The following is a 72,089-nucleotide window of genomic DNA, read 5'->3' as shown; positions in this document are numbered from 1 at the left end:
AATAAGGTTTTCTAAAAGATTTCTTATGAGACTTGTTTTTTATTTTGTTTCTCCTAGAAGGTGCTATTGTAGACAGACCGTATTGTTGACAAAAGTTTCCTAATTCATATTTAGTTTTCTTTTTATCATTATTTAATTGATTAGCTATTTTCATATCAGTGCACATTTTTAATCCTTCTTTTTTTATTATTGAAACTATATCTCCATAAGTTAATGAATCGTAGTCTATATGACCACTATCATTACTTAAGACATTTCTGATTTTTTAAGCAAATAAATGGGGTAGACCATTAATACACCACATGTCCATGGTTGCTAATAGTTATTTAACTAATCAAAACCTTCCCCAACCTGAAATTGTCGAATTACTAATCACATGTTTTACCGGTACTGTAACACCCCGTCCCGAACCATGTCGGAAATTTTTGCACGTTGACCGAGGTTGACCGTTGACCAAGGGGTCAAAAGTTGACTTTTTGATCCGGTTGGAATTCTAGGTTGACTGAGGTACCGTTACGAAGTACACGTTGGCACGAGTTCGTAGACTGGTAGCACGTTGAAAACGGAGCTACGGTTTGAAAGTTTTGAGCAAAACAAGTTGAGGTCCAAACTGTCCAAGGGGTACCGGGGTTGACGTTTTATTCATGCAAGGCTGAGCATTGACTCATGCATGGTTGTGAAGTGCTCGTCGATACGAGTCCGTAGACTAGCGGCACGTCCGATTTGGACATGTGGTTTGAAAGTTATGGACCTGTAAAGTTTTTCAAATACCGTATTATTTTAATATTATTTTTACACGCATAACGAGGTGCCACGTGTGACTTAATGAAGGTGACCATGTGTCACCATGGTGAAATGCCACATGTCAACCATGTGTAAAATAAAATTATTTTTATTATTATTTTAAATAATAATATTAGTATTTAATTATTTTTATATATATTTTATTTCTTTTTCTTTTCCTTTTCTTTTCTTTTTCTTTTTCTTTTTATTTTCTTTTCCCCACGTGGGAAAACACCATTTCTTTCTTTTTCTTTTTCTTTTTCTTTTTCTTTTTTTTTCTTTTTTCCCTTCTTCTTCCCCGAGCATGAAAACACACACACACAGCTTGTTTTCTCCCACCGACCGTCCCTCTCTCTCTCCTGTGTTTTCAAATTCCGGCCACCTACACAGTACACGCGCTGGCCAGTGACGTGCGGAAGGAGTAGGCGAGCTTGGCCGCCAATCGGGCTGGAGAAGCCGCCGGCCGCCGGATTTTCTCTCTCCTCTTTTCTTGTGTTTTCCGGCCAACCCACTCCCAATTGAGCCTCCTCTCCCCCTATTTTGGGTCCCCTGAATCCAAAAATGGCCTCCAATCCCAAAAATTCGAAACTGTTTGAAAGATTCCTCAAGATCAAAACCGGCCGAACCTTTCCGGCCAAATTCCGGCCACCTTCGGCGGAATTGGGGTCGATGGAAACCGGATTTGTGATCCTCGTCCCACGAGCTTCGATTCGGTATATTATTCGACCATTTTGGTTAAAATTTGTGTTTGACTCCCCGGGTACCGGGTATTATTTACCCGATTAAAATATTAATTTATTTGTCTGTGAATTTTGTTCTAGGAGCACCGGTGAGTCGTAGAATTGATTCCGTGGTGGATCATGGGTTAATTGCGTGCTCCAGGTGAGTGACCCACCTTTAAAAATATCTTTGGGGTAATTAATTGTATTTATGTGGTATTAATTTTATATCTGTAATTTATGCTCAAATGGCGTATTTTAAATATAATCGGGAAAAAAATATTATTTTATATATATATTTACCATTGGTAATAAATGGAAATTTTGGGATCATTAAGAAATTCCCGATTATTATTTTATGGTGATTTAATTATGAATTATATTGTTGTTTAATTTATTATGCATGAGCAAAGTGAATTTTGGTGGTATTCGTACGTAGTTTTAAATTTGATTTTCCGGGCATAATTGGGTTAAATATTTTACGAAAATATTTGGTTATATTTTATAAATTATGCCCGCGGTATTTTTATGGTTGCATTTCGTATTTCGAGAAAATTGTGGTTTGTTGTTATCGCTGTTTCGTACCGGGTTGTTTAAATAAAAATATGTGGGATGGTGTTTTGTGAACATATGGTATACTTCCCACGGTGGTTTTTGGAAAAACGGTATGGTTGGTTACTTATGTTTATTTTTAGACGCACTCATACAGTATTGGTGTTCTGGTGTATGGTGTATGGACACGTGGTTTAGCACGCGGTTATTATGTGGTTTAGCGTGCGGTTATTACTTCACCCGTGAGTTGCCATTGGACCGTGGGCAGGCAAGGTTATTGTTGTGCACAACCGCCCCCCTCCTTGGCCGGGTGATGGTTTTTTTAGCAGTCGGTACTGTCGGGACGCCGAAGTGACCGCTGCAGGTTTCTCTCTTTAACCCCCCGCCAGTCGGTGCTCGGGACGCTGGGTATCGGAGGGCATCACCGGTATATGGTGTGAGCGTCAGGTGTAATTGTCGATGTAAATTGCAAATAATGTTTTAAACCCCAAAGATGTTCTAAAATTATTTATTATAATTTATTGCAGTTTATTTATATTTGGGGTATTTATTTGTTTATTTGTTGTTTATTAATTTGTTTGGTTCCTTGGTTTTTGGGAAGTACGTACAAGGGTTTTGTGAAAATGTTTTAAAAAGGGGAACTTTTCCAACCGAGAGAATTGTAAGGGTTTTGAGAGAAATTATTATTTTCCAATTAATTATTATCTATCTACTGTATTACTGTGGTATTATATTGTATAGTAGATAGGGTCACTCACTGAGATGATTAGCATCTCACACTCTTAAATTCCGTTCCCCTAGGTCCAGGTTGGAGACGTTGATTGTCCGGGGCGAGCCCAACGTCTCAGTTCGTTGCCAAAGGTTCAAGCAGTTTTTCTTCCCTTTTTCCTCTTGAACTTGTATTGTTTCTTTATCCGTCATTTTATAAATTCCACATGTAACTGTATAATGCTCTGTATACTGTATTGGACGTGTTGTTGTTTTTAATGCACTGGGTTGCTGCTGTTGTTTTATTTTGAAGTGCTGCAATTTGTGGAACAATTTGTAGTTTGTGGGAGGAATAAGGGGATGTTTTTAGAAGTGTGTTTTCAGTGCAGGTAATTTGTGGTAAGTAAATCCCTTAGGGGAGGTGCTGCCGGATTTTCCGTTGGAAGGTTCGGTGGTATTTTCCTGGGATCAGGGCTGTCTAGGGTTCCGGGGAAGGAATTCTGGACGGGTCCTGACAGGTACTTTTCACTACTGGTGGGAAAAACATTTAACAGATCAATCTAAATTAGAAATCATTCATGCAGTTAAACTAGATGAAGAAGGATTCCCCATATTTGATGAATCAATAGGTCAAGGTGTCCCAGATGGTGTCAATACCTTATTAGCCACAATCATTAGATATTTTATAGGTACCCCTACAGCTGTCACCGAAAGAATTCACAGTCAATTAACCAATTTACATTGTCCCACTCTTAGTGATTTCGAATGGTATGTACAAACATTTACCACTGGAATCATGATGAGAGATGATAGTAATCAGCCTTTTTGGAAAGAAAAATTTATTAATGGTCTACCCCAATTATTTGCTAGAAAAATAAGAAATGTCTTAAGTAATGATAGTGGTCATATAGACTACGATTCATTAACTTATGGAGATATAGTTTCAATAATCAAAAAAGAAGGATTAAAAATGTGCACTGATATGAAAATAGCTAATCAACTAAATAATGATAAAAAGAAAGCTAAATACGAATTAGGAAACTTTTGTCACCAATATGGTCTATCTACACTAGCACCCTCTAGGAGAAACAAAATCAAAGAACAATCCCATAAGAAACCTTTTAGAAAACCTTATTACAAAACTCATAAGTTTAATAATCCTGATAAATTTTATAAATCAAATAAACATAAAAAAGAATCAAAAGATAAAACAAAAATCAAATGTTTTAAATGTAATAAATTTGGTCATTTACTAATCAATGTAAAGTTAAACAAACAATCAAACAATTAGAAATACCAGAAGATCAAAAACAAAACTTAATTAATGTCTTAGGAATACACAACACTGATAGTGAACGTAGTGAAAACAATATTTACACTGAATCAACTTCTGACGAATCAAGTATTCACACTGAATCCACTAGTGACACAGATAACCCTAAAATCACTTTAGGATGTTTAGATGCTTGTTGTCTAGATACCTGTTGTAATCAATCACTGAGTGTCTTAACTAATTCCACAGAAGATGAAGATATAATCTTAGAATTGCTTAGTAAATTAGAAAATCCTGATGAAAGAATCGAATACATGAAAAAATATAAAAAGATAATAACTGATAATCACAAAGAAACAAATCAACATAATAAAAGTACTCAAAAAATATGTTTAACAGAAGCATTACAAACATTTAATAAATACAAAAATAAAAACATAACTATTCAAGATTTACAAACAGAAATTAAAACAATCAAGTCTGAAATTAAAGAATTAAAAATGGAAAACCATTTAATCAAACATCGATTACAATTTATTCAAGATAACCCCCATAATCTTAGTCCTAATCGACCTGATGAACAGGAAGAAGGATCTTCCCGTGATAATTGTCTCGCTTCAATTCAAAAAATCAAACTTAGAAAATGGCATATCAAAATCACCATAATCATTAAAGATTTTCAATTAACAACCATAGCCCTTTTAGACTCAGGTGCAGATTTAAATTGTATTCATGAAAGCCTTATCCTTAATCAATATTATACCAAAACAAAAGAAAAATTAAATTCAGCCAATGGTAGTAAAATGGATTTACAATATGAAATTAATCAAGTCCAAATTTGTCATAATAAAATTTGTTATACAACCTCTTTTGTCCTTATTAAAAATATGACAGATCAAGTCATCCTAGGAATCCCTTTCCTTTCTCTATTGTACCCATTCATCACAAACAATGATGGAATCATCAGTCACCCTTCAGGTGAAAAAATCAAATTTGATTTCTTGCTTCAATCAAATAATGTCCAGATTCTTCAAGATCAATCCATCTCAAAACAGCTTAATCAAATCCAAATCTATCATCCTCCTTTCCTTTATTCTTCTTATCTTACCTTGTCTCAGTCCTTCATTCGTATATTTCCAATAATTAAAAATTTATTTTTTGCATATTTCTCCAATATCTCCATTTTTTCCAAATATCTTTTCTCTAATCATTTTCATTACAGCATGTCTCGCCCAAGCAGCTACATGATCATCAACAGCACTTCTGTTCCAATTTGGAATGGAGAAAATTTTGAAAAGAATTTCCCAACCCAATTTGAACTAGATACCCCCCAAAGAGCATTAATCAATTCTATTTGGAATAAAGCCCATTTTGAATCACCAGAAGAAAAAACAGATTTTATTCAAGCCCTAGATAACCTTTGTTTTTATTTACAATCAATCAAACAAAAGCCCGATAGTAAATACTATTCCTATTATATCTTATTCACAGGCCCAAACCCTGGCCTTTATAAAACCTGGTCCCAAATAGCCCATAAAATAGTAGGCCAAATCAATACCCAATACCGAGGCTATTACAGTCTCCATGAAGCCCTTGAAATCACCCATAGAGAATTAGGTCCTAAAGCCTTTATTCACCCTTGGGTCAGAATGGATCCAGAGTTTTCCAAAAAATCATTTCTACTCCAACCTCTAGTTCCCAATTAGCCCAAAAAATGCAACATAACCATCCTCGACCAATCACTGTTGTTGTCAACCCACAACATCCCAATAATCCAATTATTCAAAACCAGGACCCCCTGGATCTTCTCAATAATCCTTACCTAGATCATCCCTTAGAATTCCGAGTTCGTGAACTCAACCATAAAAATCAATGCCTTGAACACCAAATCCAAACCTTACTTCATAATAATGCCATCCATCAACTCCACATTAATCACCTCCAAAACTACCTAGATTATTGGACCAAAAAACAGAACCAACCTTTTAATCAACACCAAGCCTCTACCAGCCATTCCAATCAAACTTCCAACATTCTCATCAATAATCCTTATCCTTTAATCAAAAATTCCACCTTACCATGGAACCCTGTCCGTATCTTTTTCTATCCTAATCAATGGCTACACCAAGCTGGTTTACCCAGTGATATTATTTCCCGTATTTGGAAAATCAAAAGAAAACAATTTTATGATGAATTCAATTTCCTCCAAAGAATGTTACGATCATTTATCCAATCACCCAATACTTGTCCCCGTGGTATGTATGTATATACGGAAGCTGCTTTGCATTATGTTGTTTAGCTTTAAAATTCATATTAGTTCCTGAGACTTTATAATGAATTCTGTAAATTAAGGCTAAGGGTTGACGACCTTCGTTTAAGTTATAACCCGAAGTTTTTAAATTAAGAGTTAAGACTTTTAATATGCATGGATCTGTTAAACTGACTGGAAAATTTGGATAACAGTCAAAATGAACAGGACCATTACATAAACTGGTTTCTATAACTCCAAAGACACTTTCATTAAAGTTTTTAAAACTTGCATCTCTAAGACACAGTAGTATAGATGAATTGGTTCCTAACTTAGTGAGGGGTTTGATTCCTATTTGGACTAATCCTATATGCATGAACTTATGACCATCTTTTAAATGTTGATTTATGTTTGATTTGGTGATTAACTGGCAGGTTTCATGATCTTTATTGATTGTGTAAACTTGTTCAACAGTTTTAATATGTGATTCACTTTTAAATGAGGATAAAGACCAAGTTTTATGGTGGTAAATTTCACTAGGGGAAACTGGAGGAATATTCCAGTCAGGGTTGATTGAGTCATTAGAGGTAAAACTATAATGTTCTTCATTAATTATGTCTGGTATTGGATTTCCATTAAGTGATGACCTAGAGCTAGTACTTAATCTAGAACTAATAGAAGAATTAGATCTAAATAATCTATCCATTTTCAAATTTTAATTTTTAAAACTCTATTAATTCAAATTTACTATTGCCATATGATTGCTCTCTTCCCTTGACCTCTCAGACCGCTCCTCTCATGCCTCACCTGGGACTTATTGTTCAGACACGGACCATTTACTATTCAGCTAGGGACGAACACGAATGACAACAATAAAGTTGGCTAAATAAAGCTTTAGAAATTAAGATAAGGAAATGAATAAATTAAGCAGATATAATACTCTACGGGTGCTAAAAGAAGTAGCAAGATACAGATCGAAACACTTATGGCTCTGATACCAAAAGGGGAAAAGGAAGGGAACACACATGTAGAGTATAGATAAGAATAAGAACAGAGTAGAATAAGATTAAGCGGAAATGAAAGTAAATAAGAATAAAAGGAAGTAAATAAAGAAGAATAATGAAAATGAAAATGACAAAAGATATAGGCGGCAAAGCTAGCCAAGAACAATAATAAAATATAAATATAAATATATATGTAATTATACTATAAAAATTTAGAGTTTTTCTTGATACACCATGCATGTATCGGTATTCTGTATATATGGATATAATTAGCACGCATGTGGATATGGTTAGCACTCAAGTGGATGTGATTAGCGTACATGTTTATTTATGGGGGGTTGTTTTGGCGTTGCCATCGGACCTAGGACAGGCAAATTTGATATTGGCCATAGCCGTCCCCCTCCGTGGCCAAGATGCCTGTTAGTAGTGGCACTGTGGGACGCTACGTGATCATATGTCGGTTTCTCTCTATAACCTCTTTATCTGACAGTGTTTAGGACGCTAAGTATCGTCGGCGCCACTGGTATATAGTATGTGCATCAAATATGTAACACCCCGTCCCGAACCATGTCGGAATTTTTGCACGTTGACCGAGGTTGACTGTTGACCGTTGACCAAGGGGTCAAAAGTTGACTTTTTGATCCGGTTGGAATTCTAGGTTGACTGAGGTACTGTTACGAAGTACACATTGGCACGAGTTCGTAGACTGGTAGCACGTTGAAAACGGAGCTACGGTTTGAAAGTTATGAGCAAAACAAGTTGAGGTCCAAACTGTCCAAGGGGTGCCGGAGTTGACTTTTTGTTCATGCAAAGTTGAGCGTTGACTCATGCATGGTTGTGAAGTGCTCGTCGATACGAGTCCGTAGACTAGCGGCACGTCCGATTTGGACATGTGGTTTGAAAGTTATGGACCTGTAGAGTTTTTCAAATACCGTATTATTTTAATATTATTTTTGAACGTATAACGATGTGCCACGTGTGACTTACTGAAGGTGACCATGTGTCACCATGGTGAAATGCCACATGTCAACCATGTTTAAAATCAAATTATTTTTATTATTATTTTAAATAATAATATTATTATTAATATTATTTAATTATTTTAAAATTTATTCTTTTTTATTTTATTTTCTTTTTCTTTTTTTTTCTTTTTTTTTTCTTTCCCCCACGTGGGAAAAAAGGCCACAAGGCCCGATCTCTTTCTTCTTCTTCTTCTTCTTCTTCTTCCTTTCTTTCTTTCTTTCTCTCCCGACCGTCTCTCTCTCTCTCCTTGCTGCACTTTTTCCGACCACCGGAACCACCCACGCGCCGGCCAACGTGAAAGCCTGCAGCTGGGCGACACCGGCGGCCAAATATCCGGCCAAATGGCCAGCCGACGAGCTGGGATCAACCTCCATAGCCGGCTGCCGGTGTGCCGCTGGTTTGGCCATTTTCCGGCAGCCACCGGTCGTGCAACCGGTCCTTTCCCACTAATTTGGACCCTCTGAGTCCGATTCTGAGCTCCAATTAACTAAACTCCCATCGATTTGCAAGATACGAAGGGATTAAAACCGGCCGAATCTTTCCGACCAAATTCCGGCCACCGCCGGTCGAATTGAACTCAATGGAGGTCGGTAATGTGATCCTCATCTCACAAGCTTTCCATAGACATATAATTTGTCAATTTTGGATAACGTTTGTGTTTGACCCCCCGGGTACCGGGTATTATTTATCCGATTAAAATATTAATTTATTTGTCTGTGTGTGAATTGTGTTTTAGGAGCACGGGTGAGTCATGGAATTGATCCCATGGTGGATCATGGTTTAATTGCGTGCTCCAGGTGAGTGACCCACCTTCAAATAAATTTTGGGAATTTAAATTTGTGATTATTATGTGTGGTCTGAATAATTGGAATTTAAATTCTATATGCCAAATAATTATTTGATTTATTGTGGAATTATTAGTGAATTTATTGGTTTAAAGAAAATATGCATTCTACAAATTTATGCCATGTGGAATTATTTTATGGTTTTGAGAATTTTGAAATTCTTGTGGTTTTAACATTAAATCGGGCATGATTTGATTTTCAAATATTTCAAGGAAAATATTTGTTTATGTTGGTGATTTCAATTTTTATAAAATATGCCCATGGAATATTATGAGATTTAATTATTATATTTCGAGAATTATTTATGCTATTGGGAAAATGTGAATATTTGAATTGGTGGATTTGGGAGTTGGTGGATTTGAAAACCATGGAATTTATGGCATTGATTATAAAGAAATTGTGGAGAATTTCTGAGATCAAGCGGATGGAATATACCCGCTATGTTTATGCAAAATGTGAGTTTTGGTTTATAAATTAATTACGTGGATTTTATGATTTTTTAGATGCACCGTGCACGTACTGGTGTTCTGTTTATATGTGATATGGTTAGTGTGCACATGGTTGTGATTAGCGCGCAGGTGGGTGTGAGTAGCGCGCAGGTGATATTATGAGGTTGTCCTGTGGTTGCCATCGGATGAGGGTAGGCCACCCCCCATGGCCGGTTCACCAGGTTAGCAGCGGCGCAGTGGGACGCCACACGACCGTATGCCGGTTTCTTTCTATAACCTCCTGTCTGGCGGTACCTTGGAACGCTAGGTACTGTTGGCGCTACTGGTATATAGTGGGTGCATCAAATGATTTTCAGAACTGTGTTTTAAAAATAAAATGTTTTGAAACTGTATTGGAATTAAAAATATAATTATTACTGTTTCTGGTATTTATTTGATGTCTTGGTTTTCGGGGAATTCGAACAAAAGGTTTTGTGAAAAGGTTTTAAAAGGAGAACTTTTCCAACTGAGAGAATTGTAAGGGTTTTGAGAGAAATTATTATTTCCAATTAATTATTATTTATCTACTTATTACCGTGGTATTATATTGTACAGTAGATATGGTCACTCACTGAGATGATTAGCATCTCATACTCTTAAATTCCGTTCCCCTAGGTCCAGGTTGGGAGACGTTGATTGTCCGGGGCGAGCCCAATGTCTCAGTTCGTTGCCGAAGGTTCAAGAAGTATTTCTTCCCTTTTTCCTCTCCATCCTGTATTGCTTTTTATCTGTCATTGTATAAATTCCACATTTGTTGTATAATGCTCTGTATACTGTATTGGACGTGTAGTTGTTTTTATGCACTGGGTTGCCGCTGTTTTCTTTTGAAGTGCTGAAATTTGTGGAATCAATTTGTAGTATTGTGGGAGGAATAAGAGGACGTTTATAGAAGTGTGTTTTCAGTGCAGGTAATTTTTGGTTAGTCCTACCCTTAGGGGAGGTGCTGCCGGATTTTCCATTGGAAAGTTCGGTGGTATTTCCCTGGGATTAGGGCTTGTCTAGGGTTCCGGGGAAGAAATTCTGGACGGGTCCTGACAAAATATCTTTATATATATATATATATATGCATGTTATGTTTGTATGTATTACACCGTACGGGGCAACGATCTGATGTGGTCTATGAAGAACTAGCCTCATAACTATGTTGCCTATGAATCTAGGGAATCGGATGATCAATTTAAACAACCATCCTGGACTGTATTGGTAGCAAGATACCTACAACAGCTGGATTCATAGATTGCAAAGCATATTAGAGTATCGTTCGTACCTCCAATACGGGTGTATATTTTATAATGTGATTTTAGTTTTAAAATATTATTTTACCTTATATTATCTTATTTATTCATAATCTGATTTTATGATATTAAATAATATTGTTACTATAATTGTTATTATTATTTATTATGATTATTTTTAGCATTAATTTATTATTTATTATTATTATTATTGCCATTAATTATCATGGTTGCTACTATTTTATTATTGGTATTTTGTGATTGTTATTGTTATTGTTATTAATATTGTTATTATGATTATTAATTATTTATTCCTTGTTATTATTATCATCTTTTATTGTTATTATTATTATTATTATTATTATTATTGGTATTATACGGAAGCCTTCTGACAAGTGTGTAAGCTTTTGGGCAAGTGGATAAGCTTCTGAGCAAGTGTGGAAATCTATGGACGAGTTATGGTGTTATTGTTATTAATATTACAATTATTAATATTGTTCTATTTTCCCCTGTTTACGTTATGTATTGGGATGTTATAAAATGATAGTAACATGTTACTGGTACTAAGTGGGTGGTGTGGGCGGAAGTGAATGTTTAAAGATATATTTTTGTTCTTTACTTATTAGTTCATTTCTATCGTGTATGTCTTTATATAGTTCGATATCGAAGTGCTGCAATTTGTGGAAATTATTGTAATAAAGTTGGAGGAATAAGAAGATGTATATAGAAGTACGTTTTCGTACAGGTAAATTTTGTGGTAAGCTCTATCCTTAGGGGAGTGGTTGTCGGATTTTTCATTGAAAAATTCAGTGGTATTTTCCTAAAATCAGAACTTATATATAGTTCCAATTAGGAATTTAGACGGTCCTGAGAAATAATAAGATCTAACCCCATATAAAAGAAAGGTAAAAATATTTATATTTAAAGGCACATTTATTTTGGGGCCAAATACATCTTTTTAAGAAAAATATTGCATATAAATATATAAAAAAAAAAAAAGTTACAAAGTTTCTTTGGGCGCCATCGATCCACCTCAATGTGTAATTAATTTTTTTTTTTTTTGGCAATGTGTAAAATATGTGACTTGTAACCATTAGTTCACCAAATATATATATTAATAAGTGTTGCATCAAATAAGAAAAAAGAAAAAAAAGAAAAAAAAGTGATTTGTAACCATTAGTTGCTCAAAGTATATATATATTACTAAGAGTTGCATCAAATATGAAAATAGAGAAAAAGGAAAAAAAAAAAAAAAAAAAAAGAAAAAACAATGTAGGCCAAGGATTCAAGAACCAACCTACCATAAATAAGGAGGTTCTATTATCTGAATGAATGTTTTTGTATTCATATTTAAATCAAATATATTTCATTAATATATATATATATATATATATTACATATCTCTAAATCAAATATATGTTTTTCTCTTTCAAAGTATAAAATCATTATTACTGCTAGAGCCATCAAATTTATACACTAAATTTTATTTTCCAAATAATATAACTGTACGTATATTAATAGTTCACAAAGCATTACATTCTAAATTTATAGAAAACTTAACTCAATAGCACATTATTATTTTGATTACAAAAGTCGACAATCCTAGTAATTTTACTTCTTTCTTATGTTTATATGATTATTCAAACGATCAAAAATAAAATGTTTCCATACCATTGTGAGTAATCTTAACTTGTAAATTACTTGTCCCAGAGGCATAATTAGTCTTTTCCTTTTTCTGTTCAAAGGTCCATTTTGGTCATGAGTTTAACATATTGTAATTTTTCTTAACAAAACTAGATGTTGTATTTTTTTGTTCACCTATGTATCTAGAAACTAGTAACTAATTATTTTAAGGGGAGTCTTATTTTTATTTTTATTTTTGGGTGAATTTTTAAGCGGAGTCTTAAGGTCATATTAAGGATGATCATCATCATCTGGCTGTTATTACATAGCAGAGGACCATTATTATGAACAGAAAATTTAAAAATAATGTCAGAAAAAATTCTATACAAAAATACATATCCATATCAATTTTATTAAGCTATTTAACTCTGTTTAAAAAAAATTAATAAGTCAAAATTTTACCTTTCTTTAAAAAACAATTATTACTAGGAATTAAGTGTATATGGATTAGAAATATAACAGCGGTAATTGGTTAATGAGGATCAGAACATTCCCAATTATTTCCCTCATTAGTTTTATAGTTCTCGATGTAGCCAAATTACCAAAGTATATGAATATTTGTTCTTCATCAACTTAATGGAAATTTCAGCTCAATGCCCCCCCCCCCCCCCCCCCCCCCCCCCACAAAAAAAAAAAAAAAGAAAAAAAAAAGCATCGTATAAGTATGACACACAAGATTTTTCATTAAGTTGTATTGCAAATTAATTGTAGTATTAAATTGACCACATTTATTATGTCGTATTTGTAAAACATTACTTTACACAGGTAAAAATGCATGGTTAGGAATTGTTCAAATTTTTGCTTTTTTCCTTTTTCTATTCTTTGGTAAATAATTTTGAAATTAATTTTCTGACATCATATTTGTGCCATATTTCAGAAAGAACTACATCACGAAGAGTAATGCGCAGCTGGCTCTTTATCTTCCCTTCATCGTTTAATTTGCAAATAGAAAGAAGCATATATACTTTTTTTTTTCCCCATGTCAACCACATAATCAATATATTTATATATATGAGCCTTAACAAATTTGACTTTGAGCTGCTTAACACATTGCATGTATATATTGGACTGCTAAGTGGGCAGGATCAAAGTCAGTTGTAACAAACCCAAGATTTTAAGGTCAGCCGGCTATATACAATCTAAGAACCAAATAAAAGCCCAACCTCTATGTACAATGGTCCAACTAGCGCCAAGATTTCGAGTTTTAGATTTCAGGTCGGTTCTTCTCCCTGATGAGACCAGTTTCTCCGTCATCTTCCTATTATTTATTTATTTTTTTATTTTTTTAAATAACAACTATTTGATTGATTAATTTTGTTTCCAACGAAGATCCAATTTTTATCCTTTGTGTAGATGTAGTTTCTAGTCAAACCTTTAAAGTCATGATTGATATGAAAACGGGCCGGGCTGGAAATGTCCAACATAGTCTACATTAATCAACTTATATATAGGTCCAACATGGTCTTGTTACCAAAAATAAAATAAATTAAATTAAAAAACAAAAAAAACAAAAAAACAAAAAAGTTCCAACATAGATATATAAATTTACTTATACAGACAAATTTATCAAACATCAAATTTTAATAGATATGACAACGGAAATTTAAGTTCAAATGTTGATAAAAAAAACTTTTAAATACTGGTAGATAATTATAGTGCCTATAAATAGCCATTTTCATCAGTATAATTTATCATAATTATTTAAAATAAAAATATAATGTAGAAATATAAAAAGAGAACTGTGATATATTATTTATTGCAAATGAGTTCAGGTAATTATATTACTGTAAATATATGTAAATATTATTGTTCGTATGCTATAGTTCAGTTCCTTTTGGTTTTCTGTTTTGTATGTGTTTTTAGGCAAGAGATCATCGTGGGCAGAGCTATTCGGAAAGCAAGGGCAAGTTGCAAAAGTAACAATCAAGAAGGAAAATCCTTATTTGGATGCTATTATTGTGGAAGAAGGCTTTGTAGTTCCTTTGGACTACCATGAGGATAGAGTTTGGATTTGGGTCAATAAAAGAGGAATTGTTATACAGGTCCCTTTAACTGGTTAGGTCTATCTTACCTAAGCTATCCCCAGTTAATGATTTAGCTTTTAGGGTTTGCTTTTTCTAGCAAGTAAATTAGTTATAAAATCCCGTAATATTGTATACCATGGAAAAATTAGTCCCTACTAGAGGAAATAATATACAAATTAGGCATATTTTTCAATTTGTGTTATTGAAAACTAAATTAATAAATCATTCTTTAGATCTATTATAAGTTAATAAGTTAAATTGTTTTTTGTCGTATCCTTTTTCCTATTTCTAATCTCCAACAATCAAGAAGAAAAAACAAAATTAATATTCTTTGGACTAATAACAGGTAATCGTGCGGTTTGAACACTTTGTTGTGAATTTGAGATGGATTTTGTTATAACATTTTGAAAACTTTAGGCTTTGTTCAAACACTTCGGAAAAGATAAGATTGATCGACTATGGAAATTGAATTTTATTCCCTAAAAAATGGACGAATAAGGTCTGCGTCCAATTGTTCATCCAAAAATCAGCAACTACCCTTTTGTTAATCCCTCCCACCGAGTGTCACAATATAATCCTCCAAACATGTTATTGACCTATGTAAACCTTGTTTTGTGTGTGTGTGTGTGTGTGTGTGTGTGTGTGTGTGCGCGCGCGTGCGTGCGTGCGTGCGTGCAATACCATGGCATGGAGTTCGGCTTAATTGAGGGAAAATGAAGTTTGTCTTGAAAAACATAAGCGTTGAAAGCCTCGCCATTTAATCAGCCCGCTACATAAAATCCGAGGCCCAAATAAAGCTCAATTCATTGACATAATCCAAGCTCCAAATAAAGCCCAAATTTCACCTCCATCTCTACAATTTTAATCATCTTAAATTTTTAATTTAATGAAGATCAAATTTCTATTCCTACGATTATAAGCTTGATTAATGTGAACATGGACGGGGATTGAAAGGACCAACAAAATCTATTATATACATAGACGAATTTATTAAACTCCAAACTTTTTATTGAAATGAACGAAAAAGTAAAAGTCGACCAAAAAAAATAAAATTCAAGATATTTACCAATCATTATTAAAATGAAAGTCTATATATCTTCATCTTCAACAACATATATATAATAGAGTACAATACAAAAACTCGTAAAAGTAGCGCTGCGGTGATATATTCCTTCTAGCAAGGCTGAGTTCAGTTAATTAAGTCATTTTATTTTCATGCTATAACAGGAAATTAAGTTTTATACTATAATTCAATCCCTTCTTACACTTTCTTTTTTGTTTTTGGTCTGTTTTAGGCAAGTGGTCAAGGCCAGAGCTTGTAGGAAAGCAAGGACAACTTGCAGAAGCGACAATTGAGAAAGCAAATCCTTATTTGAATGCTGTTGTCTTGGAAGAAGACAAAGTAATAGTCATTATAGATCAACGTGAGTAGGGTTTCGGTTTGGGTTAATAACTGTGGGATTGTTGTAAGGGTCCACATAATTGGATAGACGTACCATATCTAAACTATTGGTCATAAGGTACATTTGAAATACAAAATGAATTTGAATTGATTTAGATTGGATTGAAATACTTTAAATTTGATTCTATAAAATTAAATTATTTTACTTAAAATAGTTTAATCTCGTTCAATATAGCTACATATTACAAATGGATGACATTGGTTTTGCGTGAGGGTTACTTGCTCTGTCCGGGAATTATATTACACGTTTCTTAATGTTTGTGCCATGGGGATATAACACCATACTAGCTAAAAGGAAATAATCAAGAGTCTAACATCAAAAATATAAATAAATAAAATAAGGCAATTCAAGTAGCAGATCACCATAGTTTGAGTAGGGTTTGAGTCAGGGGGAGGGATGCCTGGGGGCCTAGCCACACTAGCAAAAAAAAAAACAAATAAATAAAATAAAATAAAATAAGAAGAAGAAGAAGAGAGAGTCTATTCTCTACATATTATATTCAAAATTAAATTAATAAGAAATTTTCCTTTAATAATTAGATATATGATTCTTTCTCTCCTCTATGTAACTTAAACAGCCGGTTTTGATTTAAATTTTATAGAAGAGCAATTAAATTATCTCTCTCTCTCTCTCTCTCTTATTTTTTTTCCCTTAATCTCTATGTATATATGCAATAATTAATTAGTTAGAAAATTCTAACTTTAAATAAGGGATGATAATGTAGAGTAAATAAGATGCACAATAAATATTAATGAAAAATTATCTTTAAAAAATTACAAATACGAGATGCATAAATACCAGTCCGGGATGACTTGAGTTATAATCTCATTTGTAACTGGCACGCCATGTAATATGAAAAGAGCAAAGGTAACAAAGAGATAATTTGGCAATGGTTTCATGCATATATATATAATCAGCCTCCTATAATGAATTACTTTATTTTATCTCTCCATTTTCTCATTCTATTTCTTTTTTTATTTTCCCTTTCATGCTCTTTCTCTCTACTTTCTCTCTTCACTTCTTCTTTCTACATAATTAATTTCATTAAATGTGTAATATGATATTAAGAGTATTTTTGTCAAAATGATTTCGTTCTGTTATAGATTCACGTGGTGATTCCAAAAAGCAAGCTGACAAAAAAATGAATTCCACGCACGTTCCACCTCATTTTTATCCTTCATTCCATTCCACTCTCCTTTTCCTTCCATTCTCACAACCCAACATCTAATAACTTTAATTGCACTTATATATTGATCTAGTCAATATTTAATAATTTCATAGCCGCACCAAGAATTCAAGAAAAAAACCATTAAAACCTTCAAGCTGGCGTGCATGCATTAAGCTTTCAAACTTTTATGGATAACAACAACAAAAAAGTCAAGAGTGATCAACAATTTCAAGAAACTAATCTCTATAAATAGCGATCTTCTCGCAACACAAGATCACAAACAAGGCAAATTTCAGTACAAACCTAAGAAGAAACAGAAAAAAGTGTGATACATTACTTTGTTGCAAGGATGAGTATCGAATGCAAAGGTAACACGTTGTGCCAGTCTATTATTGTCCTGTTGTATGCATAATATCATACATAAATATAAACTTTAATTTAATTGATATGTAATTTATCTAATTTTGTGTATGCATGCACACATGTGTTATATATAGGAAAGAGTTCATGGCCAGAGCTTGTGGGAAAAGGAGGGAAAGTAGCTGAACAGATAATTGAGAGGGAGAACCCTCTTGTGGATGCCATTATTGTGGAAGAAGGCACACCAATCCCTTTGAACGTGGTCAAGCAGTGTGATAGGGTTTGGGTTTGGGTTAACATTTATGGCATTGTTACACGTGTTCCAGTCATCGGTTAAGGGCTATATATATGTGTTTCAAAATGCTTGAGGGAAGGCCTACTTCATCCTCTAGTAAATACATATATGTTTGTTGTAGTGTTTGTATTATGTAAAATAATTCCTGAAAAAGGATAATAATTAAGGAGATGATCCTATGTTTTATTCTCCATTTGTTATGTTAATGGAAATTAAATAAAATATCCTTCCTCTCTCTCGCTCTCTCTCTCTCTCTATATATATATATATATATAGTTGTTTTTACCCAGCCTCTTATATGTAATTGTAGCCCAAATTATTGATATAATCCAAGCTCCAACTAAAACCCAAATTTCATGTCCATCTCTACAGTTTTAATCACCTTAATTTTTAATAAAAAGAACTATAAATAATTTTTAATTTAATGAATTCAGATTTCTATTCCAACCTTTATAGGCTTGATAAATGTGAACATGGACCGGGCTTCAAAGGACCACAAAGTCTATTATTTGTACAGACGAATTTATTAAACTCCAAAGTTTTTATAGAAAAGAACGATAAAGTCAAAGCTTACAAAAAGAAAATATGCTAATCATTGTTAAAATGAAAGTCTATAAATCTTAATCTTGGACAACATAAGATCGCAGATTGAAATATAGGTACAATACAACTGTGTTGATATATTACTTCTAGCAAGGATGAGTTTAGGTAATTAATTAAGTTATTTTACTTTTTTTTTTCTAGACCAGGTAATTAAGTTTTAGTTCAATCCCTTCTTACATTTTCTTTGTCTGTTTTGGGCAAGAGGTCATGGCCAGAGCTTGTAGGAAAGCACGGGCAAGTTGCAGAAGCGACAATTGAGGGAGAAAATCCTAATTTGAATGCTATTGTTGTGGAATAAGGCAACATAGTATGGTATGGACCTAAAAATTAATCCTTTCATGAGTTGGTTGGGTGTACGAGGTAATTATCTTATTTATTAATTAGATAATATTACTTTTTATTAATCAATTAGTTATATTATATAATGTCAGGTAAATATTATTTTATAAATGAATTATTTCTTTTAAATATATGTAAATTGTATTATAGTCATATGAACGAAATAAGTTTATTCCATTCTTAACTTTATCCCTTACTCTTTTATCTCCTCCTCTTCTCCTTTATGGCTTTTTCTTTTTCCTTCTGATAATAGGGAACATAGTAGTCACTATGGACTACATGAGGATAGGGTTTGGATTTGTATGTTATAACATACATGGGATTGTTGTAAGGGTCCACGAAATTGGATAGATCTACCATATTTAAGCTATTTCATAGGTCCATTTGAAATGTCGAATGAAGCTATATATCTGTATATTTTTTATCTTGTCAAAGATACATTTTCATGTATAAATTGATATTGTCTGTATCTTCAATTACATCACTAATATTACCTTTCATATTCCAAATAAAGAAAAACACACACATACACGCATAGAATTGTCAATAATCTTGGCTTTGATTTTGTTCCTTGTTAATTATTACTGCCTTCTGTATGTCGATAATATTTTATTATCCTTCTAACTATTGGCTACAATCAACCTTGTATTTCCAGAAAACACAAAATACTATCAACCTTGACTACGTATTTCCTAATAAATAAAATATAAAATTGTATATAGAATTAATTACTTAATTAGCTTATTTATATTTGCAAATTAATTAATCAATTATTAATTATAAGATATTTGATTATGTATTGAAGAATGATATATTTTATGATGATGTGTTTTAATCTCTAGTGCTTCCGAGGTTAAAGTTAAAGCAAATCTTGATCCTTTACACTTTCCTTGAAAGATTAATAATACAATGTACATATGGTAAATATTTGAAACTTCAAATTTTCGCTAAATGATAATTACAAAATAGTAGTCAATTACGAAAAAATTTCCCCTTTATCCTAGTGTCTAGAACTTATGATCTCTCAGTTATAGCTGTGAATAGTATACCAACTAAGCCAACATCATTTAACTATGGAATAGTAGGTAATAATAACCAACAAACTAAACCAAATCATACTTATTGTGGATTGTCTTTCCTTGAATAATATTTAAAACAAAAATTGCTAATGAAGTTAAAATTGAGAGGAAGAACATTACCAAAAAAAATTAAAATTAAAAAAAAAAAGAAAAAAAGAAAAAAGAAAACCTAAACAAATGAGAAGGAGAAGCCTCTTGTGAATACATGTCGCTTTTTCAAAATTTCTGTTTTCCAAGACAAAAATCCTTTTTTCCTCATTAATAAATTGACAAAAAAATGAAGAAAAAAAGAATAAAGAGAAAGAAAGAAGTTTTAATTTTTTTAGTGAACAAGTACTTCTTAATATATAAGATATTATCATTTAAGAATATGCCAAAAAATGGTCCCCATTATAAAGTTTTGTGATCGTTATGATCTTCTCTTGCTCGAGCTTATGTACGTGCTGGCAAAAATGTATCTAGCTACGCTCTTCAAATTTTTCTTCAAAAAATGATAGAATGTACAACAATTGCATTTAAACAATCAATTCATATTTTCATAGCCGCACCAAGAATTCAAGAAAAAACCATAAACTTTCTGGTCACGATTATATTAGGATAGTATATGAAACTAAAAAGTTCATTTCTTTCTCTTGGGTGAATGCATTAAATTTTCAAACTTTTTATGGATGACAAAAAAAAATTCAAAAAAAGGAAGTCAATAATGAACAACATTTTCAAGAAACCAATCCCTATAAATAGTGATCTCCTCAAAACACAAAATCACACAATCAAAGCAAATTTCAATACAAACTTAGAACAGGAAAAGAAAAAGAGTGTGTTATTACTTAATTTCTTGCAAGGATGAGTACGGACTGCCCAGGTAATATATTGTGCTACTCTTTTGTTAATTATTGTCCTGATTTATATGCATAATTTCACATACAAATATAATTAATTTATCTAATTTTTGGGTATGCATGTATGTATTATAGGAAAGAGTTCATGGCCAGAGCTAGTTGAAAAAGAAGGGACAGTGGCAGAAGAAACTATTGAGAGAGAGAACCCTCTTGTGGATGCTATTATTGTGGATGAAAATGCAACCCTCTTCCGTTGTAATAGGGTTTGGGTTTGGGTTAACACTTCTGGAATTGTTGTAAAGGTTCCTACTATTGGTTAGGAACTATATATATATATATATATATATATGCCTCAAATGCTTGAGGGAAGGCCCACTTGCTCCTCTAGCAAATTTATGTGTTTGTTACTTTTAGTACTACTATGTATAATAATTCTTGCAAAAGGAAATAATTAATGAGATAATCTTATATATTATTCTCCATTTGTTCTGTTAATGGAAGTAAGTAAATAAGATAACATTCTTCCCTCAGTAACTTTCTTTTTCTTTTTTTTTTCCATTTTTAATTTTGAATGCAAAGTTTCAAACTCAATATTATTGTCAGAGAAAAAGGTACTTGTTGGATTGTTTGTATAAAGGAATAGCATCAATAATTCAAGTACTAATTTCACAATTATATATATATATATATATATATATTTTGTTACATAGTATGTAATCCCATCTCTTATTTCTTCTTTTCTAATGATAAATATGTTAATCACAATGTAACAGCCCAGACCATCCTCATGAGATATTGTCCGCTTTGGGCTCAGCCTGTTCGGTTTTGTCAAAACGCATCTCAAGGGAAAGGTATCCACACCCACTTATAAAGAGTGCTGCGTTTCCCTTTCCAACCGATGTGGGACTTCACAATCCACCCCCCTTGGGGCCCAGCATCCTTACTGGCACACCAATCCGAGTACCGGCTCTAATACCATCTGTAACAGCCCAGAACCACCCGCATGAGATATTGTCCATTTTGGGCCCAGCTCGCATGGTTTTGTCAAAACGCATCTCAAGGGAAAGGTATCCATACCCCACTTATAAAGAGTGCTTCGTTCTCCTTTCCAACCGATGTGCGACTTCATAATCCACCCCCCTTGGGGCCTAGCGTCCTCGCTGGCACACTGATCTGGGTACCGGCTCTGATACCATCTGTAACAGTCCAGACCACCTGCATGATATATTATCTGCTTTTGGAAGCTAGGTGGTGAGCCCAATCCTACCCCTCATGGTTTTGTGCAGGCTGGGCCCAAAGCGGACAATATCTCATATGGGTGATCTAGGTTATTACAGATAGTATCAGAGTTGGTATCCGGATCGGTATGCCAACTAGGATGCTGGGCTGCAAAGGGGGTGGATTGTGAAGTCCCACATCAGTTGGAAAGGGGAACGAAGTACTCTTTATAAGTGGGTGTGGATGCCTTTCCCTTAAGATGCGTTTTGACAAAATCGTGCGGGCTGGACGCAAAGCGGACAATATCTCATGCGGGTGGTCTGGGTTGTTACACACAAAGTAGTTCCACTTTAATAATATATATATATATATATATATATATACTGGGTGTCTAGTATGAGGATCGTCCATATGGCTCCTGTGTGGTCCAAAAATGTGATCAAAATTGGAGCCCTTCGATTGTAACACCTGGCATCAATGGCCCAGCTTTAATTGCAACTCTCACGTGAGATCTTTGGCCAGATTTCCCCTTCCCGTTCATAGCTTCCTCTTCTCTTTGCCTATGCATTTCCCCTTTACAACTTCCTCTTCACACGAATGTTGATTTCTCGTATAATTTGAGCCCCGATGAGCTCTGCACCAAGATCTCGCTCGACAATGTGCTTGTCATTCGGAGCAGGAGGAAGGTGACCAAAGATGTGTTTGAGTCGTTCAGTCAGAGGTTGAAGGTGGTCGGGAGGGCCGATGTGGGGATCGATAATGTGGATCTGGCTATGGTGACCAAGCATGATGCTTGATCGTGAACACTCCAACCGCCAACACAGTTGCCGCTGTTGAACACGGGATTGCTCTCTTGGCTACCATGGTTAGGAACATTACTCAAGCTGACGCGTCTATGAAAGCTGGTAAGTGGGCTTTGTTAATTTGTTTTTTGTTTATTTATTGGGTTTTGATTTGTCTTAGGCATCTCGGAGATAGAAATTGATTTTTTGATTTGGCAATTTTCTTATTTTTTGACGAAATTTTTTATTTTTTTAGGGCTTTGAGAAGCATCAAAAAGTGCTTTGAAAAGTATTTGTAAACCATTTTTATCATTTAAATAAAGAAAACAATAAAATTTGTCAGATCTATTCGATTCATTGGTTCCTCGAGGACAAATAAAATTTGTCAGAAAACAATAAAACTTGTCAGATGACTCTTCGCAAATAGCTTGTTTGTTCTATAGGCATTAGAGCTTTAATTTTTGTTCTGGTGTTCAAGGCCCTTACTGGTTTGCTTCCTTTTATGGGTATCCTGCTTGGACTTGGAGTTCTTTTGATTCTTACTGATGCTATCCATTATGGTGAATCTGAAACGCAAAAGTTAAAAGTATCACAAGTGTAAGATCCCACATCGGTTGGAAAGGGAGATGAAATATGCCTCATAAGAGGGTGTGGATACCTTTCCCTAGAGAGGCCTTTTAAAACAGTACAGGCTAGGCCCAAAGTGGACAATATCTCATGCGGGTAAACTGGACTATTACAGCTGGTATCAAAGTCGAACCCGGATCGGTGTGCCAGTGAGGACGTTGGGCCCCAAGGAGGATGGATTGTGAGATCCCACATCAATTGAAAAGGAGAACGAAGCATGCCTTATAAGAGGGTGTGAATACCTTTCCATTGAGAGGCCTTTTAAAACTATGCGGGCTGGGCCCAAAGTGGATAATATCTCATGCGGATGAACTGGGCTGTTACAACAAGCCTTGTCACGGATTGACACTCAATGAGCACTTTTCTTCCTTGCAATCCTTTTATCAGTTAGTACGTGACTATGCAAATGCTGTTTTAGATTTTTGTGTGATATTTTTGTAGCAAGAACTATATTATAGTATCAAATTTAAGTAAGTCTAGTGAATCCTCTTTTCAAAGTTTAACAGAAAGACCATGATCAGCTAATCATGAAAGAGGTCTATTGTCTCTTTATATTACTTTTAAGGGTTTACAAGTTTTGTTATTTTTGTCAGAAAAAGAAAGAATACTGCTGTTGGAAAGTATTTCCCTACCTACTTTTTTTCTTTCTGTTTCTTCGTCCATCATTTTGCTGGAAATTAGTATTTCGCCCTTTTCTTTTCTTTTCTTTTTTGTTCTTTTTTCTTTTTAATCATTCTTGTGCCCTTTTTGATCATTCTCTGAGATTATTTTTTTTTCTTTTTAATTTTTTACTTTACTGAACTCTTTTATGCATGACATCCCCACTGCTTCTGCTTAGTGATTGGTTTTACACATAGTTGCACATGTATTAATAATATTACCTACATATTGACATATTAGGCATTTTCTTTTCTAGCTTAGAGTCAGTTGGTATTCTTCGAGAATTGGCAAATTACCTGAATGCTCATATTCTAAATGTCCAACTAATTGCCAGTGTAATAGGGGTTGTATTAGCAGTCATAGACAATGTTTCACTAGTTGCTACAACTGTGGGAATGTATGACTTAACCTCCTTCCCCATAGATTCTGAATTTTGGCTGCTGATAGCATTTTGTGCTGGTACTAGTCGATCTATGCTTGTTAATGGCTCTGCAGCTGGGGTTGCTTATGTGGGGATGGAAAAGGTGGATTTCTTCTGGTACTTGCAGAAGGTATCAGCTGGCACTAATGTAGTATTAATAAATTAAAGTTTCGTTGTTCATTTTAGTAAATTAATTTGCTTTCTTTTTCGCAAGTGAGCGGTTTTGCTTTTGCAGGTTATGCTGGTAGTGTCAGAACCCATCCAGAATTCCATCCCCGGAACCCTAGACAAGCCCTGATCCCAGGGAAATACCACCGAACCTTCCAACGAAAAATCCGGCAGCACCTCCCCTAAGGGTAGGACTAACCAAAAATTACCTGCACTGAAAACACACTTCAAAAAAACATCCCCTTATTCCTCCCACGATACTACAAATGGTTCCACAAATTTCAGCACTTCAAATAACAACAGCAGCAACTCAGTGCATAAATAAAGAACAACCACACGTCCAATACAGTATACAGAGCATTATACAGATACATGTGGAATTTATAAAATGATAGATAAAGAAGCAATACAAGATAGAGAGGAAAAAGGGAAGAAAAACTTCTTGAACCTTCGGCAACGAACTGAGACGTTGGGCTTGCCCCGGACAATCAACCTCTCCAACCTCGATCTAGAGGAACGAAATTTAAGAGTGTGAGATGCTAATCATCTCAGTGAGTGATCCTATCTACTGTACACCTTTAATATAAATAATATACCAAATAAAAGGATTTAATTAATCAATACCGAACAATTACATAAATAAATAAATAAACAATTGAAGTAATATTTTCTCTCAAAACCCTCACTATTCACTCCGTTGGAAATGTTCCGCTTTTAAAACATTTTCATAAAACTCGATATTCATACTTCCCGAAAACCAAGGGACCAAATAATTTAATAACAACAAATAAATAAATAAATACCCCAATATATAATTAAAATATAATAAATTATAGTAAATAATTTTGAACACCTTTGGGGTTTAAAACATTATTTGCAATTTACACCTAACGCACCACACCATATGTCAAGACCCGTCCAGAATTCCTTCCCCGGAACCCTAGACAGCCCTGATCCCAGGGAAACCCTACCGGACCCTCCAAAGGAAAATCCGACAGAGCCTCCCCTAAGGGATTTACTTACCACAAATTACCTGCACTGAAAACACACTTCTAAAAACATCCCCTTATTCCTCCCACAAACTACAAACTGATTCCACAAATTCCAGCACTTCTCAAAGCAACAACAGTCCAGTGCATAAATAAAACAGAAGTATTCCAATAGTATACAGAGCTTTAAGAAGTGCTAAACAACAGAAATACAACAAGGCTGAAAAGAAATAATACACTGAAATGAAAGAGTACAAAGAAACTTCTCGAAACACAACAGCAGCGGAAAACTTGGTTCGCTCCGGAAGAACGTCTACCACCACTTGCAGGGAACGGAATTTAAGAGTGTGAGATGCTAATCATCTCCGTGAGTAACCCGAACTACTGAACACCTTTTAATAATAATAATAAAATAATAACAATTAAGGAGTGGAACAAATACCAACAATTAATAATAAATAATAATAACCTTTGGAAAATAATGATTTCCCTCAAAACTCTCACCAATCGCTCCGTTTGAAATGTTCCCTTTTTAAAACCTTTTCGCAAAACCCAATGTGCATACCTCCCAAAAACCAAGGGATTAAATAATTTTAACAACAACAATTAAATAAATACATACCTCAAATATATAATAAAAATATAATAAATTATAATAAATAAATTTTGAACACCTTTGGGGTTTAAACCATTATTTGCAATTACACTGACAATTACACCTGACGCACCACACCATATACCGGTGATGCCCTCCGATACCCAGCGTCCCGAGCACCGACTGGCGGGAGGTTAAAGAGAGAAACCTGCAGTGGTCACTTCGGCGTCCCGACAGTACCGACTGCTAAAAACCATCACCCGGCCAAGGAGGGGGGCGGCTGTGCGCAACAATAACCTTGCCTGCCCACGGTCCAATGGCAACTCACGGGTGAAGTAATAACCGTGCGCTAAACCAGATAATAACCGCGCACTACCACGTGTCCATACACCATACACCAGAACACCAATACTGTATGAGTGCGTCTAAAAATAAACATAAACAACCAACCGTACCGTTTTTCCAAAAACCACCGTGGGAAGTATACCAAAATTTCACAAAACACCATCCCACATATTTTATCCAATCACCCGGTACGAAACAGCGATAACAACAAACCACAATTTTTCTCGAAATACAAAATGCAACCATAAAAATACCGCGGGCATAATTTATAAAATTTAACCAAATATTTTCATAAAATATTTAACCTAATTATGCCCGAGAAATCACATTTGAAACCACGTGAAATTAATACCGAAACATACCTTGCTCATGCATAACAAATAATTTAAATTAAACCGCATTAAAATCATAATTAAACCACACCACATGAGCATAATTAAATACTAAATTAAATACCAATTAAATTTAATTAATTGCCCAAAATAATTTTTGAAGGTGGGTCACTCACCTGGAGAGCGCAAATCAACTAAGATCCTCCTCGGGATCCACTCCACTACTCGCGAGTGCACCTAAACAACCACAGTGCACAAACCAAAAATATTAATATTTTATTCGGGTAATTCCCAAATGGATACCCGGGGAGCGAACACCAAGCGAGATCTAAGGGTTACGAGTTATATACCGAATCGAAGCTCGCGTGATGAGGATCACGGATTCGGTCTTATTTTCCGGTGATCGAACCCGACGGGGTCGGAATCTCGCCGGAAAGCTTTTCGAGTTTCGGCTCCGCAATTCTCCCAAACCGTCGTGAATTGGTGGAAACGGAAGCCGGATTCGGATTCAGGAGGTCGAACACTGCGGACTGGAGCTGGCCGGAATTTTCGGGTACTCGCCGGAACAGTAATTTCCGGCTGGCCGCCACGTCACCGGCAACCGTCACCGGAACAGTATTTTCCGACGGTGTCCGTTTGCTGTGAAATTTTGCAGATTTGTAGATCGTGAGGAGAGCAATCCAACGGGACCGACGCTGAGCAAAACGGAGGTCGGACGGCGGAGAAATCACCGTTTGAAGATTTTCGACCCCTCGCCGGAAAACGCTCCGATCCCGGCGCGTCGGTGGTCCGATGGCCGTGATTTTTGGTGGGTAGGCCGGACTTGAGGAGAGGATCAAGGCTGTCAGGCGCGTGTGGCCGGAAAGTGGCCGGAACAGTGCCGATTCGCGGTGGCCGGCGATGGAGGGGAAAAATCGCCGCCAAACTTCGGACGTCCGATCCGGGCGCGTCCGGCGGCCGTTCGCCGTGAAATTTGGAGGTGTTGCCGGAAATGAGGTGGGCAAGCTTTCTGTCCGGTGCATGTACAGTAACTCGGCCGGAACAGTGGAAAACTCCGGTGGCCGGCGGTGGCTCTCTCTCTCTCTTTCTCTCTCCTCTCTCTCTTTCTCTCTCTTCTCTCTCTCTCTTTCTCTTCCCCGAGAATTTTAACAAATAAAAACCCTTGTGTGACACTGTTCATGCCACGTGGACCAATCAGAAGTTGACACGTGGCATTTCACTGTTCACCGACCCAAAAATATTAAAATAATACGGTATCCGGTAAACTTCAAACGTCCATAACTTTTTAACCGGATGTTCGTTTTGAGCGTGCCGCTAGTCTGTGAACTCGTATCGACGAGCACTTCACAACCATGCACAAGTCAAAGCTCAATTCCCCATAAACAAAAAGTCAACTCCGGCACCCCTTGGACAGTTTGGACCGCAACTTGTTTCGTCCATAACTTCCAAACCGTAGCTCCGTTTTCGACGTGCTACCAGTCTACGAACTCGTGGCATTGTGCACTTCGCCACGGTATCCTGGTCAACTCGAAATTCCCACCGAGTCAAAAAGTCAACTTTTGACCCCTTTCGTCAACGGTCAACAGTCAACCTCGGTCAACGTGCACGAATTCCGGTGCGATTTGGGACGGGGTGTTACACCATATACCGGTGATGCCCTCCGATACCCAGCGTCCCGAGCACCGACTGGCTGGGGGGGTTAAAGAGAGAAACCTGCAACGGCACTTCGGCGTCCCAACAGTACCGCTGCTAAAACCATCATCCCGGCCAAGGAGAGGGGCGGCTGTGCGCAACAAGAAACTTGCCTGCCCACGGTCCAATGGCAACTCATGGGTGAAGTAATAACCGCGCGCTAAAGCACATAATACCTGCGCGCTACCACGTGTTCATACACCATACACCAGAACACCAATATTGTATGAGTGCGTCTAAAAATAAACATTATTAATCAACCGTACCGTTTTCCAAAATTACCGTGGGAAATACATTAAATTCTCACACTTACCATCCCACATATTTTTATTTAATAAACCGGTACGAAACATTGATAACCAACAAACTACAATATAATTCATAAATAAATCACACCACATGAGCATAATTTAAATATCAATTTAAATACCAAATAAACATAATTAATTGCCCAAAATAATTTTTTGAAGGTGGGTCACTCACCTGGAGCACGCAATTAATCCACGATCCACTATGGGATAAATTCCATGACTCACCCGTGCTCCTAAAACACAATTCACAGACAGTCAAATAAATTAATATTTTAATCGGGTAAATAATACCCGGTACCCGGGGGGTCAAACACAAACGTTAACCAAAATGGTCGAATAATATACCGAATCGAAGCTTGAGCGACGAGGATTACAAATCCGGTCTCCATCGACCCCAATTCCGCCGGAGGTGGCCGGAAAGCTTCGGCCGGTTTTAACTTGAGGAATCTTTCAAACGATGGGGATTTTGGGCAATCTAACCCCGGAAATGGACTCAGAGGGGTCGAAAATGGTGGAATAGAGGTATGGGTTTGACTGGGTTGGTCGGAAATGGCGAGAATCGCCGGAAAAACATAACCGGCCGCCGTCGGCTTCACCGGCCCGATCTGGGCGTGTCCGGTGGCGACAGGCCGTGAAATTTGGAGGTCGAGGTCGCGGCGAGGTGGGCTTCCCCGGTGGCCGGCGCGTGTGGCATTCCGGCGACTGAAATCCGATCAAAACGTCGATCAACAGAGAGAGGGTGAGAGAGTCAAAGGAGAGAGAGAGAGAGAGAAGGCTGTGCGTTTTGTCTTGCCTCTGTCGGGCTCGGGGAAGAAGAAGGGAAGGGAGGGAAAAGAAAAAAGAAAAAAAAAGAAAGAAAAAGGTGTTTTCCCACGTGGGGAAAAGAAAAGAAAAAAAAAGGAAAAGGAAAAGAAAAAAGAAAAAGGAAAATAAAAATAATTAAATAATCAAATAATAATATTATTATTTAAAATAATAATAAAAATAATTTGATTTTTACACATGGTTGACATGTGGCTTCTCAACATGGTGACACATGGTCACCTTCATTAAGTCACACGTGGCACATCGTTACACGTTTAAAAATAATATTAAAATAATACGGTGTTTGAAAAACTCTACAGGTCCATAACTTTCAAACCACATGTCCAAATCAAACGTGCCACCAGGCTACGGACTCGTATCGACAAACACTTCACAACCATGCATGAGTCAAAGCTCAACCTTGCATGAATAAAAAGTCAACTCCGGCACCCCTTGGACAGTTTGGACCTCAACTTGTTTTGCTCATAACTTTCAAACCGTAGCTCCGTTTTCAACGTGCTACCAGTTTATGAACTCGTGCCAACGTGTACTTCGTAACGGTACCTCAGTCAACCTAGAATTCCAACCGGAACAAAAAGTCAACTTTTGACCCCTTCGGTCAACGATCAACAGTCAACCTCGGTCAACGTGCAAAAATTCCGACATGGTTCGGGACGGGATGTTACAGCTAGTATTGCTACCTATTTGGCAATTCATAGCCTCTAGGTTTCCTTCCCAACTACTGTAGCTCATGAACAAATTTGGGTACTAAGGGACATATATCTATAGAATGAGAGGTTTTGAAAGAAGTATTTCATGTCGAATTTTGTTTTCTTTTCTTTTAGCAAAGATTGTTCAATAAAAACGTGAAGCATGTTGAGTACATTCATTGCTTAACCCCATTTTAAAATGCATGTTAGTTTCCTGCTTTATGATATAGAAGAATGCTATTGTATAAATCATAAATGCTTGAGATTTCGGACTGAGGTTCTAACTCTCTGTTTTCATTTCAATTTTTACCCCCAAAATTTTAGGTATAATCAATTCTCACTCTATTATTAAAAAAAAAAAAAATAATCGATCATCTTCTCTCAAATGGGGAATTGTTTTTCTTAAGAGAACCTGTAGAGTCATGGTAGATAAGGGAACTATTTTGCACCCTAATAGTCCTGCTTGACAGCGTTAACAAATTTTGAATGAACCAAATCACCGTACAGATTCCATAGAAAATTCTTGTATTCAAGGATAGTGTAACATCCCATATCGATTGGAGAGGGGCACTAAAGCGGTCTTTATAAGGCTGTGGATACCTCTCCCTTTAGGATGCGTTTTGTGAGCAAAACCTTGAGGCTAGGGGGGAGAGAGGGTGTGAACCCTGGGCCAAAGAGGACAATATCCTGATGCGGATGGTCTGGGCTATTACAGTGGTATCAGAGCCAGTACCCGGATCGGTGTGCTAGCGAGAGGGGCACGAAGCGGTCTTTATAAGGCTGTGGATACCTCTCCCTTCAGGACGCGTTTTGTGAGCAAAACCTTGAGGCCAGGGGGGAGAGAGGGTGTGAACCCTGGGCCAAAGAGGACAATATCCTGATGCGGGTGGTCTGGGCTGTTACAGATAGACCACAAATAATATGCAAACACTGAATTGGCAAATATGTAAAGTTAGAAAAATGGTACGGACTCTTAATTGTAAAGCTTAATTATTTATTATTCTTTCTTTACTCATCACCCTAAATCTACCCAAAAGAACATTCAAAAGTAAAAGCGCATCAAAATCGGGCATTAAGATTTAGAAATAACACCCACCTAGAAAAAGAAAAAAGAAAAAATAAAAAGAAAAATTAAGGGACAAAGCAAAGCAAAAGCAACCACCTACCATCCCAAAAGAAAAATGGCTTCAATTCAACAAATGGCTTTAGCTTCCCAAGTTTCTTAGTAAGTTCAACAAATGGCTTTAGTTCAGTCAGAACCTGCAATGGGGAAGACAAAAAGATAAATGCTATAACCAACTTCATTAAAGACCTCTAAAATGAAAAAATTTCTAGCAATACCTCAGCAGGAACCATAGGAGCATTGACTGCAGTGGCAACAAGCTCCCCTATTAAAGCTCCAACAATGGCTTCGGCTATTTCAATGGCCACACCTTCCTGCACATTAAATTTAAGCACTATTAGGCAAACAAAATGAAACAAAATAAAGTTTTAAGATATTTAAATATGAAAGTGGAACATATAAATCACCTGTGTTTCCATGGTGCTGGCACCTAGATAAGGAGTTGCAGTAACTTTCTCATGCTATACCAATTTGTTGTCTTGTGCTAATGGCTCGACTGTGAAAGCATCAAGGGCCGCCTATGAAAAAGAGATTATGTTATCCCACTTTCCCTGATAACAAATTATTTTTGTATCGAAAGGCAAATACCTGTGCAACAATTCCAAAATCCAATGCCTTCACAAGAGCATCTTCATCAATAACTCCTCCACATGCAACATTCACAATTCGGACCCCTTTCTTCATCTTGGCAAAAGTTTCCTTGGTGAGAATCTTATTTGTAGAAGGAGTGAGAGGCATGTGCAAAGAGATAAAATCAGCTTTAGTATGGCCTTATCAAAGCTCACAAGATCTACACCTATGATATGGGCACGATCAGTTGGGGCATATGGATCATGTGCTATGACATGCATACCTAGCCCCTTAGCTCGCCAAGCAACTTCGGATCCAACATTTCCAAAGTCCATCACTGCCAGTGTTTTTCCAACAAAGGATACACCAACATATTTGTTCCTTTGCCACTTGCTTGGATTAAACCAACCAATATATCGAGTAAGGAATCTTGGGTGGGCTAAAATGCCAAGTCCTCACAGAACAATCATGATAAATATAAAATTCCTAACATGCAAACCATATTCAAATTGCCACAATACAAAAAAGTAAGATTTTGACATATTTTGTGAAACCAGGATGAGAAAAAGCACCAAAAAAAGAAAAAATAGAATTCTATATTCAATAATCAGTATTGTCATTCTAAGTGTTCTATTCGAGAGAGTTGTATTACACCATTGCTTTGCCATTCTATCTCGTGTCAAATCTAAAATTCTATCAAATACGACCAATGAATTGAATAGATCTGGCAAATTTTATTGTTTTTTTTATTATTTAAACAATAAAAATGGTTTACTTTTAATACTTTTCAAAGCACTTTTTGATGCTTCTTAAAAGCCCCAAAAAAAAAATCATTAAAAAATAAGAAAATTGCCAAATCGAAAAATCAATTTCTATCTCCGAAATGGCCAAGACAAATCGAAACCCAATAAATAAACAAATAAACAAAGCCCATTTACCAGCTTTCACAGACGTGTCAGCTTGAGCAACGTTCCTAACCGTGGCAGCCAAGAGAGCAATCCCATGCTCAGCGGCGGCAACTGTGTTGGCAGTTGGAGTGTTCACCACCAAGAATCCATGCTTGGTCGTCGCACCTAGATCCACATTATCAATCCCCACACCAACCCTCCCGGCCACCTTCAACCTCCGACCAGACGACTTAAACATATCTTTGGTCACCTTCCTCCCGCTCTGAACGACAAGCGCATTGCCGAGCAAGATCTTGGTGCAAAGCTCATCAGGGCTCAAATTATACAAGCAATCAACATTCGCTTGAAGAGGAAGCTGCGAAGGGCAAATGCAAAGGCAAATAGAAGAGGAAGCTGCGAAGGGGAAGGGGAAATTTGGCCAAAGATCTCACGTGAGAGTTGCAATTGAAGCTGGATCTTTGATGCTAGGTGTTACAATCGAAGGGCTCCAATTTTGATCATGTTTTTGGACCGCACAGGGGCCATGCAGACGATCCTCATACTAGACACCATCTATATATATATATATAAGTGATTATCCGGATCCTTCAAGAATAGTTTTATATACTTTTTTCCCTTGAGTGGACAATTATGTGTAGGAGTGAGATCTGCATGAGTTTAATGTAACTCTTTTGCAGCTTGACAAAGAAAAGGCCCAAAACCAATAATATGTAGAAATACCATTGTACGATGTCATATATAGAATTTTCTGTTTTTCATTTATTTATTTATTTTTAACATAAATGGGCAAAGAAAGTCTAGGAATGTCTATAGGGCAGGTCGGGCCAGTTTTTAAAATTCCTTCCCCATCCCTATGGGGAATTTTCTATCCCATCCCCGAGGTTTTCTTCGTTTCTTTATAGGCGGGGCGGGGCGAGGTAGTTTTCCCTGCTTCTTTTTTTTTTTTTTTAAATCATTCATATAAATTTTTTTTGAAAAATTTATATAATTTATGAATAAAATGACTAAAATGCAACGAAAATATAATAAAATACATCGATTTCGGTGGCCAAAGTTGAGGGTTTAGTGTTGGAGCTTGTAAGAAAAGAAAAAAAATGATGTTTTACATAAATAAAACTAGAAAAAAATTTAAAAAATAAATAAACATATATACCGAACTGGGTTTGGGGCGGGATGTTTACGCCCCGTCCCTGGTTCGGGTTTTAAACCTTTGCCCCGAGCTTGCCCCATAATCTTGATTTTTTGAGAAAAAATGAAGCAGTGTACACGGAGATCAGGTCATGCGGGGCAAATTGCCATTCCTAAAAAAATCCAACACTATATAATAAATAAATATGTAAAAAGTATTGGAAAGGCAGAGATTTTAAAACATGAAGCACACTGCATAATTTTACATATTATTTTCTTTGCTGTAGCGTACTGCATAAGAAAATAAAAAACTGATGTGTCCTTTGGTAATGCATCTTTTTGTTTTTGCTTTTTAGTTTTGTTTATGTTTTCTTATTTGTGGTTTTATTTTAGAAAAACAAAAACAGCAACCCTTTTTTATGATAAAGGAAAAAAAAACTAATGGTAACCATTTTTTATTTTTTCTCTCTTTTTATTTTTTATTTTTTGTTTTAAAAAATTTGTTTTTAAGTTCACATGATTTTCCTGCTATATATGGTTCAAAATTCCTTCGATAGTTTTTTTTTTTTTAATTATTTTATTTTTATGTTGATGAAAGGTTTCAATCTCAATATTCCTGTCGGAGTAAACAGTAAAATAGTTGGGTTGTATCCAAGAGAATTTCATCAATAAATAAAGTATTAATTTCACATATATATATATATATATATATACATTTACATTGTCGCATAACGTAATCTCATCTCTTTTTTCATTTTCTCTAATAATAAATATGTTAATTATAGAACAACTCAAGAATTGACTGAATAGTTTATATAGGTACCTGATAAAAATCGATAAATATGCTATAAACCTATATATTTATACTCACCTTTTATATATAATCAAAAGTCAAAACTTGCAATAAAGCTATATTATATTTTTATTTTTCCTGATCTTGTCCTTCAAATATAGCTTTCTACGCCAAACAAGTTTCGAACACATGCATAATACTAGTTACTGTAATGAATGAACTAATTTTGTCAAAAAACTTTGTTGATCTTGTTCCACGTTAATTATTATTTCTTAATTCTGTGTGCATTTTTTCTTATACAAAATATCTAATCACCCATTAAATTGTTAACACATGAGTTAGTAAAGGATTTGAATTCTAACCAAAGAATAAAGATTCAAGATCCACCTTTGAGTTGAACACTCAATTATATATGTGAAATAATAAATATAGATATACACAGATAATTTGATCGGATTGTAAGTGGAAATCAATCTCCACCTTTCCTTTTTTTTTTTTGTTATTAACCAAAAAAATAAAAAGTCACAACCACCCTTTTGTTAATCCCTTCTACCATGCATCATAAAATCCTCCAAACATGTTCTTGTCTTTTGTACCTTTCCTTAAACAGCAAGCATCGTCCCGCCTTTGTTCATGGTCACTTTTCGAAGCTTTAGAGCCACGGATTTGAAGGATAGGATTGTATACCAAATGGATCGAGCAGATTTATTAAAATGAAGGCCCAAATAATAGAAGGCCCTATACTACGTACAATCCGTGGGAGTTTATCAGACCGCTATTTGTAAGCTGAGGCCCAAATTAAGCCTAACTTCTTAACATAGCCGGAGGTCCAAATTAAGCCCAAACTTTAAATTCTAGGTATTTAAGCTACATCATAGGTCCATTTGAAATGCGGAATAAGGCTATACATCTGTATTTTTTTGAGCTTGTCAAAGACACCTTTTGATGCACAAATCGATATTTTCCATGTCTTCAATTACCGGCAACAATATCACCTATTATATTCCAAGAAAAGGAAAAAAAACACACATACACACACACACACACAGAGACAAAGTATAAGTTTCGTACACATACATAAAATTGTCATCAATCTTGACTTTGATTTTGTTCCATGTTAGTTGTTACTCCTTACGTTAATTATTAGTGCCATTTGTATGTCAATAATATTTTATTATCCATCTAACTATTTGCTACAATCAACCTTGACTACAAATTTCCTAACAACTAAAATATGAAAGTTTATATAGAATTAATTACTTAATTAGCTTATGTATATGTGCAAGTAACGAGTCTTTTTTTCTTTCCTTCTGTTAACCATGAGATATTTGATTATCATGTATTGGAGATTGATGTATTTGTGATGATGTGTTGTAATCTCTAGTGCTTTGGAGGTTAAAGTTGAGGCAAAATTGGATCCTTTATGCTTTCCTTGAACTATTAATATTGTACAATGTGCAACATTTTTGGTACATATTTGAAACTTCAAACTTTTCCTAAATAACCAACAAGCTCAACAAAATCATACTTTCTGTAGGTTGTCTTTCGGCATATAATTTTTAAAACCAAAAGTTGCTAATGAAGCAACAATTGAGAGGAAGAACATTACCAAACGAAAAACAATTGAGAGGGAGGATCCTCTTGTGAATGCTCAGACTTTTTCAACATTTCCCTTTTCCAACACAAAATTCCTTTTTCCTCATTAATAAATAGAAGGAAAATGAAGTAAAAAAGAATAAAGAGAAATAAAGAAGTTTTAGTTTTTTTTTAAATAAAGAAGTACTTCTTAATATATAAGATATTATTATTCAAGAATATGCCAAAAAATGATGTTCACATTATAAAGTTTTGTCATCGTTCTGATCTTCTGGTGCTCTTAAGCATTTGTACTGCCGGCAAAATGTATCTAGCTTCCGTTCTTCAAGTTTTTCTTGAAAAAATGAAAGACAAATGTAATATAATTGCATTTAAATAATAATGTTGATCCAGTCAACTAATAATTTCATAGCCGAACCAAGAATTCAAGAATAAACCACAAACTTTCTGATCAAGATCATATTAGTATGAATGACATATAAGTTAAAAGTTCAAAAATAAAGCTATAAATTTTTCTTTTTCTTGCCTAATGCATTAAACTTTCAAACTTTTTATGGATAACAACCCAAAAAAAAGTCAATAATGGCCAACAACTTCAACAAACTAATCCCTATAAATAGTAACCTCATCAAAACACAAAATCACACAATTGAAGAAAATTCCAATACAAATTACTTAGAAAGGAAAAGAGAAAGAGTGTGATATATTAGTTACTTTGCTGCAAGGATGAGTACAGACTGCCAAGGTAATACATAGTGCTTGTCTTTTGTTAATTATTGTCCTGATTTATATGCATAATTTCATATATAAATATAATTAATTTATCTAATTTTGGGTGTTCATGTATGTATTATAGGAAAGAGTTCATGGCCAGAGCTAGTTGGAAAAGAAGGGAAAGTAGCTGAAGAAATTATTGAGAGAGAGAACCCTCTTGTGGATGCTATTATTATTGACCAAGATGCAGTAGTCCTACCAGTGTTCTTTTGTGATAGGGTTTGGGTTCGGGTTAACACTTCTGGAATTGTTGTAAGTGTTCCTATTGTTGGTTAGGGCTTCTATATGTACCTAAAAATGCTTCAGGAAAAGCCTACTTGGCTCCTCTAGCAAATTTATGTGTTTGTTACTCTTTGTACGACTATGTATAATAATTCCTGCAAATGGAAATAATTAATAAAGGGATAATTCTATATATTATTCTTAATTTGTTATGTTAATGGAAATAAGTAAATAAGATAATATTCTTTCGTCATTAATTTTCATTTTTTCTTTTCATTTTTAATCTTGAAAGCGCAAAGTTTCAAACTCAATATTATTAACATAGAAAACAATACTAGTTGGGTTGTATGTATGAAAGAATTGTATCAACAATTAAAGTATTAATTTGGAAACTATATATATATACAATCAATCCAAAAGCATAACTATTTTATTTTATTAAACTAAAGTTCACTTTAGATAATTATAAGATTATATCAATATTAGGATTTAAAATTTTAAAAATGATCAAATATGGATTTAGTAACAAATTAAAAAATGAATTATGTTAAAATTCACTTATTGATAAATGTAATTTTAAATATAATTTTTAAATGTAATTCAAAGATTAAAAAAGAAAAATCTCCTATTATTCACCATATTAAGGATCTTATTTAAATTTTATTAGATATATATATATAGTGTTACATAATATATACATACCATTTACGCATGCTTGTTGATGATTGTTTTGTTTTTTAAAATTTCCGTGTGATTTGATGGTCATTTTTCATGCCATATCAATTAAAATGGCATATAATTTTGCGCATCAGCACTAAGGCCAGAAATGTACAATACATGTGACTTATATTTTTCCACCCATTATAACTCCATGGCCTTTTGTCTAATTTAAAATCAAAGTTTATCAATTTCATGATTGGAAAACTAAAATTCTTTTAAATTTAATTTCAATCCCCTCTCGTGTCTTCAATTCAAATGATGGTGGTTGCTTTGGTTTAGATTTAGAACCAACCGCTAAGAAGTACTAATAGGAAGTTTTGAAAGTTGTTCAAGATAGGTTTGTATTGTATTGCCGATTACAGTTGTACAATTGGTTATCAAATTCAGAAGTTGCATCTGTATAGAATTGTAGTAAATGCAATCACACGTCTCATATAATGTTCAAGTGATAAACATGGTTAGAAATTGTTCAATTTTGCATCATTTTTTATTGATTTCCCTCATTAGATTTGTGCCATAGTGTTCATATAAACTCAATATTCTTGAGGCTTTAGACAAATATATTTTCTTGTTGACCAGGGCACATGATTAAAACGAGTTTCGTTTTTGGTCTTTGTTTTTATTGACTTTGAAGGTTAGCAGCCTCACAATTTGCGTTTACAATATCCTTGTCATTTTTTCGACTCTGTTTTGTTTTATTTGGCTGTTCAACTCTGTTCTAGTTTTGATGGGAAACTGGCAGAAAACTCGTACACAAGGAAAGTTTTAGTACGATTGATGAAGTATCTTTTTGGGTTTAAGGTTTCTTCCATTAACTTTTTATTTGATTGATTTTACAATTGTACTCGTGCTTTGTAGAGATTTTGTGGAAATTGACTTTGACATAACATCGACAAATTGACTTTGACTTCTCCGTTTTCATCTACCTTTTTTAATCGAATGATTTCTATGTATAGTTAATAATAAATTGCATAAATTTTCAAACAAAGAGAATTTAAATTGTGCCAATCGCTATAGATATCTATATATATATATATATACAATTAATCCAAACGAAGATCAACCAAACAATGAATAAATCTTATATCTTTTACACATTTTTGTATGCTTTTTTTTTGTAAATACAAAGAAAAAAATAATGTAATTCACAAAAAAATGAAAGAGGAAACAAATAGTGTAAGAAGAGGGAATAAGGCATCGGATGGTTGGCGATGGATGATGACGATGTAGTGGAGATGGATGGTGGATGATCTTAATTTACCCAGTTTGGGAATGGTAGCGACAAGCCATTAGAGTCAAGAAAAAGCCAGACCCTGTTGCAGTTGAAAAAGCATGAATGGTGATTGATCCAACTGGTAGACTTATTACATCCACATTTGGATTGTCCCTCTTTATTATTGCCTCCGCAGCCTCCCCTTCTATTCCCCAAAGCTCTGGCCAAGAAGTCTTTTCACCTGAAAAACCCGTACACCAATATTTTAAATAATCACCCTCTATACACAAATTAATTTAAATTGCAAATTCAAATTCACATTGACACACATCACACATCCTTGTATACTAACATTTTTTTTAACCAAAAAAATATCTTTATCAAAAAAAAAATATATATATATATATATATATCAATTTATATTTTAATGAAAATTCATAATACAAAAACTTTACCCATTTATGAATTAATAGAACCTACTTTATTCAATGATATTGTGCAAAAGAGATAATACAGAGTAAGAAAGAAAAGATCTTAATGGGGAATATAATGTTAGAAATTTAAATCCATAATTTTATCATTGATTATTATTATTACCCAAAAAAAAAAAAAAAAAAAAAAGGTAGAATTGTGAACTGGGGTTGTGGGGTGAAAGAGCAAGAGAAAAAACAAGGAAAAGCCATTAAAAGAAAGAAAATCAGGTGACGGCAAAAGAGCTAAGTGGAGAAGAAGCCTTCTTCTCTAGCTTCGTTGCAATCATCTGATCTTCGAATTCAAAGGACTTTCCTTGTTAATTCCCTTGTTCTTCCCGCCGGAACAATAATTCATCAACAACAATCAACCAAGAAAATAAAAAGAAACAGAAAATTATATACAAGATTCGCAGCAACCACATAATTAGGCAATGAAACATGACAAAACTCTATTTTGTGCATAATCATAAACATGTTGTTATCAGAACTGAACTGGCAGAGGAAAAAGATTGAATCGAAAGCTAAAGAAAAGATATTGCAATTAAATAAGAAATAAAAAGACTAATGAAGCTTCAGAATTATAATCAAGAAGAAGAAAATTATTGTTAATATAGATTATTTTTTCATTAATGGTGTATTGGCAAATATTGTTTGTACTAGTTGATACTTATAGGCTAGGCACTCCTATCGTGCTAGAACTTTCATTCCATGTAGAATTCTTATTTCGTAAAAATTGTACAATAGCCAATCGTCGATTCAATAAGCAAATTAAAAAATAATAATAATAATAATAACATGTTATTTTGTTGATAATAATAATAATAATAAAAAACTAAAGCAAAAAGCTCTTTTATTATTTTATCTGTTTAAGTAATAAAAATATATTTCGATGAGGAGTTACTGATATATGGATGGATAATTTACATCACGCAGCTTATCCTTGTCCTTTTTCTAACTCTGTTTTGTTTTATTTGGCTATTCAACTTCGTTTTGGTTTTGATGGGAAAACTGGCAGAAAACTCGTACGCAAAGAAAATTTTAGTACAATTGTTGAAGTACCTTTTTGGGGTTGACGGTTTCCTTGATTAACTTTTTATTTGATTGATTGTACAATTGTGCTCTTACTTTATAGAGATGGCTAACAGTACGAATCAAATTGACTTTGACTTAACATCCACAAATTGACTTCGACATCTCTGTTTTCATCTATATATTTCGAATCGAAAAATACTATATATAGTTAATAATAAATTGCATAAATTTTCAAAAAAAGAGAATTCAAATTGTGCCACTCGCTATATGTGTATATATATATATATATATATGTATCCACACAAAATTAATCCAAATCAAGATCAACCAAATAATGGATAAATCTTATATCTTTTACACATTTTTGTATGCTTTTTTTTTTTTTTTTTGGTTGTAAATACAAAGAAACAAATAATGTAATTCACCAAAAATAAAAGAGGAAACAAATGATGTAAGAAGAGGGTATAATTGGTACGTCTAAGCATTGGATGGTTGGCGAAGGATGATGATGAAATATTGGAGATGGATGGTGGATGATCTAATTAACCAAGTTTGGGAATGGTAGCGACAAAGCCATTAGAGTCGAGAAAAAGCCAGACCCTGTTGCAGTTGAAATCATGAATGGTGATTGATCCAACTGGTAGACTTATTACATCCACATTTGGATTGTCCCTCTTTATTATTGCCTCCGCAGCCTCCCCTTCTATTCCCCAAAGCTCTGGCCAAGACGTCTTTTCACCTGAAAAAACCCGTACACCAATATTTTAAATAATCACCCTCTATACACAAATTAATTTAAAACATTTTTTTTTCTTGTGGCTAGGATATATTTACACAATAATGTTCTAAAGAGCATTATCAAAACAGGATATGTTGAGCGCCAAATCACATATAAACGCTACTAGCCACTTAGCATATTCTGTCGACAACACCTAAGAGATTATAAGAACTAGACATTATAAATGTGCATGCATACATATACATATGCATCAGGTATCTGGGCATTTCATATCAAAAATAAAAAGAAGAAGAAGTAGAAGAAGAAGAAGAAGAGTTACCTGGGCACAAACTCATCCTTTTGTATGGTAATTTGCTTGCTAGCTTTTGTTTTTCTGATGTTGTGTCGATAGAAGATAACAATAATAATAATAATAATTGTAATATAATGATAAGAGAATCTATGTGTGTATACATATATATGATCGATCATTTTTGACTTGGTTACGTAGCTGAAGTTGCGTGCATATAGAAGTCTCGAAGTTTTCTTTGTATTTTAATCTTTTGGCACGTGAAAGAGAGAAAAGTCTTGAATTAGTTTTAATCTGAAATCTGGAGGTGTATTTTGACCCCCTTGCAAGTTGCGTATATCCATATTTTAAGCTTAGCTTTATGGGTTTCTTTTTATTTGAAGAAAATTAATAGTTTTTTTATGTCCAATTTATTGAGAAAGTGCAAAAAGTTTCAAATAATTAAGGAAAAGGCAAGGAAAATAGGAGAAACGTAGAAATGCAATTAATGAAGCGGAAAGTTCTCTTTGCCTGTAAAATAATAAAACCACGTTATCGATTACTTGGACAAAATGGATAGTAAAGACGGCTAAAATATATACATATTCATGACAATTGAAGACAATTCAAAAACATTGACACTTTTGTTTGCTTGTGTATGAAAATTTGTAATTGATGAACTTCAATTAGGACGAAGGTACTTTTAAATTTAGCATAAAACAATAAGAAAAATGACCGAACCTTCCAACGGAAAATCCGGCAACACCTCCCCTAAGGGTAGGACTTACCAAAAATTACCTGCACTGAAAACACACTTCTATAATCACCCCCTTATTCCTCCCGCAAAACTACAAATTGTTTCCACAAATTTACAGCACTTCACAACAACAACGGCAGCCCAGTGCATAAATAAAACATAAGTATCCAAATAGTATATAGAGCTTCATGAAGTGCTAATCAACAGAAATACAACAAAGATGAAAGAAATAATACAACTGAAACGAATGAGTACAAAAATACTTCTTGAAACACGATAGCGGCGGAGAACTGGTTCGCCCCGGAAGAACGTCTATCACCCCTTGCACCTAAGGGAACGGAACTTAAAAACGTGAGATGCTAATCATCTCAATGAGTGACCCTAGCTACTGAACACTTTTAATAATAATAATAATAATAATATAACAAATAAGGGAATTGAATTAATACCAACAATTAATAAATAATAATAATAACAGTTGGAAATAATAATTTTCCCTCAAAACTCTCACTAATCATTCCATTGGAAATGTTCCCTTTTTAAAACAATTTCACAAAATCCGATATTCATATTTCCCGAAAACCAAAGGATCAAACCATTTGATAAACAATAAATAAATAAATAAATAAATAAATACCCCAATATATAATTAAAATGTAATAATTCATAATAAATAACTTTGAACACTTTTGGGGTTTGGAACTTTATCTGAAAATTTACACTTGACGCATCACACTATATACCGGTGATGCCCTCCGATACCCAGGGTCCTGAGCACCGACTGGCGGGGAGATTAAAGAGAGAAACTTGCAAACGGCACTTCGGCATCCCGACAGTACCGCTACTGAAACCGTCATCCCGGCCAAGGAGGGGGGCGGCTGTGGCCAATAACAAACTTGCCTGTCCACGATCCAATGGCAACTCACGGGAGACATAATACTTGCACGCTAAACCACATATACATATACCAGAACACCAATACTGTATGAATGCGTCTAAAATCATTATTTAATCAACCGTACCGTTCTTTTCAAAATTACCGTGGGAAATATATTAAATTTTTCACACTTACCATCCCACATATTTTCATTTAACAAACCGGTACGAAACATCGATAACAAATAAAACCATAATTTTTCTCGTAATACGAGGTTCAACAAATAAAATATCGTGGGCATAATTATAAAATTAAACCACCAATTTAAACAAATATTTTCATAAAATATTTAAACCAATTATGCCCAAAAATAATACTTAAAACCACGTACGATTATTACCGAAATATACTTTGCTCATGCATAATAAATAAATTAAATCACAATAAAATCATAATTAAATTGTATCACATGAGCATAATTTAAATATCAATTAAACACCAATTAAACATAATTAATTGCCCAAAATATTTTTAAAGATGGGTCACTCACCTGGAGCACGCAATTAAACCATGATCCACCATGGGATCAATTCCACTACTCACCCGTGTTCCTAGAACACAATTCACACACAGTCAAATAAATTAATATTTTATTCGGGTAAATAATACCCGGTACCTGGGGGGTTAAACACAAATGTTAACCAAAGTTGACGAGTAATATATCGAATCGAAGCTTGAGCGACGAGGATTACAAATCCGGTCTTACTTCCCGGAGATCGGACCAGTGGTGGCCGGAATCTCGCCGGAAAGCTTTCGGGATTCAACTCTTCGATTCTCTCAATCCGTCGCGAATTGGCGAAAAAGGACCCCAGATTTGGATTCAGGAGGTCGGAATTAGTGAAGGGGAACCGGCGATGCAACTGGGTACTCGCCGGAACAGTTATTTCCGACGAGCCGCCGCGATCACCGGCAACCGCCCCCGGCGGCGACGCGTGCGGTGGCCGTTGGCTGAGATTTTTGGCGGTTTTGTAGATCAAGGGGAGAGGATTCCAACGGGACCGGTGGTGAGGCAAACGGAGGCCGGACGGCGGAGAGATCGGGATTTGAAGATTTTCGGTACCTCGCCGGGATTTGAGGAGGTGGTGAGGGGTGGCTGGAGCGTGTGGCCTGAAAATGGCTGGAAACAGGGCAAACGGCGGTGGCCGGCGGTGGAGGGGAAAAATCGCGTACATAAAAATATTAAAATATTACGATATCCGGCAAACTTCACGCGTACATAACTTTTTAACCGTACGTCCAAATTAGGCGTGCCTCTAGTCTGTGAACTCGTATCGACGAGTACTTTACAACCATACCAAAGTCAAAACAAAATTACACTACAAGAAAAAGTCAACTCCCGGTACCTTTTGGACAGTTTGCATCTCGACTTGTTTTACCCATAACTTTCAAACCGTAGCTCCGTTTTCAACGTGCTACTAGTCTACGAACTCGTGCCAACGTGTACTTCGTAACGGTACCTCCGTCAACCTAGAATTCCAATCGGATTAAAAAGTCAACTTTTGATCCCTTTGGTCAACGGTTAAAGTCAACAGTCAACCTCGGTCAACGTGCAAAAATTCCGACATGGTTCAGGACGGGGTGTTACATACTTAAATATAGTTATTGTTACATTTATTCCAGGTGATAGTTCACATTTATCACCAAGGCATCATTCCTCGAAATGGTCTTAAATAGCATCTTTTATTCTTATATATAACTTAATTAAGAATAACAGAGAAGTAGAGTACTTGTTAATTACTTCAAAGAATTAATTCAACTCACTTCTTTTCTTCATTTTTTTCCAATTTACTGATGAAAAAAGGGATTTTGGTTTTGGAAATTAAGCAGAAAAGTCTGAAGTTTGGTGATCAAAAGGAAGATGCATGTCTGTATGTTACTTTATTATTTAATAGTTGCAAATAGAAAGAAACATATATATATATATATATATATATATATGCATTTATACACACACACTTTATTAATGGCAAATTAAGTCGTACATAATTATATAAAAGAAGAATGATTTTTATCAACCTTAACAAATTTGACTTTGAAGATCAAAGCTTAATTTATAGCTATATAGCTTGAGGGTAATGATGAATCAGATACATCTATACACCATCTTGGTGATAAGATTTTGTGTAAGTTAAGAAACTAACAAAAGTCAAAAGGATTTCCAGAAAGTCAAAAATGGCTACCCTAGAAGCTAGCTATATTGAGATCGATCACACCCTATAAATACTCATCTTAATCTCCATTAAAACATGCAACACTACAAAACATATACAAGAAAACTTCAGGAGAGAGATATAGAGTAATTCAAGAGAAGGCTAACTAAGCATGGCATCAGAATGCAAAGGTCATTTAGAGAGCATTAAGTTTTAGCTAATTAAACTAGCGGGGTTTTAAGTTTTATACATTTATGTAATTTTGCTATATTATGAATTAACGATGGACATTAATATCTAATTATGTGTAATTCAAAATAATATATATTCAATAAATAATATATAATTGGATGTTATTGATGCTCAGCGTCAACATATATATATATATATATATATAATTTTTATTAGATGATCAAATTGCAAGGTTTTAATTTATTTTATATATATATAGGTAAGGATACATGGCCTGAACTGTTGGGAAAGCAAGGGAAGTTTGCTGAGGAGGTGATTGAGAAAGAGAATCCTCATGTTGATGCTCAGATTATATTGGAAGGGACAATTGTGGCTCAGGAATTCCGATGTGACAGGGTTCGAGTTTGGGTTGACAGCTATGGCACTGTCACTAGGGTCCCTCGAATTGGTTAATTTGGTTAATTAAGGCTGGCTATATATGTGTATATATATACATATGGCTCTAGTAATAAACTAATTTATTGATAAAATGAAATAAATGAGAAGAATCCTTTTCCCTCCAATGCATTAATATTGTTGTATTCGACAAGGAAAATATATCATATATTTCCTTGTATTGTACAATTGGATATTTTATACATAAAAAGTTACTTTAATTAATTTGCATTTTGCTGAGTATATAGTCTTCTTCTTTGTTTCCCCTTCTTTTTTTTTTTTTTTTGTTTAGCGAATGGTCTTGTCTAGTTAATTTTCTTATTTGGCTAATCGAAAATACAAATAAAGTGGCTTTAAATTGGAGTTTTGGCACCCCCCCCCCCCCCCCCCCACATATAACGGCCAAAAAAAAAAAAATTGATTAAAAAAAATGGTTGCATAACTTTAATCCAAAAAAGTAATTGCTTCACCACTTATTATTATTATTATTATTATTATTTTATGAAAAAAATAACCGACAAAGGAACTTCCCAAAGTTTAATATATGCCCTTTTTAGGATATCAGTTAGCAATAACGAGATCTAACCCTATATAAAATAAAGCTAAAAATATTATATTTAAAGGTGCATTTATTTTGGGGCCAAATATATTTTTTTTAAGAAAAATATTGTATATAAATATATATATATGTCAGAGCCTGTCCAAGATTCTTCATCAGAACCCTAGACAAGCTTTGATCCTAGGGAAATTCTATTGGACCCTCCAATGAAAAATCCGACAGAACCTCCCCTAAGAATTGGACTCACCATAAATTCTCTGCACTGAAAACACACTTCTATATATACCACTTTATTCTTCCCACCTTACTACAATTTCATTCCACAAATTTGTAGCACTTCAAATGAATATTAAGAAATCAGTGCATAATTAATGAATAAATGTCCAAAACAATATACAGAGCATTATTAAGATACAATTAAATATGAAATTTAATGCAACAAAAGATAAAATGAATAATACAAGGTAGGGAGCAAAAGAAGGGAAAGCTTCTTGAACTTTCAGCACGAACAAAGATGTCGAGCTCGCCTCCGGACGATCAATGTCTACTAATCTGGACTTAGAAGAACAGAATTTAAAAATATAAGATGCTAATTATCTTAATAAGTGACCCTATCTAATATATTATTATAATGGTAATAATAATCATAGTACATTTGATTAATTAAGAATAAATTGAAAATAATATTTTCCCTCAAAACCCTCATCATTCACTCCGTTGGAAAAGTTTTCATTTTAAATATTTTTACAAAACCCAATATTTTATGCCCCAAAAATCGAGAAATAATAAATTGAATAAATTGATAATAAATCCAAATACGAATAAAATACAATAAAAGAATTTTAAAATACTTGCATTAAAGAAATATAACATAAAATTGAAATTCAATATATAATTCGTAAAATTTGATTTAATAAATCAAAATAAACAGTGTCAAAAACATAATTAAAATAATTACAAACAACCATGTAAAGTAAGTGGTAAAAATATTATAAAATTCGTTTTGAAATATTCAATCAATTTATATAATAAAAATATGACAAGATGCATTTTAAAAATATTGATTTAAAATAATTGACATAAAATATGAATAAATACGTTTTAGAAAATACTAGTTGGAAATAGGTGATAAAACAAATTAAATACTTTAATTTAAATACAACTTTAAAACTTTGGGATTTGAAATTTATATTTGAAAAATACTTGACGCAACACACTATATACCAGTGATGTCCTACGATATCTAGCGTCCCGAGCGGAAAGTTAAAGAGAAAAACTTGCATACCGTCGCTTCGACGTCCTGACACCGCTGCTACTTAAACCGTCATCCCGGTCATGGAGGGGGCGACTATGACCAATATCAAACTTGCCTATCCTCGGTCTGATGGCAACTCATGGGAGACATTACAACTTGCGCGCTAATCCATATATACAGTACAGAATACGAGTACTATATGAGTGTGTCTAAAATCAATTACTAAATTTATTAAAATACCAAGTTTTTCCAAAGTTCACCGTGGGAATTATATTATTTTTCAAACCCACATTCTCTTAGATCCTCATCATAAATCCATCGATATAAATTCCATCAATTTCAAATCTATCAATGAAATTAACATTAATTTAAAATAAATATGCCTTCAATTCCTCAAAATTCAAAATGTAATTACATCACAATTTCTTTTAATTCCCAAATATATTTTTGACACCCAAACATTTATTAAAATAACATCAATTGGCAATATAATTTAGATGGAAATTCTCTTAATATTAATTACATAAAACATAATAATTTAAATCAATATTCCTTTCTCAAATCTTCAAAAAATAATTTGAATCAAATATGTCATTTAAACCTCATGAAATCCACAATTAAATTCAACAACAATTCAAATAAAATTAAATTCACAATTTCTTTAAAATTGAATTTCATAAAAATAAAATCTCCATAATTTATCAAAATCAAAATATGCTTTAATGCCACATATACATTTCAATTTATTCAAATTGTGCCATTAAAATTCCAAATATAATTTTACTAAATATTTAACACATAAAAATATTAAATCCAAACATTTAATTATCACAAAATAAATATAATTTAACATCCAAAAATAATATTGAAGGTGGGTCATTCACCTCGAGCACGCAATTCAATCAAGATCCTCCATAGGATCGTTTCTATAATTCACACGTGTTCCTAAAACATTGACAATACACAAACCGATTAAATTAATATTTTAATCGGATAAATTATACACAGTTACCCAAAGGATTTAACACAAGCGCTAACCAAAATTTACAAATAATATATCGAAACAAAACTTATAACACAAGGATTAAGGATCGACCCTTACCTTCTAGAGATCGGACCCGAAGTGATCGGAATCTCGCCCGGAAGGTTTCAATCTTTAGGTCCTCAGATCTCACAAACCGCCGTGAATTGGAGGAAACTGACTTCAGATTTGGGTTCAGAGGATTTGGATTAGTGGGAAAAGGGGGATAGTTGATCGGGAACTCGTTGGAATCAAGTTTCCGATGAGCCACCGTGGTCACCGGAAACCATCACTGACGGTGGTGCGTGTAACACCCCATCCTAAAGTACAACGGAAATTTTCCAACTTTGACCGAGGCTGACCGTTGACCGAAGTGGTCAAAAGTTGACTTTTTGACTCGGATGGAATTATAGGTTGACTGAGTTACCGTTACGAAGTACACATTGGCACGAGTTCGTAGACTAGTAGTACGTCGAAAACGGAGCTACGGTTTGAAAGTTATGGGCAAAACAAGTCGAGATTCAAATTGTCCAAAAGGTGTCGGGAGTTGACTTTTTATGGTTGTAGAATTTTGGTTCGAATTTTGTGTGGTTGTAAAGTACTCGTCGATACGAGTTCATAGACTAGCAGCACGCTTAAATTGGACATCTGGTTAAAAAGTTATGGACGTGTGAAGTTTTCCGACTACCGTAATATTTTAATATTTTTTAATCGGTAAACAGTGAAATGCCACGTGTCGACGTCTGAGAGGTCCATGTGGGCAAATAGTATTACCCACGGTGGCTTTTATTTTGGCAAAACGGCGAGGGAAGGAGAGAGAAGGAGAGAGAGGAGAGAGAGAGCTAGAGAGAGAAACGACCGGCCACTACCGGTTGGCCACTGTCTGGCCATCGGAGGGCCACGTGCGCCGGACAGGCAGGAGTGCCTCTCCATTTCCGACCGACCACCCAAATCTCACGGTCAACCGACCAGCGACGCGCCCGGATCGAAGCGTTTTCCGGCGACGGTGATTTTTCCCCTCCACCACCAGCCACCGCCGTTTGACCCATTTTCAGGCCACAAGCGCCAGCCACCCCTCACCACCTCCTCATTTCCGGCCAGCCCACCAAATTTCACGGCCACCGGACCTCCAACGCGCCGGGATCGGAGTATTTTTCGGCAAAGGGCCGAAAATCTTCAAACCCAGATCTCTTCACCGTCCGGCCTCCGTTTGCCTCACTGCCGGTCCCGTTGGAACCCTCTCCCCTTGATCTACAAAACCCCCAAAAATGTCAGCCATCGGCCACCGAACGCGCCGCCGCCGGTGACGATTGCCGATGACCTCGATGGCTCGCCGAAGAAATCTCTGTTCCGGCAAGTACCTAGTCCCGTCTCCGGTCCCTCTCCACTAATTCCGACCCCCTGAATCCAAATCCGGGGTCCTTTTCTGCCAATTCGCGATGGATTGAGAGAATCAAAGAGTTGAATCCCGAAAGCTTTCCGACAAGATTCCGACCATCACCAGCCCGATCTCCGGGAAGTAAGACCGGATTTGTAATCCTCATCGCTCAAGCTTCGATTCGGTATATTATTCGTCAATTTTGGTTAATGTTTGTGTTTAACCCCCCGGATACTGGGTATTATTTACCCGAATAAAATATTAATTTATTTGAGTTGTGTAATGTTGTTGTTCTAGGAGCATGAGTGAGTCGTGGAATTGATCCCATGGAGGATCTTGGATTAATTGCGTGCTCCAGGTGAGTGACCCACCTTCAAATTAATTTCGGGAATTAAATTTGTGAATATTTTGTGTGAATTGAATATTTGAAATTTATATTCTATGTGTCAAATATTTAGTTGATTTATATGTGGAAATTTTGATGCCCATATTTGAATAAATTAAATCATATTTTGATTTTTGACAAATTATGGAAATTTGGATTTTATGGAAATTTGATATATAAAGGCATTGTGATTTTGATATTAATTGATTTATTGTGGAAATTATTGGTGGATTTATTTTGATTAAAGAAAATATGCATTATATAAATTTATGCAATGTGGAAATTATTTTATGGTATTGAGGATTGTGGAATTCAATTATATATGAAATTCTTGTGGTTTTAATATTATTTTTGGGCATGATTTGATTTTTAAATATTTCAAGGAAAATATTTGTTTAAGTTGGTGGTTTCAATTTTTATAATTATGCCCATGGAACATTATGTGATTTAATTTATTATGTTTCAGAAATATTTATGCCATTGGAAAATTTGAATATTTAAATTGGTGGAATTGAGAGCTGGTGGATTTGAAAATTACGGTATTTATGGGATGAATTTATGACGATGATTATAAAGGAATTGTGGATAATTTACGGGTTTAATTGGATGGAATAAACCCGGTATGTTTATGGAAAATTTGAAATTTTGAGATGTATTGATTTTATGATTTTTAGATGCACCATACACGTACTGGTGTTCTGTGTATATGGATGTGATTAGTGCGCACATGGATGTGATTAGCTCGCTGGTGGGTGTGAGTAGCGCGCAGATGATTTATGGGGTTGTCCTGTGTTTGCCATCGGATGAGGGTAGGCCACCCCTCTATGGCCGGGACACCTGTTTGCAGCGGCGCGGTGGGACGCCACATGACCGTGTGCCGGTTTCTCTCTATAACCTCCTGTCTGGCGGTACCTCGAGACGCTGGGTACTGTTGGCGCCACTGGTATATAGTGGTGCATCAAGTGATTTTCAGAACTTGGATTTCAAATATAAATATTTTGAAATTGTATTCAAATTAAGAACATATTTAATGTTGGTTTTATTGTTTATTTCAATGGAGGTTTTAAATTGACTTAATTTTTTCCCTTTACTTAATTCTTCAAGAAATTGATTTATTTCATTATAAATTCTGAATGCTTGAATTATTACATTTTATTTGATATTTAGTTGAATAATTGATTCCTTGGTTTTCGGGAAGTATGAATAAAGGGTTTTGTGAAAATGTTTTAAAAGGGGAACTTTTCCAACCGAGAGAATCGTAATGGTTTTGAGAGAAAATATTATTTCCAATTAAGTATTATTTATCTACTTAATCGTGGTATTATAATTGTGTAGTAGATAGGGTCACTCATTGAGATGATTAGCATCTCATATTTTTTAAATTCCGCTCCCCTGGGTCCAGGTTGGGAGACGTTGATCGTCCGGGGCAAGCCCGACATCTCAGTTCATTGCCGAAAGTCCAATGAGCATTTTCTTCCCTTTTTCCTCTCCATCTTGTATTACTTATTTATCTGTCATTGTATTAATTTCACAATTATTTATATAACGCTCTGTATACTGTATTGGACATTTAGTTGTTAATTATGCACTGGAGTACTGTTATTCATTGGAGTGCTGTGAATTTGTGGAATTATATTATAGTATTGTGGGAGGAATAAGGTGGTATATATAGAAGTGTGTTTTCAGTGCAGAAACTTTGTGGTAAGTCCAACTCTTAGGGGAGGTTCTGCTGGATTTTCCATTGGAGGGTCCGGTAGGGTTTCCCTGGGATCAGGGCTTGTCTACGATTCCGGTGAGGAATTTTGGACAGGTCCTGACAGTGCGTCCGGTGGCCACTGGCCATGATTTTTGGAGGAAAGGTAGATCAAGGGATGGGACCGGCGGTGAGCCAAACGGATGCTGGAATAGGGAGAAATCTATGTGGGAATATTTTGTCGCTACCGCCGAAAAATGCTTCGGTCCGGGTGCATCGGCGGTCGGCTGGCGGTGGAATTTGGTGGGCTAGCCAGAAATGAGAAGGTAGAGGTGGTGGGGTGGCATGTGTACGAAAATGGTGGCCGGTTGGTGACTCTCTCTCATCTCTTTCTCCCTCCTCTTTCTCTCTCCTCCACCTCACTCTTCACACGCCCCACACAACCATTTGCCCAATCAAAATGCCTCCCGTGGGTGTCACTGTGCACTCACGGGTTGACTAGATTTTGACACATGGCACACATACTGTTCACTTAATTAAAAAATATATTAAAATATTACAATATTCGAAAAACTCTACAGGTCCATAATTTTTCAATGAAATGTCCAAATTAGACGTGTCACTAGTCTATGAACTCGTATCGATGAGTAATTCACAACCATGCATGAGTTAAAGCTCAAGTTTACAAAAATAAAAAGTCAACTTCGACACCCTCGGACAGTTCGGACCTCAACTTGTTTTGCCCATAACTTTCAAACCGTAGCTCCATTTTTATTGTGCTACTAGTCTATGGACTTAGGTCAAGACCTACTTTGCAATGGTACCTCGGTCAACCTGGAATTTTATCTGAATCAAAAAGTCAAAGTTGGACCCTCTCGGTCAATAATGGTCAAATCCGATCAATCTCGATCAACGTGTAAAAATTCCAATATAATTTGGGACAGGAGATTACATATATGTATATATATATATATATAAAGTTACAAATTTCTGTGGGCAGCATCGGTCCACCTCCTTCCGCACTTGGGTCATTGATATGTATAAAATGTGCAATTTATTATTATTATTTTTTTGGTAATGTGTAAAATATGTGATTTGTAACCATTAGTTGCACCAAATATATACATTAATAAGAGTTGCATCAAAGACGAAAAACGAAAAAAACAAAAAAACAAGTGATTTTTAACCATTAGTTGCACCAAATATATATATTAATAAGAGTTGCATCAAATATGAAAAAAGAAAAAAAGAAAAAAAAAATACAATGGAGGCCAAGGATTCAAGAACCATAAACATTCTAGTCATTAATGTTTGATTACTAGGCAAAAAATTAATTGCATTACTGGGCAAAAAATTAAATGCACCAAGATTTCAAGAACCATAAACCTTCTAGTCACTAATGTGAACATGGGGGTTAAAGTATAAAGGCTTACTATATCTACAGAGTTTAAATAAGATCCCTTGTTAGGGATGCATTTAATACTAAATCTAATTAACTTTTTTTTTTTTTTGATAAAAATGTGATTAACTTCAAACTTAAAAAAGGTAAACAGTGGCCCCAAGACGAACTATAAATAATCCTCTCATCACAACACAAACTCACAAATAAAAAGCTAAGAAAAGAATATAGAGGAGAGTATTAATAATTTGCACTTCTAGCAAGAGAAGATGAGTGCTTATTGTGTAGGTACATATCTTTATTTTTCATTTTTTCGGTTATGTTGCATATATATATATATATATATGTAAATATTTAGTTTCGAATACATAAAAATTAATATAAAGTTTGATTAATTTTTTTTTTTTTTTTGGTTTAAATTTTCAGGCAAATATTTATGGCCAGAACTTATGGGTAAGGATGGGAAATATGCAGTGGCAACAATAGACAGAGAGAATCCAAGTGTGAAAGCTATGATCGTGTTGGAAGGAAGTGTGGTAACCCAGGACTTCCGTTGTGATAGGGTTTGGGTTTGGGTTAATGCACATGGAATTGTTAAAAGGGTCCCTGTAATTGGTTAATTAATTAGGGGCACCCCAATAGCTACCCTATATAATCTCCAACCTCCAATATGCAAAATTGTTACCATTTATTTAATCCCTACCAACCTACCATAAATAAGGAGGTTCTATTATCTGAATGAACACCTTTGTATTCATATCTAAATCAAAATATATTTCATTAATATATATATATATATATAAATCAAATATATGTTTTTCTCTTTCAAAGTTTAAAATCATTATTACTGCTAGAGCCATCAAATTTATACCCTAAATTTTATTTTCCAAATAATATAACCGTACTTACATTAATAGTTCACAAAGCATTACATTTTAAATTCACAAAAAAGTTAACTTAATAGAACCTTATTATTTTCGTTACAAAAGTCATCGACGCTCGTAATTTTACTTCTTTCTTATGTTTATATGATAATTCAAACGATCAAAAATAAATTGTTTCCATACCATTGTGAGTAATCTTAATTTGTAAATTACCTGTCCCATAGGCATAATTAATCTTGTACTTTTTCTGTTCAAAGGTTCATTTTGGCATGAATTAAACATATTGTAATTTTTCTCAACAAAACTAGATGTTGTATTTTTTTGTTCCCCTATCTATCTAGAAAGTAGTAACTAATTATTTTAAGTGGAGTCTTATTTTTATTTTTATTTTTGGATGAATTTTTAAGCGGAGTCTTAAGCTAGGATGATCATCATGATCTGGCTGTTATTACATAGCAGAGGACCATTATTATGAACAGAGAGTTTAAAAATAATGTCAGAAAGAATTCTATAGTTCTCGATGTAGCCAAATTAACCAAAGTATATGAGTATTTCTTCTTCATCAACTTAATAGAAATTTCAGCTCAACGTCCCAAAAAAAAAAAAAAAAAAAAAAAAAAAACCAAAAAAATCATAGTATAAGCATGACACATGAACCTTAACAGTTACCAATAAATATATATTACATATATATTTATATGTATGGATCTCTACAAATTTGACTTTGAGCTGTTTAACACATTGCATGTATATATTCGACTGCTAAGTGGGCAGGATCAAAGTCAGTTCATCAAACCCAAGATTTTAAGGCCAGCCCGCTATATATAGTCTAAGACCCAAATAAAAGCCCAAGCTCTATTTACAATGGTCCAACTAAGGCCCAGATTTCGAGTTTTAGATTTCATGTCGGTCTCCGGTCTCTACTTCTCCCAGATGAGACCCGTGTCTCTATAATTTTTTTTTTTTTTTAATAACAAGGATTTGATTGATTAATTGTGTCTCCGGTGAAGATCAAATTTTTATCCTTTTTGCAGATGTTGTTTCTAGTCAAACCTTTAAAGTCATGATTGTTATGAAAACGGGCCGGGCTGGAAATGCCCAAAATAGTCTACATCAATCTACTTATATAGAGGTCCAACATGGTCTTATTAAAAGAATAATAATAATAAATAAATTAAATTAAATAAAAACAAAAAAGTTCTAACATAGCTATATAAATATACTTACACAGACGAATTTATCAACCATAAAATTTTAATAGATATGGCAACGGAAATTTAAATTTAAATGTTGACAAAAAAAAATCTAAAATATTTGTAGATAATTATAGTGTTCGTAAATAATTATTTTCAACAACATAATTTATCACAATTATTTGAAATAAAACTACAACACAGAAATATAAAAATAGAGATGTGATATATTATTTATCCCAAACGGGTTCAGGTAATTATATTAGTGTAAATATATGTAAATATTATTGTTCATATGCTGTAGTTCAATTCCTCTTGGCTTTCTGCTTTGTATGTGTTTTTAGGCAAGAGATCATCGTGGCCAGAGCTACTAGGAAAGCAAGGGCAAGTTGCAGAAGTAACAATCAAGAAGGAAAATCCTTATTTGGATGCTATTATTGTGGAAGAAGGCTTTGTAGTCCCTTTGGACTACCATGAGGATAGAGTTTGCATTTGGGTTAATAAAAGAGGAATTGCTATAAAGGTCCCTATAATTGATTAGGTCTATCTTACCTAGGCTATCCCCAGTTAATGGTTTAGCTTTTAGGGTTTGCTTTTTCTAACAAGTAAATTAGTTATAAAATTCCCTAATATGATATACCATGGAAAAATTATTCCCTACTAGATGAAATAATATAAAAATCAGACATATTTTTCAATTTGTGGTATTGAAAACTAAATTAATAAATCATTCTATTTTGGATACATTAAAAGTTAATAAGTTACATTGTTTTTTGACGTTTCTAATCTCCAACAATCAAAAAGAAAAAACAAAATTAATATCCTCTAGGCCAATAACATGTAATAGTGCGGTTTGAACACTTTGTTATGAATTTGAGATAGATTTTGTTATAACATTTTGAAAACTTTAGGCTTTGTTCAAACACTTTGGAAAAGATAAGATTGATCAACTTTGGAAATTGAATTTTATTCCCTAAAAATGGACGAATAAGGTCTGCGTCCATTTGTTCATCCAAAAATCAGCAACTACCCTTTCGTTAATCCCTCCCACCTAGTGCCCTATGTAAATTAACCTTGTTTTTGTGTGTGCGTGCGTGCGTGTGTGTGTGTGTGTGTGTGTGTGTGTGTGTGTGTGTGTGATACCATGGCATGGAGTTCGGCTTAATTTATTGAGGGAAAATGAAGTTTGTGGAGTTCGGCTTAATTTATTGAGGGAAAATGAAGTTTGTCCTGAAAAACAGAAGCGTTGAGAGCTGCAGGATGTAATCAGCCCGCTACATATAAGCCTAGGCCCACATAAACCTAATTTATTGATATAATCCAAACTTGAAATAAAGCCCAATCTACAGTTTTAATCATCTTAATTTTTTATGGCAAGAACTATTTAATTTTTAATTTAATGAAGATAAAATTTCTATTCCAACCATTATAACTTGATTATTCAGTACACAATGTGCATTGACATGGCATTTAAGTTGGTACACATAGCCAATTACATCATAACATGTGTATTATTAATTACATATTATATTAAAGAATCCAAATAGACAGCTACATAGCTTAACGCTTTTCATTTTTTTCTTCTTCTCCATGAGACAGCTTAAATCTATCTTCTTCATTAATAGTCTAATTCCAGATCTAATTTCTAACAAGTTTTATGGATTTTTTAAATTTTTTATTCCCATTTTTTTTTTTTTTTTGAAGAGACCAATAAAGAAGGTGATAATTTTTTATTCCCATTATGTGAACATGGACAGAGCTTGAAAGGACCAACAAAATCTATTATATACATAGACAAATTTATTAAACTCCGAATTTTTTATAGAAAATAGAAAATATCAAAGTCAACAAAAAAAAAAAATCGAGATATTTACTAATCATTATTAAAATGAAAGTCTATATATCTTCATCTTCAACAACATATATAATATGGCAGATTAAAATATAGTACAATACAAAAACTTATAAAAGTAGCGCTGTGGTGATATATTCCTTCTAGCAAGGCTGAGTTTAGGTAATTAAGTTATTTTATTTTCATGCTACAACAGGAAATTAAGTTTTATACTAAAATTCAATCCCTTCTTACACTTTCTTTTCTGTTTTTGGTCTGTTTTAGGCAAGTGGTCATGGCCAGAGCTCGTAGGAAAGCAAGGACAACTTGCAGAAGCGACAACTGAGAAAGCAAATCCTTATTTGAATTCTATTGTTGTGGAATAAGACAAAGTAATAGCCACTATGGATGAACGTGAGTAGGGTTTCGGCTTGAATTAATAAATATGGGATTGTTGTAGGGGTCCGCATAATTGGATAGATGTACCATATCTAAACTATGTATCATAAGGGTCCATTTGAAATATAATATTAATTTAAATTGAGTTAGATTGGATTGAAATACTTTAAATTTGATTCTATAAAATTAAGTTATTTTACTTAAAATAGTTTAATCTCGTTCAATATAGCTACATATTACAAATGGCTGACGTTTGTTTTGCTTGAGGGTTACTTGCTCTGTCCGGAAATTATATTACACGTTTCTTAATGTTTGTACCATGGGATATAATACCATACTAGCCAAAAGGAAATAATCAAGAGTCTATTCAACATCGGAAAAAATAAAATAAAATACAATAAAGGAGAGAGAGAGTCTATTCTCTACATATTATATATATTAAAAACTAAATTAATAAGATGTTTTCCTTTATTAATTAGATATTTGATTCTTCCTCTCCTCTATGTAACTTAAACAACCGGTTTTAATTTAAATTTAAAGGAGAGCAACCAAATTATTTCTCTTTCTCTCTCTCTCAATTTTTTTTTAATGCCATATATATATATGCAAGAACTATTTAGTTAGAAAATTCGAACTTTAAATAAGGAATGATTATGTAGTAAATGCATTGAATAAGATGCACAATACATATTAATAAAAATAATCTTAAAAAAATTACAAATAAGAGATGTATAAAAATACGGGCTCGGGATGACTGAGTTATAATCTCATTTGTAACGGGCATGCCATGTAGTATGAAAAGAAAATTCTGAAAAGAGCAAAGGTAACAAAGAGATAATTTGGCAATGGTTTCATGTCTCCTATAATGGTTTCTATATTTTATCTCTCCATTTTCTCTTTTTATTTATTTATTTTTTAAAATTTTCCCTTTCAACTCTTTCTCTCTACATATTCTCCTTCTACTTTCTCTCTTCACTTTTTCTTTCTACATAATTAGTTTCATTAAATGTATAATTAGATATTAAGAGTATTTTTGTCAAAATGATTTCGTTTTATTATAGATTCACATGGTGATTCCAAAATGTAAGCAAACAAAAATAAATAAATTCCACGCACTTTCCACCTCATTTTTGTCCTCCATTCCATTCCACTCTCCTTTTCCTTCCATTCTCACAACCCAACATCTAATAACTTTAATTGCACTTAAATATTGATCTAGTCAATATTTAATAATTTCATAGCCGCACCAAGAATTCAAGAAAAAAACCATAAAAACTTTCAAACTAGCGTGCATCATTAGACTTTCAAACTTTTATGGATAACAACCAAAAAAAATAAAAAATAAAAAGTCAATAGTGATCAACAATTTCAAGAAGCTAATCCCTATAAATAGTGATCTTCAGCAACACAAGATCACAAACAAGGCAAATTTCAATACAAACCTAAGAAGAAACAGAAAAAAGTGTGATACATTATTTTTTTGCAAGGATGAGTCTCGAGTGCAAAGGTAACACGTTGTGCCAGTCTATTATTGTCCTGTTTTATGCGCATAATTTCATACATAAATATAAACTTTAGTTTAATTGACATGTAATTTATCTAATTTTGGGTATGCATGCACGCATGTGTTATATGCAGGAAAGAGTTCATGGCCAGAGCTTGTGGGAAAGGGAGGGAAAGTAGCTGAACAGATAATTGAGAGGGAGAACCCTCTTGTGGATGCCATTATTGTGGAAGAAGGCACAATAGTCCCAGTGAACGTGGTCGCGCAATGTGACAGGGTTTGGGTTTGGGTTAACAATTATGGCATTGTTACACGTGTTCCAGTCATTGGTTAGGGGCTATAAATATGTGCTTCAAAATTATAGTAATACATATATGTTTGTACTATGTAAAATAATTCCTGCAAAGGATAACAATTAAGGAGATGATCCTATATATTATTCTCCATTTATTATGTTAATGGAAATTAAATAAGATATTCTTCCATATATATCTATGATGTTGTTTTTAGCCAGCCCGATATGTGTAAACGTGGCCCAAATAAAGCCCACGTTATTGATATAATCCAAGCTCCAATTAAAGCCCAAATTTCATGTCCATCTCTACAATTTTATTTTATTATTATTATTTTGAGAAAACCATCTCTACAGTTTTAATCATCTTAATTTATAATAGTAAAAACTATAAATAATTTTTAATTTAATGAAGACCAAATTTATATTCCAACCTTTATAAGCTTGATTAATGTGAACATGGACCGGGCTTCAAAGGACCACAGTCTATTATGTGTATAGACGAATTTATTAAACTCCAAAAATTTTATTGAAAGAATGAAAAAGTCAAAGTTGACAAAAGGAAAATAGAGATATTTACTAGTCATTGTTAAAATGAAAGTCGAAATCTTCATCTTCTGACAAGATTATATCGCAGATAAGTAAAATAAAAAAACTTATAAAGTAGAGCTGTATTGATATATTACTTCTAGCAAGGATGAGTTTAGGTAATTAATTAAGTTATTTTACTTTTTTTTTCTAGACCAGGTAATTAAGTTTTAGTTCAATCCCTTCTTACATTTTCTTTGTCTGTTTTGGGCAAGAGGTCATGGCCAGAGCTTGTAGGAAAGCACAGGCAAGTTGCAGAAGCGACAATTGAGAGAGAAAATCCTAATTTGAATGCTATTGTTGTGGAATAAGGCAAAATAGTATGGTATGGACCTAAAAATTAATCCTCTCATGAGTTGGTTGGATGTATGAGATAATAATCTTATTTATTAATTAGATAATATTACTTTTTATTAGTGAATCAGTTATCTTATATGATGTCAGGTAAATATTATTTTATAAATGGATTATTTCTTTTAAGTGTATAAAAATTTCATTATAGTTATATGAATGAAATAAGTTTATTCCATTCTCAGCTTTATCTTTTACTTTTAATCTCCTTCTCATCTCCTTTATCGCTTTCTCTTTTTCCTTCTGCTTTCTCTTTATACGTATTCTGTCAGGATCCATCCAAAATCTCTCATCGGAACTCTAGACAAGCCCTGATCCCAGAGAAACCCTACCGGACCCTCAAATGGAAAATTCGGCAGAATCTCCCCTAAGGATTGGACTTACCACAATTTTCTCTGCACTGAAAACACACTCCTAAATGCACCATCTTATTTCTCCCACTTTACTACAAAATATTATCACAAATTTCAACACTTCAAAATAACAACAGGGAATCATTACAATAATTAAGGAAATATATCCCATGGTATACAGAGCATCATAAGATACAATTAAGACGAAAGTTATACAACAAAGTAGAAAGAAAATTACATTGTAAAAAACGAAGGAAAGAAGACTTCTCGAAGTTCCGTGAACTATCAAACTGTCGAGCTCGCCCTGATTGAACAATGTCTACCACCTGAGTCTAAGGGAACGAGATTTGAAAATATGAGATGCTAATCATCTCAGTGAGCGATCTAGTTTACTAACTACTAATAATCAAATAATTTAGCAATAAGCAAATGAATAAATAATTATTAAATAAATAAATACATGAATGGTTTAGCAATAATGGTTGAAAATAACTTTTCTCTCAAAACCCTTACGGTCATTCAGTTGGAAATGTTCCCTTTTTAAAACGTTTTCATAAAATCCGATGTTTTATGCCCAAGATTTAGAAAAATAATTAACCGAATAATTTACAAATACAACACAACAAATTAAGAATCCAAAATTAGAATGAGAACAATAATAGAAATGAAAATGACTTGTGTAACAATCCTAAAAGAATAATAACATATCATTAACAGATAATACAAAGATATCCATGATAATCATATTTAAACAATTCAGAAAATAATCAAATAATTAGAATAACTCAATTAATTGAACAATTAAATAAGAAATAATTAAATCAAAATAAAACACCCATTTGATATAAATGTTAAGAATATAATAAAATGAAGGAAAATATAATATATTAGAATGGATTTCAAAATACCAAAACAATTTGGATAATAATTTCGTAAAAGCATTTTTATAAAAATTGCGTAACCTTTAAATTCAATAATTAATGAAACACTATTAAATACATTTTATTAAAAATCAGGTCGTGAAAACCATTTGATACACACACTATATACTAGTGGCGCCAACGATACCCAGCGTCCTGAGGTATCACTAGACAGGAGGTTAAAGAGAGAAACCGACATACGGTCGCGTGGCGTCCCACCGCACCACTGCAAACAGGTGTCCTGGTCATGGCGGTGGGTGGCTACGATCGATATCAACTTGTCGACCCTCGGTCCGATGGCAACCACAGGACAACCCATAAATCACCTGTGCGCTACTCACACCCACTTGCGCGCTACTCACACCACATGCGTGCTAATCATATCCATGTGCACACTAATCATATCCACATATACAGAACACCGGTACATGTGTGATGCATTATAAAATTTCTAAAATCCATGTAGTTTCAAATCCAAGAAAAAATTCCACCGGGTTTATTCCATTCAATTAAACCCGTAAATTTTTCTACAATTCCTTTATAATTCATTGTCACAAATCCATCGCACAATTTCCATCAAATTCAAATCCATTAACTTTCAAATGCATCAATTTTCCAATCTACAATATTCAAATGCATAAGCATAATTTTTTTAAAAATAATATCCTTAAATCCTTAAAATTCAAGATAGGCATAATTTCATTAAAATCCCATAAAATTTCCAAAGTTCATAAATCCATATAAATGCATTTTTATTGCTTGAAATAAACTCATAATAATTTCAGCAATAAATCAATAATGTTAAAATCATAATTTCTTTAAATATCAATTTTTCATAAAATAAATTTCCATAATTTATCAAAATCGAAATATGCTTTGATGCACACACATATACACATTTCAAATTGTCCAAATATCAGCACCAAAATTTAATTTGCAATTTATCACATAATTAATATAATATAAACAACCAAATATTAAAATATAACAAAATATAATTAATTGACACCCAAAATTAATTTTTGAAGGTGGGTCACTCACCTCGAGTACGCAATTAACCCAAGATCCTCCATGAGATTAATTCCACGATGCACACGTGCTCCTAGAACAACAACATTACACAACTCAAATAAATTAATATTTTATTCGGATAAATAATATCCGGTACCCGGGGGGTTTAACACAAACGTTAACCAAAATTTGTGAGTAATATACCGAATCGAAGCTTATGTAACGAGGATTACGAATCTGGTCTTACTTTCCAGAGATCGGACCCGAGGTGGTCGGAATCTCTTCGGAAAGCTCTCGGATTTTAGACCCTCGATTCTTACAATCCGTTAAGAATTGAGGAAAATGGATACCGGATTTGGGTTCAGAGGGTCGGAATTAGTGGGAAAGGATGGGCGGTGCGGCTGGAAACTCGTTGGAAAGTCAATTTCCCGATGAGCCGCCGTGGTCATCGGAATCCGCCACCGCTGGCGGTGCGTCCGATGGCCACTAGCTGTGATTTTTGGTGGGAAGGTAGATCTGATGATGGGTAACTCAACAGGACTGGCGGTGAGTCAAAGGGTGGCCAGAATAGGGAGAAATTTGGGTTTGAAGGAGACGCCACCGCTGCCGGAAAAAGTCTCGATCCGGGTCCATCGACGGTCGGTTGGCCGTGATTTTTGGCTGGCAGGTTGGTTTTCAGATGGGCTTCAAGATGGGGTGGCGCGTGTATGGAAAGGGTGGCCTGAAAATGGCTAAGCGGTGGTGGCCGGTTGGTTTCTCTCTCTAGCTCTCTCTTTCTCTCTCTCCTCCCCTCTTTCTCTCTCCTCCCCGACTCACGCGTTTTAGCTAGAATAAAAGCCACCCATGGGTGATACTGTTCACTCACGGGATTGGCTGAAAATACAACACGTGGCACACATTGTTCACACACATACAGATCCATGATTAGTAAATGCTGTATCGGAAAAACTTCACAGTTCCACAACTTTCAAACCACATGTCCAAATCGGACGTGCCGCTAGTCTATGAACTCGTATCGACGAGTACTGCACAACCATACATGAGTCAAAGCTCAACTTTGCATGAGAAAAAAGTCAACTCCGGCACCCCTTGGATAGTTTGGACCTCAACTTGTTTTGCTTATAACTTTCAAACCGTAGCTCCGTTTTCAACGTGCCACTAGTCTATGGACTCATGACAACGTGTAATTTTTAACGTATCTCGGTCAATGTGAAATTCCATCAGGAGCAAAAAGTCAATATTTGATCCTTTCTCGATCAACGACAGTCAAACCCAATCAACCTTGGTCAAATTTGAGAAATTTCCGGTGTATTTCGGGATGAGGTGTTACATATTCCCTGTGGACTACCATGAGGATGGGGTTTGGATTTGGGTTAATATACATAAGATTGTTGTAAAGGTCCCGAAATTGGATAGATCTACCATATTTAAGCTATTTCATAGGTCCATTTGAAATGTGGAATGAGGCTATATATCCGTATATTTTTGATCTTATCAAAGATACCTTTTCATGTATAAATTGATATTGTCTGTGTCTTTAATTACGTCACTAATATTACCTTTCATATTCCAAAAAAAGAAAAACACACACATGTACACGCACAAAAGTGCAAGTTTCGTACACATACATAAAGTAGTCAATAATCTTGGCTTTGATTTTGTTCCTTGTCAATTATTACTCCTTAATCTAATTATTAGTGCCTTCTGTATGTCAATAATATTTTATTATCCTTCTAACTATTAGCTACAATCAACCTTGTATTTCCAAAAAACGCAAAATACTATCAATCTTGACTACAAATTTCCTAACAAATAAAATATAAAATTGTATATAGAATTAATTACTTAATTAGCTTAGTTATATTTGCAAATTAATTAATTACATATTAATTATAAGATATTTGATTATGTATTGAAGAATGATGTATTTTGTGATGATGTTTTTTAATCTCTAGTGGCTTCGAGGTTAGAGTTGATGCAAATTATGATCCTTTACACTTTCCTTGAAAGATTAATAATAGAATGTGCATTTTGGTAAATATTTGAAACTTCAAATTTTTCCTAAATGATAATTAAATAATAGTAGTCAATTAGAAAAAAAAAAAAAAAAACTTTCCGTTCATCCTAGTGTCTAGGACCCATGATTTCTCAATCATAGCTGTGAGTAATATGCTAACTGAGCCAACATCATTTAACAACGGAATAGTAGGCAATAATAGCCAACAAACTAAACCAAATCATACTCTCTATGGATTGTCTTTCCTTGAATAATATTTGAAACAAAAGTTGCTAATGAAGCAAAAATTGAGAGGAAGAACATTACCAAAATAAAATAAAATAAAATAAAATAAAAAAAGAAAACCTAAACAAATGAGAGGGAGAAGCCTCTTGTAAATACTCGCCACTTTTTCAAAATTTCTGTTTTCAAGGACAAAATTCCTTTTTTCCTCATTAATAAATTGACAAAAAATGAAGTGAAAAAGAATAAAGAGAAAGAAAGAAGTTTTAATTTGTTTTAGTAAGCAAGTACTTCTTAATATATAAGATATTATCCTCTAAGAATATGCCAAAAAATTATGTCCCCATTATAAAGTTATGTCATCGTTATGATCTTCTCTTGCTCCAGCTTATGTACGTGCTGGCAAAAGTGTATCTAGCCACGCTTTTCAAGTTTTTCTTCAAAAAATGACAGAAAAAAAATTATACAACAATTGCATTTAAACAGTCAATTCATGTTTTCATAGCCGCACCAAGAATTCAAGAAAAAACCATTAACTTTCTGGTCAAGATTATATTAGGATGATATATGAAACTAAAATGTTCATTTCTTTCTCTTGCGTGAATGCATTAAACTTCCAAACTTTTTATGGATGACAACCAAAAATTCAAAAAAAGAAAGTCAATAATGAACAACATCTTCAAGAAACTAATCTCTCTAAATAGTGATCTCCTCAAAACACAAAATCACATAATCGAAGCAAATTTCAATACAAGCCTAGAAAAGGAAAAGAAAAAGAGTGTGATATATTACTTAATTTGTGCAAGGATGAGTACGGACTGCCTAGGTAATATGTTGTGCTACTCTTTTGTTAATTATTGTCCTGTTTTGTATGCATAATTTCATATATAAATATAATAAATTTATCTAATTTTGGGTGTACATGTATTATAGGAAAGAGTTCATGGCCAGAACTAGTTGGAAAAGAGGGGACAGTAGCAGAAGAAACTATTGAGAGAGAGAAACCTCTTGTGGATGCTATTATTGTGGATAAAAACGCAACAGTCACACCGGACTTCCGTTGTGATAGGGTTTGGGTTTGGTTAATACGTCTGGAATTGTTGTAAAGGTTCCTACTATTGGTTAGGAACTATATATATATATATATATATATGCCTCAAAATGCTTGAGGGAAGGCCCACTTGCTCCTCTAGCAAATTAGTATGTTTGTTACTTTTAGTATTACTATGTACAATAATTCCTGCAAAAGGAAATAATTGATAAGGAGATAATCTTATATATTATTCTTCACTTGTTATGTTAATGAAATTAACTAAATAAGATAATATGCTTGAAAAAATGAAAGACAAATGTACTATAATTGCATTTAAATTAATAATGTTGATCCAGTCAACTAATAATTTCATAACCGAATCAAGAATTCAAGAATAAACCACAAATTTTCTGGTCAAGATTATATTAGTATGAATGGCATATAAGTTAAAAGTTCAAATATAAAGCTGTAAATTTTTCTTCTTCTTGCGTGAATGCATTAAACTTTCAAACTTGTTATGGATAACAACCCAAAAAAAAGTCAATAATGGCCAACAACTTCAAGAAACTAATCCTTATAAATATTAACCTCCTGAAAACACAAAATCACACAATCGAAGCAAACTCCAATACAAATTACATAGAAAGGAAAAGAGAAAGAGTGTGATATATTAGTTACTTTGCTGCAAGGATGAGTACGGACTGCCAAGGTAATAAATAGCGCTGGTCTTTTTTTTAATTATTGTCCTGTTTTATGCATAATTTCATATATAAATATAATTAGTTTAATAAATTTATTTAATTTTGGGTACGCATGCATGCGTTATAGGAAAGAGTTCATGGCCAGAGCTAGTTGGAAAAGAAGGGAAAGTAGCTGAAGAAATTATTGAGAGAGAGAACCCTCTTGTGGATGCTGTTATTATTTACCCAAATACAACATACATACCGGTCTTTCTTTGTGACAGGGTTTTGGTTTTTGTTAACACTTCTGGAATTGTTGATCGTGTTCCTACTATTGGTTAGGGACCTCAAAATGCTTCAGGAAAGGCCTGCTTGACTCCTCTAGCAAATTTATGTGCTTGTTGCTTTCTGTACTACTATGTATAATAATTCCTGCAAAAGGAAATAATTAATAAAGGGATAATTCTATATATTATTCTCAATTTATTATGTTAATGGCAATAAGTAAATAGGATAATATTCTTTCAATCATTAATTTTCATTTTTTCTTTTCATCTTTAATCTTGAATGAGCAAGGTTTTAAACTCAATATTATTGACATAGAAAACAATACTAGTTGAATTGTATGTATGAAAGAATTATATCAACAATTAAAATATTAATTTTGCAACTATATATATATACAATCAATCTCAAATCAGATCTATTTTATTTTATTAAACTAAGGTTCACTTTAGATGATTATAAGATTATATCAATATTATGATTTAAAATTTAAAAATGGATCAAATAGAGATTCAATAACATATTAAAAAATGAATTATGTTAGAATCTAGTGATTGATAAATATAATTTTAAATATCAGTCCTAAATGCGATTTAAAAGTTAAAAAAGAAAAATATCATAATAATCATCATATTAAGGATTTTATTTGAATTTTATTAGATATACATATATATATATATAATGTTACATAATATATACATATCATTTGTGGATGCCGTACATAGAATTTTCTGTTTTTCATTTTCTTTTTCTTTCATAAATTGGCAGAGAAAGTCTAACACCAATATACTAAATAACTAAGATGTAAGGTCCCACATCGGTTGGAAAGGGGAGTGAAGCATGCCTTATAAAAAGGTGTGGATATCTTTCCCTTAAGACGTATTTTGACAAAACCATGCGGGTTGGACCCAAAGCGGATAACATCTCATGCGGATGGACTGGGCTGTTATAGGTGGTATTAGAGTCAAACCCAGATCGGTGTGCCAGCGAGGACACTAGACCCTAAAGGGGATGGATTGTGAGATTCCACATCGGTTGGATAGGAGAACGAAACATGCCTTATAAGAAGATGTGGATACCTTTCCTTTGAGACGTGTTTTTACAAAACTGTACGAATTGAGCCCAAAACAGACAATATCTCATGCGGGTGGACTAGACTATTACATAAGAAGTACAGGAAAGATAGAATTTTTTTTTTTAATTATGAATAGTCGACAAACCTTAGATCCTTTGCATGAGTTTATGCATGCTTGCTCATGTTTGTTTTTAAATCTGAACCATTTTTTTTTTTTAATTTCTGTGTGATTTGATGGTAATTTTTTATGCCATATCATTTAAAATGGCATATAATTTTGCGCATCACCACTATGGCCAGAAATGTGCAATACATGTGACTTATATTTTTCCCCCCATTACAACTCCATCGCCTTTTGTCTAATTTAAAATAAAAATTTATCAATTTCTTGGACTTCCAGCCATGAATAAAGACATCGAGCTCGCTCCGGTAGATCACATATACTAACCTGAGTCTAGGGGAACGAATTTCAAAAACGTGAGATGCTAATTAATTATCTCAGTGAGTGACCCAACACTATACACTAATAATAATAATAATAATAATATAACAATAAAATGACATTGATTAATGAATAAATACTAAGTATTTTGAAATAATGTTTTCTCTCAAAACCCTCACAATTCATTCTGTTGGAAATGTTCCCCTTTTAAAATATTTTCACAAAACTCAATAATCGTACACCCCAAAGAATCACAAATAATTAATTAAATAAATTGCACATAAAGTACAATAAATTAAAGATCTAAAATTTATAATGGAAATAATAAAAGATAATTTTAATAACAATTATTAAAATTGTAACACAATGTCATAAATAGAATAAAACAAAATCACAAATAAATAAATAAATAAATAATAGAATTCATATTAGAAGAATTCAACACAAATCAAATTAACCAAACAAAATTGAACTCAATATATATAATTTATAAAATTTACTAATCAAATCAATGAAATAATATAGAATAAATCAGTTAAATAATAAGTGAAATAGTTAAAATCAATTTAAAATATCCATTTGAAATAAATGGTAAAGATATAACAGAAGTTAATTTAAAACACCAAATCCATTTAATTAGTGAAATCAAAATAAAATCCATTTTAAAACATTATTATGAATAGATGACAAAAACATAATAAAGTTTCATAAAGGTCATGTTAAAATCTCCAATTGAAATAAATAATAAAAACATCATTAAATACATTTTAAATACGATTTTAATATATTTGTTTTAAAAATCATATCGAGAATATCTTAACGCATCATGTTATATAACAGTGATGCCCGATGGTGCCTAGCATTCCAAAGCACCACCTGACGGGGAGGTTAAAGAGAGAAACCTGCATCTAGGCCATCCTAGCATCCCAGCAGCGCCGATGCTATAAAACTCAATCCCAACCATGAAAGGGGGTGGCTATGGCCAATCTCAAAGTTGCCTATCTTCGATCCGATGGCAACCACAAGAGAGTATAAACTTGCGTGCTCATCACACTCCATCCGTGCGCTACTCACATCCACAACTACAGAATACGGATACTATATGATTGCGTCTAAAATCAATAAAATCATATATATATATATATATATATACTCTTTCCAATTTTTATAAAACAAGTTCTAACACCTATCAATTGAAATTCATCAATTAATCCATCATCCCAATCCAACGGTATATATATATATATATATAATATCCAAAATCTTTCAATACCATAAAATAATTTTCAAAATTTATCTCAATGCATAATAAATTTATTTATTTATTTTTCTTCCAAATCCGTGAAATTAATCCATACCAGAAATAATATTAAAATCACATAAAAATCATATATTCTTATAATCATGTAAACATAATTATCATGCATCATAATTTCCATAATAAATAAAACAATAATTAAATTTCCAAATATATTTTTAGCAACAACACATATATTAAAATTATCATGATTGACAATATAGTTTTAGGTGGAAAAATTCCCTTAAATATCAAATACATAAAACATATTTTTCAAATATTTAATTATGCAATATTCCAACAATAAATTTCAATAATTATTAACAAAATCCCAAATCCATAAAATTCTTAAAATCAAAATATTTTTTAATGCACAAATATTTTAATTTCATTCAATTTTGGCATCAAAATTTCAAATATAAACTTATTAAATATTTAACACATAAAATATTAAATTTCCAAATATTCAATTATGCAAAATACACATTTTCACTCCCGAAAATAAATTTAAGGTGGATCACTCGCCTCGAGCATGCAATTCAATCAAGATCCTCCATAGGATCGATTTCACAATTCACACTTGCGCCTAAAATATCAACAATACACAAAACTAATTAAATTAATATTTTAAATTATACACAGTTACTCGGAGGATTTAATACAAACGTTAACAAAAATTCGTAAATGATACACCGAATCGAAACTTACAATGCGAGGATCACGGATTGAGTCTTGTCTCCCAAGTATCAGACCCGTGATGGTTGGAATCTTGCTAGAAATATTTCAAGTTTAATGTCCTTGGATCTCACAAACCATTAAAAACTGGGGGAAAATGACCTAGGATTTAGATTCAGAGAGGTCAAATTAGTGGGAAAGGGTGGGAGGTGTCATAAGAAACTCACCGGAGGTGGGTTTTCTGGTGAGCCATCATGGCCATCGAAATTCACCACCACCAGTGGCGCGTTCGGCTGCCATTGGCTGTTAAAGTTTGTAGGGAGGTAGATTGGAGGATGGGTAAACCAATGGGACTGGCGATGAGGCAAACGGAGGTCTGGTTTGGGAGAAATCGGTGGTGGAAAGAAACAGCTCACTCGTTAGAAAATGGCTCGATCCATGTGCGCCACCAGCGATCTGGCCGATCGGCCGGTTTTGAGGAGTGGATCACGGTGGTGTGGCGCATGTAGGCCATAGGTGGTTGGAAGGTGGTCAACGGCATAAGGCCGGTCCTCCCTCTCCTTCTCTCTCTCCACCCAATGAAAACAGCCCCTGTGGGTGCCACTGTGCACTCACGGGCTAGCCAGCAATTGACACATGGCACACTGACAGGACCCGCCCCCGGAACCCTCCCCAGGGCCTCCCGGGTGATCCCGCCTAGGGAAGTCCCACTGGACAATCCCTAGAAAATATCTAATGGAACCTCACCTTAAAATGTAGATAATCAAACACCAGCATTAATGTTAAACCTCAATATATATATATATATATATATAAATAAGTCCACAACCGGCCTACTGTACTATAGGCCATAACTACACACATGAGTACCATGGTCTCTACTGAGTCCCATAATTAAAATCAGAGCATTCTAAGAGTGTCAACAAAGTCTA

General features: G+C 34.0%; 1 protein-coding gene, 1 long non-coding RNA gene and 1 pseudogene across 2 annotated transcripts; 2 read left to right on the top strand and 1 right to left on the bottom strand.

The window, feature by feature from the left end:
• The first annotated feature begins 22,811 nt into the window (after positions 1–22,811).
• On the top strand, positions 22,812–24,687 carry LOC107422986 (sodium/proton antiporter 1). Its single transcript, XM_048476928.2, has 4 exons — positions 22,812–22,854; positions 23,175–23,328; positions 24,275–24,556; positions 24,675–24,687. Exons 1-4 carry the CDS (start codon positions 22,812–22,814, stop codon positions 24,685–24,687), a joined length of 492 nt encoding a protein of 163 aa, XP_048332885.2.
• A 6,713-nt stretch (positions 24,688–31,400) lies between these two features.
• Positions 31,401–39,891, bottom strand: LOC107422985 (D-3-phosphoglycerate dehydrogenase 1, chloroplastic-like; annotated as a pseudogene).
• A 14,415-nt stretch (positions 39,892–54,306) lies between these two features.
• On the top strand, positions 54,307–54,844 carry LOC112492276 (uncharacterized). The gene is made up of 2 exons (XR_003056515.3): positions 54,307–54,393; positions 54,532–54,844. It is a non-coding gene; the product is annotated as an uncharacterized LOC112492276 (long non-coding RNA).
• Positions 54,845–72,089: the final 17,245 nt, after the last annotated feature.

Source organism: Ziziphus jujuba, chromosome 3 (genome assembly GCF_031755915.1).
Source record: "Ziziphus jujuba cultivar Dongzao chromosome 3, ASM3175591v1".
Taxonomy (NCBI): Eukaryota; Viridiplantae; Streptophyta; class Magnoliopsida; order Rosales; family Rhamnaceae; genus Ziziphus; species Ziziphus jujuba.
The sequence above is the reverse complement of the archived record's forward strand: the minus strand, read 5'-3'. Positions and strand labels throughout refer to the sequence as shown.

Bases quoted from the DNA above. Each gene is read 5' to 3' on its own strand.
- LOC107422986 (XM_048476928.2), top strand. From the start codon at position 22,812: ATGGTTAGGAACATTACTCAAGCTGACGCGTCTATGAAAGCTG. The intron at 22,855-23,174 runs GTAAGTGGGCTT...TTTGTTCTATAG, and splicing joins TGACGCGTCTATGAAAGCTG to GCATTAGAGCTTTAATTTTT. The intron at 23,329-24,274 runs GTAAGATCCCAC...TTTCTTTTCTAG, and splicing joins AAGTTAAAAGTATCACAAGT to CTTAGAGTCAGTTGGTATTC.